The sequence below is a fragment of the Rutidosis leptorrhynchoides genome, chromosome 9, assembly GCF_046630445.1.
Source record: "Rutidosis leptorrhynchoides isolate AG116_Rl617_1_P2 chromosome 9, CSIRO_AGI_Rlap_v1, whole genome shotgun sequence".
NCBI classification, from domain to species: domain Eukaryota; kingdom Viridiplantae; phylum Streptophyta; class Magnoliopsida; order Asterales; family Asteraceae; genus Rutidosis; species Rutidosis leptorrhynchoides.
In genome coordinates, this window is record NC_092341.1 from 353626722 (window position 1) to 353698810 (window position 72089).

General features: G+C 33.5%; 2 protein-coding genes and 1 non-coding gene across 3 annotated transcripts; 1 reads left to right on the forward strand and 2 right to left on the reverse strand.

Moving 5' to 3' along the window:
- Positions 1 to 27770: 27770 nt before the first annotated feature.
- Positions 27771 to 27842, reverse strand: TRNAH-GUG (transfer RNA histidin (anticodon GUG)). The gene has a single exon. It is a non-coding gene; the product is annotated as a tRNA-His (tRNA).
- Positions 27843 to 27968: 126 nt separating this feature from the next.
- Positions 27969 to 34759, forward strand: LOC139865640 (methionine--tRNA ligase, chloroplastic/mitochondrial). The gene is made up of 12 exons (XM_071853714.1): positions 27969 to 28297; positions 28602 to 28745; positions 28837 to 28986; positions 29711 to 29878; positions 29986 to 30110; positions 30295 to 30388; positions 30973 to 31071; positions 31295 to 31475; positions 32059 to 32174; positions 32680 to 32835; positions 33628 to 33756; positions 34384 to 34759. Exons 1-12 carry the CDS (start codon positions 27986 to 27988, stop codon positions 34552 to 34554), a joined length of 1845 nt encoding a protein of 614 aa, XP_071709815.1. The 5' UTR covers positions 27969 to 27985; the 3' UTR covers positions 34555 to 34759.
- Positions 34574 to 35945, reverse strand: LOC139865641 (putative F-box protein At1g47790). Its single transcript, XM_071853715.1, has one exon. It carries the CDS (start codon positions 35943 to 35945, stop codon positions 34752 to 34754), a length of 1194 nt encoding a protein of 397 aa, XP_071709816.1. The 3' UTR covers positions 34574 to 34751.
- Between the last annotated feature and the right edge of the window lie 36144 nt (positions 35946 to 72089).

Sequence of the window (72089 nt, forward strand, 5' to 3'; positions counted from 1 at the left end):
AAGATGCAAAATATATGTGAATTAACAACAAGACGGAATGAACAAATGATGTGCACCATTTATCATTCAGCAAACAAACGCCAATATATTTGGAAACTTTGGTAAAATTTAATCATTTTCACACAAATCACCCTCAATAATTTAAATAGTTACTGATTTCTTGCAAATGAGGGCATTGCAAGATCTTAAGTGTGGGAAGGGATTAAATTCTTTCGGATTTTAAAATTTTTTTACTTTATACACTTGGTTACCATTAAAAATACTAGTAAAGCAGTAGTTGTATTAGAATCTAGTGCTCTCTGATAAAAAAGAACAGCCCTAGTCTTATATACTGACTACCCAATTCTAGTAAAATTTTTCAAAATTTTCAATTAAATGAATTCAAAATCATGTTTATACATATTTATGAACGATAAAACTAGGTTTTAACACCGAAATTATTGTTACCTCGGAAAGGACATAAATTGAGAAACAAACTAAAATGTTAAAATTCATTTAAAATGGAATAGAGGACGATAAAAAGAAAAATAAAAAGCCAAGTGTGGGAAAATTTACCAAGTTATTTTAAACATATGTCACATATATCTGTAACAAATAACTGAAAATACTTTTGCTTTGGACTAAACTAAACTGTTTTACCCGATGAAAGAAAAGAAGAGATGGATCTACACGATGAATCAATTCCATCATTAAAAGGAAGTAAAGTCTTCCGAAAAAGACACGCGCTTCTTGATTTAGGTCATGAAGTTGTCGTCCAGACCAGCTGTAGGTTGACGAAAAATCTAGAAAAGTCATCACTAAAATCAGCAGGAAATCCACGGACCTCAGCATTAAACAGGGTCGCCAAGTGGTCAGATTTATCCTAACCATGAGAAGGATTTATCTCGTACAATGGGGAGGCACCATGCAAATTAGCTGGATAAGACTAATGAATCAGATCCCCAGAAAGGATAATCTCCTTAAAGATTAAAAATCAGCTTTTAAGACTGATATTACTCAATCCTAGAGATTGACCTTAAAGATTGAGAATTACAAACTCATGGAATTCGATGATATCTAAACTCGAGCTTGAACGAGAAAATATTTTGATCAAAATTATAAACCGATTTGTTTTCTGAAAACCCTATTTTCAATGCGTTCATTACCATTGAACGTAAAATCCTAGGAATTCACCTGGAATTCATTAGGTCACCTGAACCAAATCGGGTGTCAACTGTAAGAACGGTGGTTGCATAGTGGTCAAAAACAGGACCTTGTGCCAGACCGAAAAATTATAAGGGTGAGCTTTACTATTGCTCCTACCAAGGATAGTAATTGCGTCCGACACGTTATAGACCATAATCAAAAGCATGTCACGGGACATTGCCTTAACAGTTGCTTGTTCAACGCTTTCCTTTACAACCGGACGGTAGTTTGCCGAAAGGTAATATACGGAACAAGTAAACTGGACGTGTTGCTTTCCAAATACAAGGTTAGCAAGTGGGTGACACAAAACAGCAAGTTTTGAGCTAAAATTTTCAAATCTAAAACCCACCAAACCCACAAAAATATTTTGCAAACACCGGTAAAGGGTTATTCCGGAAAACTTATCTAGGGTAAAAACTAGATTTAATTTTCAAAAGATCAAATGTTTTCATAAAGATCCAATTTCCTTAATGGATCTAAATTTTTATAGTCATGTGGGACTGTAAACCATATCATTACTACCATTGTTTATACCGCCGTATAGAAATCACTGATGTACAAAGTGTGAAGAATAAAGAAGTGATTCTAGTGTTTCAAGACGATATTGCTTGAGGACAAGCAACGCTCAAGTGTGGGAATATTTGATAATGCTAAAAACGAACATATATTTCATAGCATTATTCCTCAAGAAAGACAAGCTTTTAGTTGCAATTGTTCTATTTACAAGTGATATTCGTTTGTATAATAAAAGGTGAAGACAAAAGACAGATTCGACGAATTGAAGACGCAAACGACCAAAAAGCTCAAAAGTACAAAAGACAATCAAAAAGGTTCCAATTATTGATAAGAAACGTCTCGAAATTACAAAAGTACAAGATTCAAAACGCAAAGTACAAGATATTAAATTGTACGCGAGGACGTTCGAAAATCCGGAACCGGGACCAGAGTCAACTCTTAACGCTCGACGCAACGGACTAAAAATTACAAGTTAACTATGTATATAAATATAATATAATATATAATTAATTATATTAATTATATATATATTATATTTATATATATAAAACCGTCGGCAGAGAAACTCCAAGGGTGTGAGCTGTAAATACATCCTCCGCGACTCGCGGAGTTTGAAGGGGTTTTTGCCGCGAGTCGCGGAGCCCCAATTTTCAACTCTGGCTATAAAGCCAACCGAATTCTGATCAAATTTCATCATCTTTTTCTTCCTCTTCATACGTAAAATTTATATTTATATTTATAATTTATATTTTAATTTTAATTATAATTCTAATAATAAGGGTATGTTAGCGAATGTTGTAAGGGTGTAAGTCGAAATTCTGTCCGTGTAACGCTACGCTATTTTTAATCATTGTAAGTTATGTTCAACCTTTTTACATTAATGTCTCGTAGCTAAGTTATTATTATGCTTATTTAAAACGAAGTAATCATGATGTTGGGCTAATTACTAAAATTGGGTAATTGGGCTTTGTACCATAATTGGGGTTTGGACAAAAGAACGACACTTGTGGAAATTAGACTATGGGCTATTAATGGGCTTTATATTTGTTTAACTAAATGATAGTTTGTTAATGTTAATATAAAGATTTACAATTGGGCGTCCCTATAAATTACCATATACACTCAATCGGACACGATGGGCGGGGTATTTATATGTATGAATAATCGTTCATTTAACCGGACACGGGAATGAATTAATAGCCACTAGAATAATTAAAACAGGAGTGAAATTACATTCAAGGGTAATTGGTGTAATTGTTAACAAAGTAGTAAAACCTTGGTTTACACGCAGTCGATAACCTGGTGTATTCATTAAACAAAGTATTAAAACCTTGTTATAATTCGAATCCCCAATTAGTTGGAATATTTAACTTCGGGTATAATAATAATTTGACAAGGACACTTGCAATTTATATTTATGACTGATGGACTGTTATGGACAAAAACCAGACGGACATATTGAATAATCCAGGACAAAGGACAATTAACCCATGGGCATAAAACTAAAATCAACACGTCAAACATCATGATTACGGAAGTTTAAATAAGCATAATTCTTTTATTTCATATTTAATTTCCTTTATTTTATATTTAATTGCACTTCTAATTATCGCACTTTTATTTATTGTTATTTAATCGCACTTTTAATTATCGTACTTTTTAATTATCGCAATTTTATTTTATCGCACTTTTATTATTCGCAATTTCATTATCGTTATTTACTTTACGCTTTAATTTAAGTCTTGTATTTATTTTATATTTTACATTAGGTTTTAACTGCGACTAAAATCTTAAAATCGACAAACCGGTCATTAAACGGTAAAAACCCCCCTTTATAATAATAATATTACTTATATATATATTTGTATTTTTATAAAAGTAAACTAATATAGCGTTGAGCTTTGTTTAAAGATTTCCCTGTGGAACGAACCGGACTTACTAAAAACTACACTACTGTACGATTAGGTACACTGCCTATAAGTGTTGTAGCAAGGTTTAAGTATATCCATTCTATAAATAAATAAATATCTTGTGTAAAATTGTATCGTATTTAATAGTTTTTCCTAGTAAAATATATAAACTATTTTATATACACCTCGCTACCACATCAGTCGCGCTATGACCATTTCTTTTACACCTGTTGCAAAATGTCATGCAAAACCCCTGATGATTTTCTTCACACCTATGACATGGCTGTTTTTGGTTTTTGTTTCCGTTGTTGTTATTGAGGTTTTTGTTGGGGTTGTTATTGTTGTTGAAACGGTTGTTGTAGTTGTTGTTGTTATTGGGATGTTTGTTGTAGTTATTGTTAGGATTGCGGTTATTATTGCGATTGTTGTTGAGGTTGTTGGGATAGTTGTTGCGATTATGGTTGTAATTGTTGTTGTTGTTGTACTGGTGACTCTTGTCACCGTTTTCCTCCCACTTCCTCTTGAGTTGTTTCGTGTTGGCTTCTTTGGCCGCCTGCTCTTTAATTCTTCCCTCAATCTGATTTATGAGTTTATGAGCCATTTGACTTGCCTTCTTTATAGAAGCGGGCTCGTGTGAACTCATATCTTCTTGAATCCTTACTGGTAACCCTTTTACAAATGCTTCGATCTTCTCTTCTTCATCTTCGAATGCTCCCGGACACAATAGACACAACTCTGTGAATCGTCGTTCATATGTGGTAACGTCGAACCCTTGTGTTCGTAACTCTCTAAGTTCTGCCTTGAGTTTATTGACTTCGTTTCTAGGACGGTACCGCTCGTTCATCAATTGCTTGAATGCCGACCACGGTAGTGCGTAAGTAGCATTTTGTCCTACCTGTTCAAGATAGGTGTTCCACCACGTTAACGAAGTACCAGTGAAGGTATGCGTAGCGTACTTAACTTTGTCTTCTTCAGTACACTTACTTATGGCAAACACCGATTCGACTTTCTCGATCCACCGTTTCAATCCAATTGGTCCTTCGGTTCCATCAAATTCCAAAGGTTTGCAGGCAGTGAACTCTTTGTAGGAGCATCCTACACGATTTCTTGCGCCGTTAGCTGCATTGCTAGATTCAGAGTTATTGTTGGTATGTAGCGCAGCCTGTACTGCGGCTATGTTTGCAGCAAGAAAGGTACGAAATTCCTCTTCGCTCATATTCATGGTGTGTCGAGTAGTCGGTGCCATTTTCTTCAAAATAGCCAACTGAATCGAGTTAATCATACAGAATATTAAGAGTAGTCAATAGTATTTCGTAGCATAATATGAACTCATTTATAAAAGCTTTTTCTTCATATTAGCATTTTATAAGTTTAAATTCGGGTACTACCTACCCGTTAAGTTCATACTTAGTAGCTAATATACAATTCAACTACTACAATTCCATATGAAAAAACTGATTATAATAATATATCACATATAAATATTCTTCAAACTTACAACATCGCTATGTTATATATAACATGAAATATCTTTGATACAGGACAGTTTTGAAGATAAATCTAGTTAATACGCAAGTTGTTCAGCAAAGGAAATAAAGACACGTAATTCATAAGTCCAGAAACAAGTCATGCATTCTGGTTTTACTAAGACGACTTCCCATCCTTGGTCTTCTGAAAAATAACCGTTATGACCATTGGCTAGGCAGCATGTTGTAATGTCGTCAAAAGGATGAGGGTTTCGTAATGTCCAATAGCCCCGTAATAATCTAAAAACCTTGTTTCTCACCCCAACTACTGAATCCGTCACTTGTGGGAAGGTTTTATTTAAAAGTTGCAATCCAATGTTCTTTTTCTCACTTTGGTAAGAAGCGAACATCACTAACCCGTAAGCATAACATGCTTCTTTATGTTGCATGTTAGAAGCTCTTTTTAATTCACGAAATCCTATGTTGGGATATGTTGAGTCAACATAGGTTCTTAACCCGTAGCGTAAAATTGCATTTGGGTTCCCCGCATTTAACGCTTTAAAGAAAACACGGCGTAACTTACGGTCTCCCCAATGTGATATACCCCACCTATCAAAGGAAAGCCTTTTATAAACTAAGGCATTTCTGGAAAGTCTTTCAAATGTTTGACAAGTTAATTTTGCCATAATTAATTGTGCTGATGAATTCTGACCGACTCTAGACAAGATTTCCTCAATCATATCCTCTGATAGATCTTCTAAAATATTCAGTTGTCTACCCTTAACGTCCATTTTGTTTTTATACTGTAAAATAGACAAGGATTAGATTTGTAAAAGATAATTAACAAACAATACAAGCAATTTTTACATAGAACATAAAAGTACAAGCACACTACAATACATATAATACACAACATGATTACAACCCTCTAATATGAATCACTGGTTTCTTCTTCTTCGAACTTGGTTCGTTTTCCTAATTTTCTAGGGATATATGGTGTTCCTCTAATACGAGCCGTCGTTTTTCACAATGGTTTAGAAAAACCTGGTGGTTTAGAGGTTCCCGGGTTATTGTTACAATTTAGGAAGTACGGACGTTGCCGATACATATAAAGTTCATCGGGGTTGGAATCAGGTTTCTCTATTTTTATACCTTTTCCCTTATTATTTTCTTTCGCTTTATTAAATTGGGTCGAGGTAATTTCTATAACATCATCGGAATCCTCATCGGGATCCGATTCATCGGAAAATTGATAATCTTCCCAATATTTTGCTTCCTCAGCGGAAACACCATTGTCCATTATTAACTTTGGTCCGTTGGTTGAGGATTTTCTTTTATTTAATCAATTTACTATAGGTATCAATATTTCTTCCTCTAGAACCTCTTCTTCTTCCGGTTCCTCCTCTTCCGGTTCCTCTTCTTCCGGTTCCTCTTCGGGAATTTGTGAATCTTCCCAAAATATATTCGACTCTTCATTATTATTAGGTGAATCGATGGGATTTGTACTAGTGGTAGACATCTATCACACAATATCAAACACATTTAGAGGTTAATATATCACATAATATTTACATGTTAATAATATATAGTTTCCAACAAAAGTGTTAAGCAATCGTTTTTAAAGAAAACACGGTCGAAGTCCAGACTCACTAATGTATCCTAACAAACTCGATAAGACACACTAATGCAAATTTTTGGTTCTCTAAGACCAACGCTCGGATACCAACTGAAATGTCCCGTTCATATTGATTATAAACGTTCCATATTAATTGATTTCGTTGCGAGGTTTTGACCTCTATATGAGACGTTTTTCAAAGACTGCATTCATTTTTAAAATAACCATAACCTTTATTTTATCTATAAAGGTTTAAAAAGCATTACGTAGATTATCAAATAATGATAATCTAAAATATACCGTTTACACACGACCATTACATAATGGTTTACAATAAGAATATATTACATCAAAAATAAGTTTCTTGAATGCAGTTTTTACATAATATCATATAAGCATGGACTCCAAATCTTGTCCTTATTTTAGTATGCAACAGCGGAAGCTCTTAATAATCACCTGAGAATAAACATGCTTAAAACATCAACAAAAATGTTGATGAGTTATAGGTTTAACCTATATATTATCAAATCATAATAATAGACCACAAGATTTCATATTTCAATATACATCCCATACATAGATATAAAAATCATTCATATGGTGAACACCTGGTAACCGACATTAACAAGATGCATATAAGAATATCCCCTATCATTCCGGGAAATCCTTCGGACATGATAAAAACGAATTCGAAGTACTAAAGCATCCGGTACTTTGGATGGGGTTCGTTAGGCCCAATAGATCTATCTTTAGGATTCGCGTCAATTAGTAGATCGGTTTACTAATTCTTAGACTACCAAGCAAAATGGGCATATTCGGCTTCGATCATTCACCCATAAAATGTAGTTTCAATTACTTGTGTCTATTTCATAAAACATTTATAAAATTGCATGTATTCTCATCCCAAAATATTAGATTTTAAAAGTGGGACTATAATTCACTTTCACAGATTTTTACTTCGTCGGGAAGTAAGACTTGGCCACTGGTCGATTCACGAACCTATAACAAATATGTACATATATATCAAAGTATGTTCAAAATATATTTACAACATTTCTAATACGTTTTAATGTTTTAAGTTTATTAAGTCAGCTGTCCTCGTTAGTAACCTACAACTAGTTGTCCATAGTTAGATGTACAAAAAATAAATTGATATATATTATCTTGACCCAATCTACAACCCAGTGTATACATGTCTCAGGCTAGATCACAAATCAAAGTATATATATTTTTGGAATCAACCTCAACCCTGTATAGCTAACTCCAACATTACTGCATACAGAGTGTCTATGGTTGTTCCAAATAATATATATAGATGGGTCGATATGATATGTCAAAACATTTGCATACGTGTCTATGGTATCCCAAGATTACATAATATATTAGAATACATGTATAGTACAATATAAGTTAGCTAGGATATGATTAATATAGATTTGTTACAATATTTTCCGTAGCTACAACAATAAAAAAATATCCAATCTTGTTTTACCCATAACTTCTTCGTTTTAAATCCGTTTTGAGTGAATCAAATTGCTATGGTTTCATATTGAACTCTATTTTATGAATCGAAAAATAAAAAGTATAGGTTTATAGTCAGAAATATAAGTTACAAGTCATTTTTGTAAGAGGTAGTCATTTCAGTCGAAAGAACGACGTCTTGATGACCATTTTGAAAAACATACTTCCACTTTGAGTTTAACCATGATTTTTGGATATAGTTTCATATTCATAAGAAAAATCATTTTTCCAGAATAACAACTTTTAAATCAAAGTTTATCATAGTTTTTAATTATCAAACCCAAAACAGACCGCGGTGTTACTACGACGGCGTATGTCCGGTTTTACGGTGTTTTTCGTGTTTCCAGGTTTTAAATCATTAAGTTAGCATATCATATAGATATAGAACATGTGTTTAGTTGATTTTAAAAGTCAAGTTAGAAGGATTAACTTTTATTTGCGAACAAGTTTAGAATTAACTAAACTATGTTCTAGTGATTTCAAGTTTAAACCTTCGAATAAGGTAGTTTTATATATATGAATCGAATAATGTTATGAACATCATTACTACCTCAGATTTTATGGATAAACCTACTGAAAATGAAAAAAATAGATCTAGCTTTAAAGGATCCTTGGATGGCTTGAAAGTTCTTGAAGCAGAATCATGACATGAAAACAAGTTCAAGTAAGATTTCCACTCGAAATAAGATTGTTATAGTTATAGAAATTGAATCAAAGTTTGAATATGAGTATTACCTTGTATTAGAAAGATATATTACTGTAAATAAGAAAGATTTCTTGAGGTTGGATGATCACTTTACAAGATTGGAAGTAAGCTAGCAAACTTGGAAGTATTCTTGATTTTATGAGACTAGAACTTATAGAATTTATGAAGAACAATTAGAACTTGAAGATAGAACTTGAGAGAGATCAATTAGATGAAGAAAATTGAAGAATGAAAGTGTTTGTAGGTGTTTTTGGTCGTTGGTATATGGATTAGATATAAAGGATGTGTAATTTTGTTTGCATGTAAATAAGTCATGAATGATTACTAATATTTTTGTAATTTTATGAGATATTTCATGCTAGTTGCCAAATGATGGTTCCCACATGTTTTAGGTGACACACATGGGCTGCTAAGAGCTGATCATTGGAGTGTATATACCAATAGTACATACATCTAAAAGCTGTGTATTGTACGAGTACGAATACGGGTGCATACGAGTAGAATTGTTGATGAAACTGAACGAGGATGTAATTGTAAGCATTTTTGTTAAGTAGAAGTATTTTGATAAGTGTCTTGAAGTCTTTCAAAAGTGTATGAATACATATTATAACACTACATGTATATACATTTTAACTGAGTCGTTAAGTCATCGTTAGTCGTTACATGTAAATGTTGTTTTGAAACCTTTAGGTTAACGATCTTGTTAAATGTTGTTAACCCATTGTTTATAATATCTAAAGAGATGTTAAATTATTACATTATCATGATATTATGATATATTAATATAACTTAGTATGATATATATACAGTTAAATGTTGTTACAACGATAATCGTTACATATATGTCTCGTTTCGAAATTATTAAGTTATTAGTCTTGTTTTTACATATGTAGTTCATTGTTAATACACTTAATGACATGTTTACTTATCATTTCATGATTAAACATAGTGTATCAATATCTTATTATGATTCATATGTATTTAGTAAGACGTTGTTATAACGATAATCATTATATATATCGTTTTTGAGTTTTCTTAATTCAATAGTCTCATTTTTATGTATATACACATAGTTAAAATACCTAATGAGATACTTAATTATCATAATATCATGTTAACTATATATGTAACCATATATATGTCATCATATAGTTTTTACAAGTTTTAACGTTCGTGAATCACCGGTCAACTTGGGTGGTCAATTGTCTATATGAAACCTATTTCAATTAATCACGTCTTAACAAGTTCGATTGCTTAACATATTGGAAATACTTAATCATGCAATTATCAAATTTAATTAATATAAATAAACATGGAAAAGTTCGGGTCACTACAAAAGGGTCATTTCAACTAGGCCCGGTAACAGGATGTTACATTTTATGCGTTCTTATGATTCTTAAATGGATGGCGCCATACGGTTATACCTATTTTCGACAAGCGGTCACAAGTATAAGTACAAACTCCAAACTACTAATGGGGTGCGTTGTTGATTGACTGTTCGCCCTACAGACAGGAGTTCGTGCAGACTAGGATCACGATCTAGATGTCATGGGGTGGCTCAAGAAGTCAATATTCGGACTCAATCTTTGAGTTGGTCCGTTTAGCGGTTTGATGTTATTGCCTTAGATTTTAGAGAGAGAAACAACTATGTGAGAGAGAATTGTTCGGATACAAATGTCTTGCTGCCATTGGTTGATCTTATCTGAAAAATGCATAACCGAAATATCATGTGTATGCTGACGTGGCACATCTGATACTTAAATATATAACGTCTTGATATTTAGGGCTTATTTCCCGAGCACGGCCCGCAGGCAGTGGCGAAAACAAATTTTTTTTTCACCGGGGGTGATTTTTTTTTAAAACTGTAGTAACTTTTGTGGCAAAAATAAGGAGGTTATTTGGCAAAATATGAAGACTTTCGGGCAAAGTCTGGAGGCTTTAGGGTCTGGAGGCTTTAGGAGCATATATGAAGATTTTTGGGTAAAAAAAGTCCACTGGGAGCAAAATGAAAAATTTAAATTTTTTGCACTAAAAAATGAAAATCCACTGGGGCAGGTGCCTCCTGCCCCTTCCTATTTCCGCCACTACCTTCAGGGCTTACCCTGTACGTTAAGTGGTCTGTTTTATACTTTATTTGTATTTCTTGTCGAAAGACGCTACACCTAATTTTGTTAAAGATGCATTTTTACTTAGTTTCATGAAGCTTTTAGATATGTATTTTGTACTCGAAGAGTGATTATGTCCTTTTTCATGTGTGCAAACCATATGATGCATCATAGATCACCTTCTCATCTACATCCGCATTCATTTTTTTGGAACCAATTATAAGCAGCAAAATTGTAGACATGCAACTCTACATCAACCCCTGGATCCAAAATATTGTGTATTTTGATGTCCGTTGATCCGAGGAACAACTTTGGGGAACTGAAGGAGATATTACAAGTTATGTAAAATGAGGAGTCGTGTGAACAACCACTCGTGGTGTTGTTGCCGATACCGAAAGGGTAGGGAACTGTTATGTTCCTGAACTTGGTTGGGCGCCTTAGTTTTGCTACGTTATTCATATCAAGAGTTACAACAAACGGGAATGTAAAGAAGAAGAAGAAGAAGAAGAAGAAGAAGAAGAAGAATAAGAACTTTTAGAATCAGCAAGACATAAAAAAAAGATTGTGTAATATTATAGAGTATTTTGATGATTTTGATTAGTTTTTTGGAAGAGATCTCAAATAAAGTTATGTAATTTATAGAGTAGTTTGATTGAATACGTCTTCGTTGTAAGAGATCTAGAGAAGAAATATTGTGTAATTGACTTCATTCAACAAAGTCATGTTGCCAAGAATTTACAATTACCTGAGACAACGGACTTGTTGCCATTCCAGGTAAAAATCTAATAACAAAGACTTCAATCTTACCTATACAATTTTTTAAAGGCCAAGGACTTCATCACATTTACCTAATAAACATTATAAAAAAGTTGAAACAATTATTTAAATTATAATGACTGAAAAAATGATTTTTGATTATGATTTTTTTATATAGAAAAATACTTAAGCGTCTTTTATTTCCTCTAATTTTCTTTAATATCCCGTATATTTTCCTTTGATTTATGACACTTACGGCGTAACTACGACCACCCTGAACAACAACTCCACCGTGGCTACCATTGTTGAAATAATGGTTCAAGTCTTGTAACTCCCAAAACTCTAGTAAGTACTCTAAGAACCTATGGAACCATACTCTTTTTTATCAGTCCTATATTCGCTTTGATCAGTCTCATACACGATAAAAAAAATGGTTTTTGATTATGATTCTTTTTGTAAAAAAGCACTTTAGTTTCTTTAATTTCCTTTAATTTCTAGTATTTTTTACTTTTGATTTATGCCTAGAGGATGAGTCTGAAAAAATTTAAGTAAAATACGTGCAAACTATTCATGTTGAATATATATGAGAAAAAAAATGAAAGTTAGAAAAAACCTGTAATGTGGCAGATTTTGGTTTAGTTTTGTTATGTGGTAAGTTTCATAAATTTTGTATATCTATACTATATTTTCTTTTAATAAACCCATATTTTCACGAGTCATAACACTAAGTATCTTCTAAAAATCTTAAGGGCATACATTTATTTAATACCACTATTAGTTACACATATTTAAAATCATATTGTATATGCTCCGGTATTACATCTTATGTTCATCCATATGAACTAAATTACAAAGTAGATAATAACTAGAATTTCCTAGAAGCCTTCATGGAGTAGTACATGATGTGATAGGAATATGGTAGGCTGACCAAAGCTATCACTGTACCAATAAGAAGGGTAGAACTTAATACGAGATTCAGTCCGGTGACAAAAATGATCAGGAAAGTCAGTCCAGCTAGAAAAGTATTGAGTTTGATAAAGTTGTCCACCCTTTCAATCAAACGGTATCTCTTTAGTGCTAGGCTATCACTACTCCTTCGGGTTATTAGCACGATAACGCGCACAAGAAAACGCTACCGTCGAGCATACACATGTTACCGTATTAAGCACTATAGATACTCGATACGCAATCATTTTCAAAGTTATTGGTACACCGACATTTTCCGACTCCGCATCATTGTTAAAGCCACATGGAACGGAAAAGATCACCATGAAGGTTGCGGTTTGGTTCTATGATAGGCACAACTCCGTTGATATCTAGAATTACTGACTCTAGCGGCATGTAGAACACATCATTTTCGTTTTTAATATCTCCTGGTGAAAATTACAATACATTTTTCAGTGATAATTCAAACATATATATATTCTTTCTATATCTATATCATATAAGAAGATCATATAGTACACGAGTGAATCATAGAAAATCTTACGTGTGATCATGTTGCCAATGTTGTTATTGCTACAGTTGCCATGTTATTGATTGTTATCAACAATAATAATTCTTATGAACCGTTCATAGTGGCGATGATGTAAGTACTCTCAATTTTAAAGGTATTTGGGTAAATATGTATTTTTTATTTCCTTTCTGAAAAACCTTTTTTATTAACTTTTTTTAGTTCTTTTTTTCCCTTCCATTTTCATTCATTTATTTTATAAATGTTTGGTTAACTGATACCGTTTATATTTAAATGTTAAAATAACCGACCATTAACATAACAAAAACCACCCTGCAATGAAGTTATTTTTTATAACTTTCTTTTACTTCCTTTTTAATTCCTTTATTTTTTATCATTTAATTTCTCAACCATTAACGATTATTTTAAAACGTTTAATTAACCGACTGATAAACGACATAACCAACCCCACAGCAAAGCACAGACTTTTAATTCTCGTTAAGACTCTAAAAAACGTTGTTTAAACTGAGGAAACAAGTGCCTTTACTTAGACCAGTGGGTGACCCGTACTTTAATTTTCATATCAAGATGCCCATTGATAGCTACCTGTGATGATTGCAAAACATACACACTTGAATAAAAAATACATGTAGCAAAAATTTTCGTAGGAAACTTAGTATCAGTAACCATTTAGCATTTTAACAGACCCCGGTGAACACGTACAGTTGTAGCTCCCCTGAGTATTTGAGGCAATCTACAATGCTAGGGTAGGTACTAAGATCGTCGAACTCATTTATGTCTGTAAAGAAAAAAAATTACAGGTAGGTAAAGCTATAAAACCTAATCAATCTGTAGATATATTTTATATTATCTATTTATTACTTCACACTTGTAAATAAGCATCATAAGCATCATATCAACATACATGATCAAAAAACTACAAAAAAATAAGCAGATAAATTATGAATTTGAAATTGACCTACGCAACCCGGATCGAGATATAGTTACCATGGTAACCCGCTTTGCATCAAAATCTATACACGTCGACACCATCCACATTATAACACTCGTTGTTGGTTTTTCTTTCATTAGACATAGAGCAACCCCTCCTCTTTGATCTGATTGCTCAATCTATCACAACAACCGCAGTAGACTTTATCCTTTTTCAAGTATCTGTTGGTCCCAATTGTATAACCTAGAACTCTAGTAATCAACTAAACAAGATAACAACTATAAATGAAATGTTTATCAAGTGCGAAAATAATTGATTTTAACAATATAATGAAAGACAACAATATGAATAACAAAGATATTGAATAACAGTAGAGAATTGTATTCAGTGACGATTTGAGTTGTGAAACCTATCTCATATTTATAGACTTGCGATCAAGGAAAAATTACCCCCTCAAAGTCTAAAAGATCTCGTTTTCTAACAAAGTACCCAATAAATTCGAAAACTAGATAAGATCGAATCACAATCAAATCTTCTATTTGAAATCAGAGATATTTGCTTTGATAAAATCTCTTCATTCTTATCTTCAAGGATTCATGCGTATTCAGTTAAGTTATCCATTCTTCAAAGCATTCTTCTAAGTCTGTGTTCTTCATAATACACTTGAGTCTGTCTTCCAGATTCTCTCTTCGAATAACATTTGAGTCTATACCTCAGACTCATATCTTTAAGACTCAAAATTCAAAACTTAACAATACTTAGCCAAATTACTTTGACTCATCAAATTCTAAAAAATCATTTTCCTAACAGTATCTAAACCCCTGGCTAAATCACGAGCACCACGGAACTCGAAAACATCCTTCCTCAGTAATAAACACATAGCTTCAATTGTTGAAGTCCCAAATATCTATGTGGGTCTTTAGGGTGCCAATTACATATTGTAGACAACGCTCATTAGTAGGCACAATAGGGATTTGGCGACATATACCAACACAACCGCTAACAACATTATTACCACTTAAAGTCCTTAGAAAGGAAAAGTCATCACACATAATAACTGTGAATCTGTTTTTCACAAAGATTGTGAATGTGATGGCCTCCAAGTTAAAGAAGATCATTTTCTTATCCACATCAATAGTTACATTTTTCGGAAGCAATTAAAAGTAGCAACTGTGTAGACGAACAACTTTTCATCAACCCCTGGATCCGAAATATTGTGTATTGCGATGTCCGTTGATCCAATGAATAACTTTGGGGGACTGAAGGAGGGATTACAAATCACGTTAAATGAGGAGTCGAGTGGACAACCATTTGTGGCATGGACGTCTTCGATGCATGTGCAGAGTGTACAACCGAACATGGCCCAAAATTTATTAGGGCCCAAAATTTTAATAAACAATAGCATAGTTTTATATACAGTAGCAGAATATTATTGAAATGACAATTACTTTTTGAATAAAATAAATTGCTACATTTGTTTTGATAACTTCTTTTTGATAATTTTAATAGTATTATCTTTTTATTTGTATTTAAAAATCTAATGTATATAAGGGGGTCTATTTTTATGTCTCGAATAGGGTCATCAAAATCATTGAGACGACCATGATTTATGGTGTTGTTGCCGATACCGAAAAGGTAGGGAACTGTTATGTTCCCGCTCTTGGTTGGGCAACCTAGTTTTGCTACGTTGTTCATTTCAAGAGTTGCAACAAACGAGAATGTAAAGCATAAACAGATGAGTAAAAATAAGGAAGACACATTTTTCTTAACAGGTAAGTAGCAATGTAAAGGAAAAATTGAAATCTATAAAGAAGAACCGCACTTGAAATTATCTAGTCTACTGCGAGGCCACAAAGAAAAGGGTTATGTCCAACAAAAGTGAAGTTTTATAGAGTCTCTTGATTAGTTTTTTTTTTTGTTGTAAGAGATTCTAAGTAAGGTTCTGTTATTTATAGACTTCATTTACAAAGTCAGTTTACCAAATATATACAGTTACCTGAGACGATGGGTAACTTGTTGCCATTCCAGGTACATATCTAAGAACATACACTTCAAACTTACCTAAGCAATTTTTAGAAAGACATAACACTTCTTTACACGTTTACCCTAATCACAATCTTACCTGTGATTTTTTTTATTATAAAAAAGACTTAAGTATCTTATATTTTCTTTTAATTTCTTGTATTTTTACTCTTGATTTATGTCTAAATGATGGGTCCTAAAAAATTTAAGTAATACATGTGGAAACTATTCAAGTCAAATATATGTGAAAAACATGAAAGTCATAAAAAGATTCGGGTTAAGTCGGGGCATAACAAAACAGATTGTATTCTCACTAAACTTTGGTATAATTATAATGATTTTTCATGACAATAAAATAATAAATAACTAAAATACAATTTGTAACCAAATAGCATGCTAAAAATAATTGTTTACATATATGATCGATTATTTTATACAGAAAATGATAATTGATGAATATGATGTTACTTAGGTTTTACATACATGATCTATCTCATTGTCCAATATTCTTTTTTAGTTGTAACGAATTAATTGTCTTAAATCGTCCTAATTCTATTGTATAATATTTATTTTTTAGATGTACCAAATAATTATCACAATTATTTAGCAAATAAATCATCGCAGTGTGAGAATACAAAAATTATAGTTGAGTCCCATACCCGCCGGAACCTAGATAGTTGTTTTGACTATTGTAAAATTCATAACCTTCGTTAATGCTACCACCGTCTATGTTATTCATTGTATTTTCCTAAAGTGCATTCACTTATAAGCCCTCATCTTTGCCCTCTCCATTGATCGGGATTTTCACTCTCATGTTCTTTCTCCATCCATTTGGGTTGGTCGGAGTATTGGTGAGGTCTGGGCTAAAGTGTGTTGGTGATGTCTTGGTTAAGTTAGAGTGTGTTGGTGAGGTCTGGATTTTGACTCTCATGTTTGATTATGGCGGCGTGTAGAACACATCGTTTTCGTTTTGTAATATCCCCTGGTGAAAATTACAGTACATTTTTAAGTGATAATTCAAGTATCTAAACCCACGGCTAAATCACTAGCACCACATAACTTGAAACTTCCTTCCTCGACAATAAACGCAATGCTTCAATTGTTGAAGTCCCAAACGTCTATGCGGGTCTTTAGGGAGCCAATTACAACATTGCAGTGCTTTAAACCCTTGGGTGTCGTAGTCTAATAATATTCCTTTCCAACACAAAGCTAATCAGTATGCACATTAGTGTGACAGCCTAATTTCAACATAATGGCGCGTCGCGCCATTAACCTGCGTGATGCGCAGCATGCCTGTAACTTCAGAGACTGTTTTGTTAAGTTTTGAAAGTAATGGACCAAGGTGTAAACGTCGAGCTTAAGTGCAGAAATGGGGTTTCAGAAGTCATTGTTCTCAGTTTTGGGACTTCAAGAGTAGAGATAAGATCAAGTGTACACACAAGGTTAGGGTTTTGGTGAATTGGAAGTGATCAGTGAGCAAGGAAGTGAATTTAAGTGTCTATCAAGCTTAAGGAAGACAATTTCTGCTACTATTCCTTCTCTAGTATCAATTTCATCTTTGTAAGAAAACCCTAACTTGTTTATGTTTTGGTTTTGAGAAATTAGCTTGTGCATGTTGTAGTTTCAAGTGTCATTGTTAAATGATTTATGTTGTTGCTTTGATGAGTTGATTTAAGAACTAGTAATGATATTTAGGGTTTTTATTGTTTCAAATATGGATAATTGAAGTTATGAAATGATGAAGAAACCTAACTAGTGGCTACATGCTTAGTAGTGTTCTTGCACATCAAGTGTTTGTGTAAATGTCACAATGAACTTAAAAGTTATGTTGTGGAATTAGAAGTGCATGAGAAATGTGTCAAGTACTATGAATTGTAAATGGGGTGAAGGGTTAGGACAAGGAGTCCTAAGTTAATGAATGTAATTGATTAAATTGTTTATTAGAACAATAATTGATAAGGTTAGCATAATGTCATAGGTGCTAAGCAAGACAAGGAATTTGGAGGCATTAAGGAAGTAGTTCAAGGCCAAGGTGAGATATTTGAGGTAATTTGGGCGGGTTAAAAGGGGATTGCTAGTCGGGTAACTAGCACATGACTTAGTTGAAAGCAACAAGGGGCCAATTCAGAGAGAATTGTACACTTGTTATTGATGATTAAATAGAGAAACGAGGGGCTAATTCTGAGAGAATTCTGCACTCGTAGTTTAAGTTTTAAGGGAGCAACAAGGGATTAATCCCGAGAGGATTATGCACTTGATTGCAAGAAATGAAGATAGAGTTAAGGGATAGTTCCGGGAGGATTAGCATATAAAGGTTAAGTTTGTTAAGTATCACAAAAGGGCATATTCCCGAGAGGATATGTGTTTTGTGATCATACGTGTTAAGATGAGTTGACACATCTGGATTGCACCCGTGCAAGAGGATGATGGTCAACTTTAGAAGAGGTGTGTTATGTGTATGATGAAAGATAAAGTCAAAATGAGTATGATATGTGAATGTATAAATGTAACCTTAGGGTTACTTATTATGACGATTTCCCTTTTTACACCCATTAACTCACTAAGCAAAAGCTTATGTCGTGATGATTGTATGTTTTGTAGGACCAAGCAAACATCGAGAAGGTAAGGCAATAGCTAAGGACTAGTGGAGCATCGACGTAGGGTAAAGTGGTATGCAAGTTTCTTTTGGACTAAAGCTCTAGAACCGCTTGTGTGACACTAGTTTGTTAAAAGTGTTTTTGGTAAAGTCTCATTAAAGTTTACTTTGATTATTGTGAAAGTTGGTAAATGTTTTGTAAGTTAAAAGTCGTCATGAATGATTATGTTAATGATAAGTTTTAGTCATTTGAATATAAAATACTTAAAACATCTGGAATGATCAGGTACTTTGTAATGTTTGTGAAATGAATGATTCTTGGATGTGTACTTGTTGTCAAAACTGCAGAATCAGATTCTGCTATGTTGCGCGCCGCGCAAGGACTTGGCGCGCTGCGCCATATAGTATGTTTTCAATCCCGATTGTGAAACAAGTTCTGGGTACCTGATTTGGGGTTAGCACGCGTCGCGCAGATTCTGCGCGCGCCGCGCCTTACAGTTGGGACAGAATTATTGTTTAATAAAAAAAACTTTCACTTTTTGGTTTTAGGGCATCACAAGTTGGTATCAGAGCTGTGGTTTAAGAGACTTGGATAATCTACGATAGGGGTTATCTAGGCTTATGCCATGAGTTTGAAATGAACAAGCGGTTAAAACTTGCATAAGTTAATGACTTAGAATTGCCATGCTCCATAGGATGTCCTTGTGATGTTTATTATAATTGTGAATGTTGTCAAGAGGATAACTCCGTTTGTGAATGTGTTGTTGGTGAATCAAGTGCACGATGCAATAATATAAGGGCACTTGGCCAGTGCCTTTATATTGTCGTGAGGTGCACGAAAATTCATCACAACTATGAACAATGGATTAGATCATTGATATTGGATTTAGCATGAATTATTGAATTGTTGGGGACTAAAGTTTAATTCTCTTGTTTCAGTGTGTGTGTTCAAGAGATGTCGACTCATTCACAAGATACAATTGAAGTGGGTGAAGATGAACGGGTCTACACGCCCGAAAGTAGTGAACATGAAGATGGTGGCGGTAACGAAAACCTTGCGAGTCAAATTAAAGAGGCCTTTTTGCAATACGGGTCGGTTCTCTTGGAGCAAATGGAGAAAAAGATGGATAAGATGTTAGACTCAAAGCTTGAGGCCTTTACCTCTAAATATCCGATCTTGAAAAATGATGGTCCTAGTGGTAAGCGGGTTGAGGAACTTGAAAGTCCGAATGAGAAGAAAAATGAATGGTTTGAATTTAAAAGCTTCTCTACGTGTAATCCACCCGTGTTTCATGGGGAGTCCGATCCGTTAATTAGTCAAAGGTGGTTAGATGAGATTGAAGAGACGTTTCTATTATGTTCATGTCCCGAACACCTAAAGGTTATTTATGAGGCCCACCAAATGAAAGGTCGTGGTCATGAATGGTGGGATACGTTAACAAAGTCTCTTGGGAGAGATAAGGCAACTAAGATTCCATGGGCCGATTTTCGAAAAAGATTTATGGGATACTTCGCTCCCTCCCCTTAAGTGGCGAGGTTAAAACAAGAGTTCCTTAATATCTCTCAAGGGAGCATGTCGGTGATGGAGTTTAATAGTATGTTTTGTGATAAGTCCCGATTTTGTTCGGAGTTTTTGGCGAATAATGAATTGATGAAAGAACATTATCATGAAAAGTTAAATCCGGAGATAAGTGAATTCATTGATATAAAGGCTTGTGAGGATCTAGCCACAATGATGGATAAAGCCTTGAATCGTGAGATTGATATAAAGAAGAAAGTCGCCTCAAAAAGGCAATTTGATCATGATGCGGGGTTCCAAAGTCTTAGCCCGAAGAAGGCGAAGTATGATTCCGAATCCCCACAAAAATCCAAACAATCTCCTAAGTCGGGTAAAAGTGGTGTAAAGGAAGGAAAAGCGTGTGTGAAATGTGGAAACGCCATCCGGGTGAATGCCGAGCGGGAACAAAAGCTTGTTTCAAGTGCGAGAGAATGGGACACAGAGCGGCTGAATGTCGGGGAAAGGTGAAGTGTTTTTATTGTTCAAAAGAAGGACATATTATGGTCGAATGTCCCGAGTATAAGAAGGATGAATCGGAAGGGGTTGATAGAAAAGTAATTAAAAGGGAACGGGGTGCGGGTGACGTCAAACCTCGTCCACGTGTTTATCAAATTACAACCTACGAAGCAAAGGAGTCACACGACGTTGTGACGTGTACATTTATATTAAATGATATGCCCGCTAATGTTTTATTTGATTGTGGTGCTTCTAGATCTTTTGTCTCTATGCAATTTTGTAAAAATTTAAATGTACCCGTGAGTAAATTCGAACACCCATTAGACGTTGAGGTAGCTGGACAGTTAGAGTCACCGAAGTGTATAAGTGGTGTACTATAGTAATTGATAATGAAGAATTTCTTATAGATCTAATTCCTATGCAAATGGGAGAGTTTCATGTAGTAGGTATGGATTGGCTCGGTGATAATGAAGGGTATATTAATTGTCTAAAGAAGATAATCCATGTGAATGCGCCTAATGGGCGAGTCGTTACTATTTATGGTAGTAAAAGAAGACAACCGATACCGTTGTGTACGTATTCAAGAGCCAAACGATTTTTAGCACATGGGTGTCAAGCATTCTTAGCACATGTGGTTGATAAAACAAAGAGTGCGAATAGTATTGATGGGGTCCCAATTGTTAATGAATTCAAGGATGTATTCCGGATGAATTGCCCGGTGTTCATCCGGAAAGAGAGGTAGAATTTCGTATTGATTTGATTCCAGGAGCTACCCCTATTGCAAAGGCTCCCTACCGGTTGGCTTCATCCGGGATGAAAGAAATGATGACACAAATTCAAGAGTTACTCGATAAAGGTTTTATCCGCCCTCGTAGCTCTCCATGGGGAGCCCCGGTTTTATTTGTGAAAAAGAAGATGGTATGTTAAGAATGTGTATAGACTACCGAGAATTGAATAAGGTCACAATTAAGAATAAGTACCCACTACCTAGAATTGATGATTTATTTGACCAACTACAAGGGGCGAGTTTCTTTTCAAAATTTGATCTTAGGTCGGGCTATCACCAATTAAAGGTTAAAGAAGAAGACATCCCGAAAATGGCCTTTCGAACAAGGTATGGACATTATAAATTTGTAGTTATGCCCTTTGGTTTGATAAATGCTCCGGCGGCGTTTATGGATTTAATGAATAGAGTGTGCCGGCCAATGCTTGATAAGTTTGTAATAGTTTTCATAGATGACATTTTGATCTATTCCAAGAGTAAAGAAGAACATTGTACGCGTTTGAAGCAAGTATTGGAAACTTTGAGGCAAGAAAAGTTATATGCAAAATTTTTAAAATGTGAGTTTTGGCTCCGAGAGGTACAATTTTTGGATCATATAGTGAATAGTCAAGGAATACATGTCGACCCAATAAAGTATTGGAATGGGAACCACCTTCGAATCCCACCGAGGTTAGGAGTTTTCTAGGGTTAGCGGGTTATTATAGAAGGTTTATACAAGATTTTTCTAAGATCACTACTCCACTTACGAAGTTAACACCAAAAGATGTCACTTGGAAGTGGGATGATAAACAAGAACAAATGTTTCAAACATTTAAGGAAAAGTTGATACATGCTCCCATTTTAGTATTACCGGAAGGAAATGATGATATGACGGTATATTGCGATGCTTCTAAAAAGGGATTGGGGTGTGTACTCATGCAACGAGGGAAAGTTATAGCTTATGCTTCTCGACAATTGAAAATTCATGAAAAACGTTATCCCACTCATGACTTGAAATAGTTTTCGCGTTAAAAATATGGCGCCATTATCTTTATGGCGTAAGATTTACTATTTATACCGACCACAAAAGCTTAAAGTACTTTTTCAACCAACGAGATTTAAACAACCGCCAAAGGAGATGGCTTGATTTGGTAAAGGATTATGATTGTGAAATATTATATCAGTCGGGGAAGGCCAACGTGGTGGCCGACGCACTAAGTAGAAAGGAAAAGCATCATGTTTTGAGAGTAAAAAGTTTGGCTATGGTTGTAGCTCCACAAATATTCCAACGAATCCAAGAAACCCAATGGATAGCATTATTGCTCGAAAATGTGAGAAAAGAGAGAATTAAGGGTCAAGTAGACCACCTTGAAAAAGATTCAAGAGGTTTGAGTTTACGATATGGTAGAATATGGGTGCATTGCAAAATGATGTGCGCAACGAACTCCTCGATATGGCTCATAAGTCTAAGTATTCGATTCATCCCGGTGCCACGAAAATGTATAAAGATTTAAAAAGAGATTATTGGTGGCCGGGTATGAAAAGAGATGTTGTGAAGTATGTGCATAAGTGTCTTACTTGTCTTCAAGTGAAAGCCGACCATCAAATGCCGAGTGTTATGCTTCAACCATTAGAAATTCAGCGTATGGAAATGGGAAGAAATTACCATGGATCTTATAACGAAACTACCGAAAATCCCTCGACATTATGATGCTATATGGGTGATAGTCGATCGGTTAACCAAAAGTGCATTATTTTTGCCAATTAAGGAAGCCTCGTCTTCAGAAACATTGTCTAAGTTATATATTCAAGATGTGGTTGCAAGGCATGGGGTGCCGGTGTCCATTGTATCGGATCGAGATACTCGATTCACCTCACGATTTTGGAGGAAATTTCAAGGATAAATGGGTACAAAACTACACGTGAGTACCGCTTTCCACCCTCAAACGGATGGTCAAAGTGAGCGGACCATTCAAACATTGGAGGATATGTTACGCGCGTGTATTATAGATTTTGGTGGAAGTTGGGATACTCACTTACCATTAGTGGAATTTGCGTATAATAATAGTTATCATTCCCCGATTGGCATGCCGCCTTATGAATTATTGTATGGAAGAAAGTGTAGAACCCCGATATGTTGGGGTGAAGTTGGTCAAAATGAAATAGGAAGCACCAAGATAGTGCTTCAAACAACGAAAATGATAGAAAGAATTCGAGAAAGATTGAAAATGGCACAAGATCGACAAAAGGCATAAGCGGATAGAAGAAGAAAACCACTTGAATTTCAAGTCGGTGATAAAGTATTGCTTAAAGTTTCCCCGTGGAAGGGTATCATTCGATTTAGGAAAAGAGAAAAGTTAGGTCCGAGATATGTAGGACCATTCGAAATCATTGCGAGAGTCGGGAAAGTGGCTTATCGGTTGGCCTTGCCCGAAGAATTAAGCGAAATACATAATACCTTTCATGTATCACAATTGAGAAAGTGTTTAGTGGATGAAACAATGCATGTACCACTTGATGAAATTGAGATCGATGAGAAATTAAGGTATGCCGAGAGACCGGTAAGAATTTAGATCAAAAGGTTAAGCATTTATGGAATAAAACAGTAACCATGTTAAAGATTCAGTGGGAATATAGGAGAGGTTCCGAGTATACTTGGGAACCTGAGAAATAGGTACTTAAGTTCTTCCCCGCATTGCATCAAGAATGGTTTGCGAGGACGCGAACAATCCAAGGTGAGGAGAGTTGTGACAGCACAATATCAGCATAATGGCATGTCGCACCATTAACCTGCGCGGCGCGCAACATGCCTGGAACTTCAGGGACTGTTTTGTTAAGTTTTGAAAGTAATGAACCAAAGTGCAAACGTCGGGCTTAAGTGCAGAAATGGGGTTTCAGAAGTCATTGTTCTCAGTTTTGGGACTTCAAGAGTAGAGATAAGGTTAAGTGTACACACAAGGTTAGGGTTTTGGTGAATTAGAAGTGATAAGTGAGCAAGGAAGTGAATTTAAGTGTCTATCAAGCTTAAGGAAGACAATTTCTGCTACTATTCCTTCTCTAGCATCAATTTCATCTTTGTAAGAAAACCCTAACTTGTTTATGTTTTAGTTTTGAGAAATTAGCTTGTGCATGTTGTAATTTCAAGTGTCATTGTTAAATGACTTATGTTGTTGCTTTGATGAGTTGATTTAAGAACTAGTAATGATATTTAGGGGTTTTATTGTTTCATATATGGATAATTGAAGTTATGAAATGATGAAGAAACCTAACTAGTGGCTACATGCTTAGTAGTGTTCTTGCACATCAAGTGTTTGTGTAAATGTCACAACGAACTTAAAAGTTATGTTGTGGAATTAGAAGTGCATGAGAAATGTGTCAAGTACTATGATTTGTAAATGGGGTGAAGGGTTAGGACAAGGAGTCCTAAGTTAATGAATGTAATTGATTAAATTATTTATTAGAACAATAATTAAGGTTAGCATAATGTCATAGGTGCTAAGTAAGACAAGGAATTTGGAGGCATTGAGGAAGTAGTTCAAGGCCAAGGTGAGTTATTTGGGGTAATTTGGACGGGTTAAAAGGGGATTGCTAGTCGGGTAACTAGCACATGACTTAGTTGAAAGCAACAAGGGGCCAATTCCGAGAGAATTGTGCACTTGTTATTGATGATTAAGTAGAGAAATGAGGGGCAAATTTTGAGAGAATTCCGGACTCGTAGTTTAAGTTTTAAGGGAGCAACAAGGGGTTAATCCCGAGAGGATTATGCACTTGATTGCAAGAAATGAAGATAGAGTTAAGGGCTAGTTCCGGGAGGATTAGCATATAAAGGTTGAGTTTGTTAAGTATCACAAAAGGGCATATTCCCGAGAGGATATGTGTTTTGTGATAATACGTGTTAAGACGAGTTGACACATCCAGATTGCACCCGTGCAAGAGGATGATGGTCAACTTTATAAGAGGTGTATTATGTGTATGATGAAAGATAAAGTCAAAATGAGTATGATATGTGAATGTATAAATGTAACCTTAGGGTTACTCACTAAGCAAAAGCTTACGTCGAGATAATTGTATGTTTTGTAGGATCAAGCAAACATCGAGAAGGTAAGGCAATAGCTACGGACTAGTGGAGCATCGACGTAGGGTAAAGTGGTATGCAAGTTTCTTTTGGACTAAAGCTCTAGAACCGCTTGTGTGACGCTAGTTTGTTAAAAGTGTTTTTGGTAAAGTCTCATTAAAGTTTACTTTGATCATTGTGAAAGTTGGTAAATGTTTTGTAAGTTAAAAGTCGTCATGAATGATTATGTTAATGATAAGTTTTAGTCATTTGAATATAAAATACTTAAAACAGCTGGAATGATCAGGTACTTTGTAATGTTTGTGAAATGAATGATTTTTGGATGTGTACTTGTTGTCAAAACTGCAGAATCAGATTCTGCTATGTTGCGCGCTGCGCAAGGACTTGGCGCGCCGCACCATATAGTGTGTTTTCAATCCCGATTGTGAAACATGTTCTGGGTATCTGATGTGGGGTTAGCGCGCGCCGCGCAGATTCTGCGCGCTCCGCGCCTTACAGCTGGGACAGAATTAATGTTTAAAAAAAAAAACTTTCACTTTTTGATTTTAGGGCGTCACAATTAGGGCTTTTACGACATAAACATCACCACTTGAAATTCTTAGAAAAGAATGTAGTAATTGGCATGTAGTGCTATTGTTTTCATGTTCCCACACTCTACAAACAACTACAGAAACTTTGTGGCATTTTCTTTTAAAAGACGACTTCATTTATATATGAGTTATCATTATTTTGATAAAAACACCAGTCCAAATACCTAAAATTGATGAAGAAAATACACACGTATGATGGCTGGCTTAAAAAACAAACAACATAGGTCCTTCAATTCTCTTTACTATATATAATATTTATGCAAGAATGAAATGACCTTCAACCCAAAACCTTTTTACATATAGCATACATGAAGTATACAAACCCAAAAATGACAAAGAGAAACATCTTAAAACCTGACCGAGTTGGTCTTTACACATTAATTCCTTCATATAACCCACTTAAAATTTGAATTTGGCTTCACGACCATGTCCAACAGAAAGTACACTCTCCAAGCTTTCTATGAACATCTTATTCTTCGAAAGCTTAGTTACGGTCCGAAAATTATGACGACCATGCGATCAAATTTTTATGTGCCAAATTTTTAACCCTTTATAACACTAACCATTAAATTCATTTTCGTGATTCAAAACACAACATCATGCATCAAAATAGGTTCTAAACAACACAAACAACATAATAAATCACTAACAAATATATACCAAGTTGTTCCAAATCCACCAAACGCAACCACAATTGACCACTTACATAACATATCTTAATGTGTATATTTTGAACAGCTTTAGTAATAACAAGATACCAACATTCATGCTAAGACACCAAAAGATTTATAACTCGACCATGACTTAGATAAATAAAAGATGACATTAAGAGCTTGGCAGAGGATTACAAAGAGGAACCATACTACAAAAACCTACCTTCAAGTCAAGTCAATGTTTCTTTTCTTTGGGCCACTTCGCTACCTAAAGATGGAAATTTACTAAAATCGTAAGGAAACATGATTAGTCAGTACTAAATTTACAAAATAGCATAATAAGTTAAACTAACAAATAATCAAGTGTCTTGTCTCATTTCCAACATACGATTTCATATCTAATTGATTCAATAGTACAGCATAACATAAGTTATTCATCACGTCTCATACATATATTACACAGGTGACAAGCTACAAACTCTTCAGTCCTTCACTAGCTCCATTGGCAATTCCCATCACTCAAATAACCGCAATTAGCCTCATTTGGCAAAGTCATAGCCCTTAACGTTCTAGCAATTTCCGCAATCATACTCATGAAAATTGAACAAATCAATAATCACCATATAACTTTTTAATTCAAGAAAACCTATACTCAACTTGAGTTTTATCTAGCACATTAATTTTCGAATTCAAATTTGCTAAACACAATTGCCAAGAACAAACTATATGTACAAAGTGAACATCAGTTTCATACAAAAACTTGTATAGGAATTAAACATTGCGTACCTTCTATAATAATTAGTTGCTCTGACATATGAAACAGGTCAAAATAAAGGTTGAATTCATAGAACCGGTGAAAAAAGTAAAATTTATGTGGGTGCTGGGATTCGAGCCCAGGTCTCCACGGCCACAACGTGGAATTCTTACCACTAAACTACACCCACTTTGTTGTATTTTTTTATCCACGTTTATATTAATCTTCTATAATCAAAATAAAAAAGTGTCTTGGAGAGTAAGCCCCATTCTATCTCCAAAAACCCAAAAGCTTGATTAAAACAAGGTTCAATCGTTAAACAACAGAACAGATATGGCGGTGACCAGGGTGCACCACTCTCTTCAATTTCAAAGAAACAATCTAGCCACTTTGTTTTTCTCCTCATCAATTTTGGCTAACAAAACTCATATCAATTTCCGTACAAAATGGTTATCATCATCATCATCTTCTCCTAAAAGATCAGGAGCTGCCTTATATTGCAGTTGCAGCAATGGCAATTCAAGCTCTACAATTGAAGAAAAGGACCAATTTGTACTCACAACACCACTTTATTACGTAAATGCCCCTCCTCATATGGGCAGTGCTTACTCCACCATTGCCGCGGATGCCATTGCTCGCTTTCAGGTCCCAAATCATTGTTACTCTTTTAAACCCTAATTATAAAAAGTTAACTACTTAGAAGTATTAGGGATTTAAAATTTGACTTTCTAAAGTCAAAGTTTTTAGCATTCCTGTTAGCTAGTTATGAATTAGGATGATTTTTGAATTTTGACTTTTGAAAGTCAAAATGTATTTTTTTAAAGATTTTAGCTTTGGTGAAAAATAAAAGTTTGAATCGGGATTATTATCCAAAATCATGTAAAAATGACCAGTTACAATAAGAACATTGGATAAGTTTATATTCTAAAAATTTTGTTTTTAATGGCAGAGGCTAATTGGAAAGAAGGTTATATTCGTAACCGGAACAGATGAGCATGGAGAGAAAATAGCTACGGCAGCGGCTGCTGGTGGTTCGAGTCCGAATGATCATTGTGATGCAATTTCACAGTCTTATAGAGCCTTGTGGAAAGATGTAATTCATAATATTCATGTTACTAAATAGCTAATGTTTGCTACTTAGTACTATGTTATTGGATGTTTATTCGTGATCTTGTGGTTTTCAGCTAGATATATCTTATGACAAGTTCATCCGAACAACTGATCCTAAGCATGAAGCTATTGTGGAAGAATTTTATACAAAGGTTCTTGCTAATGGTGATATTTATCGAGCTGATTATGAAGGGCTATATTGTGTCAACTGTGAGGAGTACAAGGTACATACCTTGAACTCATAGATTGTAGATACTAATCTTAATTGAAATCATTCTTTTGGCTTGTAACACTCACTAAGCAATTGATGCTTGATCGAAAATGGGCATGTTGGATGACCCGTTTGGGTCATACCACCAGGTCATCTTAGTACGGTTGGATTGGCATAAAACACCTTTTGCTTAGAATTTTTAGTTTTGTCATAAATATTTAGTGTGTCATATAATTGGTATGTTTGGGTGACTAGCTTCCCATAAGTTTATGCTAGTAGCATTGTTTGGGTGACAATTTTTGGAGCTTACAAATAAGCTCGTAGATTATGAAATGAGAAATTACATAAATACCCTTGATATAATTAATTATCATATGATCATATATTTTACTATCCTTTTTAGTTACTTTACAACTATAATCTCCAACTCCAGCTATTTTGCAAAGCATTTATAAAAAATAAAAAGGTCCCACTTTAGCCACAAAATTAAGCTCCAACTACTTTCACCAAAAACACCCAAAATATATTTTTCAATTTTAATATTAATCTAGTTTAGTATAAATTGGTATACGACATTTTATGCATTAAAGATACACTTTATACGGCGTTTGACTCCTATGTCTCCAAGCAACTCTCTTTTACCCATTTGACCCATTTGAGAGTGACCAAACATAACTCAAATTTGACCCATTTATAAATAAGTTGGTTAAATATGCCACATTATTTAACATCTACAGGATGAAAAGGAATTGCTCGAAAACAATTGTTGTCCAACGCACCTAAAGCCATGTGTCGCAAGGAAAGAAGACAATTACTTTTTTGCCCTATCAAAGTATCAGAAACGGTTGGAAGATATTCTAGAACATAATCCAAGTTTCGTACAACCAGTTTATCGTTTAAATGAGGTCAGGCAGTAGATATCTTACTTTTGTCACTTTATGAATTGTTAATTTGGACTACATCTATGAACATTGGGTGACAAAATGTATGATTGTTGAATATGGTTATTTAGGTTCAAAACTGGATGAAATCGGGGCTAAAAGATTTTTCAATTTCCCGAGCTTCGGTGGATTGGGGTATTAGAGTCCCTAATGACCCAAAACAAACCATATACGTCTGGTTTGATGCATTGTTAGGGTAAGTTTTGGTCTTCACTTAACTCACTTTTATACGTGACATGTTGACAAGTTTTGAAACGTATTTATCAAATTTCTTTATGTGTCTATTATTTTAATATTTATGGTACATATGGAGCCTTTCATATTTTATAGTTACACATGATTATCAATGCTTTACTCTATAATCTGTGTTCATTGCACAGGTATATATCAGCGTTATCAGAGGACCAAGAGCAACCTAGTTTACAAACTGCAATTTCATTAGGTTGGCCTGCTTCGCTGCACTTGATTGGCAAGGTAGTGTAGGTTTTTCTCTTTAATATTCTTATAGAAATGAAGATGTGTATTTAATTTAAGATTTCGAATTGTTATAAAATATATAGATAACATCTCGTTATCTTTTAGGTTTAGAATGCCATTTGAAACTTACTACTGGATCTTATTTTAAATTATTTACTTCTTTGAGTCTATATGTATCGTCTCTTACTGATTCCCATAGGGAATTATTTTTTTAAGGATTTTTTTAAATAGGGTATTAGTTTTTCAAGGATTTTTCAAATAGGGAATTAGTTTTTTTAAGGATTTTTCATACGACGCCCATCAGGGCTATCGTCTAACATTAATAAAAGTAAACATGTCAAATGGTTCAAACAGGTGAGCAGTCATCCTAAATGGGTTATAATGCATGACACCTCCTATCATGCTTTATTAAAAAGTTGTATACATATGTTTGTATTGTCACTGTAATAATATAGTTCTTGTATTCATATATAACATAATTATCAGAAAAAGAAGAATTATGTTTTAAGGGTTTTTCTGGGCACCATTTCTAATATGCATGATATGAAATTAACAAATTAATGTTTGCAACATTTGAGCAGGATATATTGCGTTTTCATGCAGTTTATTGGCCTGCTATGTTAATGTCAGCTGGACTGAGCCTTCCCAAAACCGTCTTTGGCCATGGATTCCTAACCAAGGTATTTACTAACTTTTCAAAATTATGAATGCATGTTCTCATTTTAGTTGATGGAACTCAACTCTTTAATATTTTAAATAATTTATCAAACTCCAAATTTTGATTATCTATTTTATATATAAATATAAAAATATAAAATGTGTTTTAAACATGAAATGCACATTATTGCTCATGTGCATACTTTTGATTTCATGCAGCAATGGTTTTTATTTGTAAAATTTTAGGATGGTATGAAGATGGGAAAGTCACTAGGGAATACTGTTGAACCAAACGAGTTAGTGCAAAAATTTGGGGCCGATGCTGTCAGGTATTTTTTCCTCAGAGAAGTTGAATTTGGAAACGATGGTGATTACTCCGAAGAACGCTTCATAAATATCGTCAATGCACATCTTGCCAACACCATTGGTAATTCGCCGTGTTTGTTTATCTTTTCAACAGCATGTTTTCTTCTAATAAAACCGGGTTGGGTCAATGGTCAAAATGGGGTTGAGTTGAACCCGGTCAATTTTTGGTAGAGTAAAATATTGGTAGGGTTGGGTTGACATTCAAACACTATTTCTCCTTATAAAATAGTTATAAAAAATTATCTTATATTACGATTGCATAAAACACTACAACAATATTATTATCAGTAATAAATATAAATTTATAATTGTAAGAGTAAATTACAACGATAGTCCCTGTGGTTTACATCAAATTATACCAATGATCCCTATATATTACGGAGTAATAATTATATTGATTTTCCCTGACTTTCTACATAATGCACGGCGTTAGTCCCTCTACAAACATTTGCTGAATTTGTTTAGGAGATTGTATGCTTTATAAATGAACTAAAGGCACCTTTAACCCGTCTGATCCATTCACCTTTTAGCTAAATATATTATTTGACCTTGTTTGGATAAAACACAATCCGGTTGAACCCATTCTTAGGTAAACGGGTCAGCAACTCTAAATTGCCACCTCTAATTTTAATTACTGAATTTAGGAAATCTTCTTAATCGTACACTTGGTCTATTGAAAAAGAACTGCCAATCAACTTTGGTTGTGGATTCGAGTGTTGCAGCCGAAGCAAATGACTTCAAGAACACTGTAGAAAAGCTGGTAAGATTCATAACATAAATTTTTTAAATTCTTGTTTATAAAAAAATCACACACTTTGCATGACGGTCTTGTTTATTCCTTGTATTATGGTTGTGGGTAAACACGGTTAAGAGTCGTACCCTTTACATGAATCTATTGTTATTAACCGAAAATTGCAACACGATATACAGTCACACACTTTTTTGTAACTACAGTAAGGGACAATATGCAAGATTGTATTTTAACTATTTGCCATATGTTTAGAGACAAACGAACCTTATGGACCTAATCAGGACCATTGACTTTTTTGTTATTCCAAATGGGCAATTTGCTCGACTAAATTTATGTAATTATATGCATGCCTAAATACTAGTCAACCATGAGAAAGGTAAAAATCTGCTTGGAATCAGATCAATGTGATAATCCTTAGTGATTGATGATCGCCATTAGCAAATAGGTACACTATTAATTACGCTTTGTAGTTAACTTGCATGCTGTCATGAGATTAAAATCTTCTCTTTTGTAGGTTGAAAAGTCAAAGGCTGAGTACGAAAGTCTAATGCTATCTTCCGCTTGTGAAAGTGTGCTGGAAATCGGTAACGCTGGCAATCTATACATTGATGGACGTGCACCGTGGTCTCTTTTTAAACAAGGAGGCGCGTCATTTGATTCTGCTGCTAAGGTATTGTAACTATATCTGTCTCAACCAAGTTGGTGGTGGTGGAGTGGACAAGGGCCTACCCCTTTAACAAGGGGATCATGGGTTCAAATCCATGCAAGCAATTAAAAACCCCACGGAGGTTCACCCGCGATGACTCCGGGCTGCCCGCAAAGCGGGTAGTCGCCCTGGGATATAGTCGACTCGCATAGCGAGGAGGAAACCCAGGCTAATCAAAAAAAAAAAAAAAAAAAAACTATATCTGTCTCTTTTATTCCTGATATCATTAACCATTTAATTTAATATTTAAATCTTGTTCAAAAATATCTTCTACCATTAAATTCATATTAAATATACATGTGAGAGTTAAGTCCTGCACATTACTTGTTTATTTGTGCAAGCTAATAAATAACTTTATTTTAGATCTGTTATCTTTACACAATGTAAAAGTCAATTTAAAATATCTATCTCCCACATGCTGACTAAATGCGCATCAACTTGTGTACGATTATGTCATGAATATATGTATTTTATCTATCCCTCAAGAGGTTGCCTTTCAACTTGGGTTATCAATTTGTTAAATAGGACCCCCATTTTCAAACCTTTGTTTATTCCATGAGTGGGCCATGCCAGTTTGATAGGACCCCCAGTTTCAAATGGTTGGATAACACGTATACAAGCACAAAAAAAGGGAAAAATATTTGCATTAATTTAGAGATTACCATAGACCACTCAATATTTGTGTTGGTTTTGAACAAACCAAGTGATATAGAGTGTCGTATATTTTTTGTATCCTGATATGTTATCTTGGAGCAGGATTTGGTAGTTATATTAGAGGCAATGAGGATTATCGCGGTTGCATTGTCACCCGTCGCACCAAAATTATGTCTCAGAATTTATCAACAACTTGGCTATACCGAACAACAATTCAATGCTGCCACATGGGTATTTTCCCTCTCCAAACACAGTTTTATTTTTATAAAACGGATAAAGTTTTCAGGTTACCCGAGTAAAGAAGTTTTTTTTTTTTTTTTTAATCTAATATACGCGACCTATGCGGGTTATGACCGTTTCCGAACTTTTCTCCGACCAATATGCTACTAGTAATGTTTGAACCTCACACCTTTTGTTAGGATATCAGGGTCCCAACCACTAGCCGATTTTTTGATGGTTGTTATTTTTATACTATAAGAACCACTAAACCACACCCGAAAAATATGAACTATTGCAGAAAGCAGAGCATGGATTTGGATTCACAATCTTTATGTCTAATGTTTTCGTTCAATATTTTCTTCAAATTTGTGAAAGGTTGATGTATTTCTAATATAGTATTACTCATTTATACATTTCTAAAAAATCAATCAAATAATTTATAAATGTTGTAAACACTAGGGTATACTTTTGGTGACTTTTGACCCAACTAACTGGGTGGGTCGACCTATTTATTTTTAGCTAAATTTGTAGTCCATACAATTTGACCCATTACAATGGTAGTTACACATTTTGTCTGTGTTGTCATTACTTTAGGCCATATGTATGCAACTAACGTGCCTAAAATCTTTTGAAATGCAGAACGATACAAAATGGGGTGGGTTGAAGGCGGGTCAAATCATGGCTCTACCGAGCCCCATCTTTACCAGGATTGAAATCATGACCGATGTTGATGGTGGGGCCCCTGTGGAGAAGAAAGTTTCGAAGAAGAAGCAAAAAGCGCCACAGAGCCAAACTACAATCCAAGCCTAACTTTTCAACAAGTTTTATTTTATAACATCTTGTATAATTTAAATTTAAATTTTCATATATGTAACATACCTATACCTATTCTTCGATTGTTCTTGTTATGCATTGATAATTAGACAGTAAACTTTCGACACCATATCGACCTAATCTAACATGCTCGTGTTATTACGCTATCAAATGCAATTCGATATTTCGATTACCTAAGTTAATGACACAATGCTTTCTACGTGTTCATTAACACTAGTAACATTCATAAGAACGTTACTATAACTAAACTCGAAATCAGTCAGCCCGCAAATCTCCACTTTTTTTATTTCATTCTTTTTGATGTCGTAAAACAACACATAGAATGGACTTGCTAAGCTTCGTTCGGTAAATATCATCTCGCCGGAAAATGTCATCCCGGAGAACATAAATCTCCGGCGATCATTTATCTCGCTATATGTAGCCGGAATCTCGAACCGCCTTTTAACCCATGTTCCATTGCCTTCATCAATCAAGACCCTCATAAGAACAACACCATTTTCACCACTTGTAAAGCCTTCATGGTCAACAATAGTCAAACATCCATCGTATTCCATCAAAACCGTCTCTTCCGAATTCGAGATCTCATCATCACACATCCTAATGAATCGAAAAACTTCACGGTTTACATCGAATGCGACCATAACAGGCTTATCCGACGCGATCATACTTGGAAACGCCCTAAAGTAAATGTGCCCGTTTATACACACGCTCTCATTAAATGGAAAATATGACGGGCCATTCGCGATCCTCCGCCACGTGTCACCACCCGATCCGATAGTAAACACTCTTTGTTCCATAACGATTTCGTTGTCATGAGTATCATAACACGAAATCCAAGTGTCTAGCACTTTATGTTTATTTGTCACCAGGTCAAATCCGAACGCGTTTGCCCGGTGACATGTTAGAGGCCGCGAACCCGAATTGTTCGGGTTCGCGGCCTTTGCTTTCGGCCACGGAAGCTTGATGAATTTCCGAGTGGACGGATTGCAAACACACATTGATCCCAAGTTGAAACATATCAAACCATTAAGGGACTGCGAAACAAACGGGTGGGCGAACCCGGGGATGGTGAGGACATAGGTCGGGTTACTGGACCGGGTCTGGTTGGGAGGAATGGTGACGGAGAAGATGGTGCGTTCAGAGTTGAACCGGTTGATGAAGGTGAGAATGAGGGTGACGTCAGCACCGGTTGAACGGGTGAAGTGAGATTTGGAGAATGATGGGTGAGTGATGGTGGAGTTCCATTGGGTTGAAACGGAGCGGAATCGGGTCAGGGATTTGACAGGGAGTCTTGTGAGGATTTCGGATATGAGATGGTGTGGAATGGATACGGGTCGGGTGATATTGTTGTATGCTTCTTCAACCATTTTTTGGGATTTATGTTTCAGTGTATGGGTAGAGTGTGGTATTAATAGCAAGCAGAGGGCAAGCATATGGGTCTACGTTTGACTTGGCAACCTAATCTTAACTAGAGATAACATTGAATAATACGTGAATTTTCTTATTGTATAAATAAACAGTTATTTTTACGAATGAGATTCTTTTTTGCTCATATGCAAATTAATCTAAGTACTACTGTTTTCATAACGTAAAGAAAGTTTGTAAAATTACATTTACATTTACATTACATATAATTATGATTGTGATTGTGATGTGATGTAAAAGCTAGCGAGTGGTGACTTAATCTCACGCATTGTTTCACGGAAACACTTTAATGAAAAGTGGAAAGTAAGAAAAGTATTTAGGACTATGTTCAAGTGATGGTATACAACTAATCTTATAAAGTGTTGGTATTTAAGCTTAAGTATTATTTATCATACATATACAATGATCGGATTCATGGATAACTTATGATAGAAGATAACACATTGAATCAAAGATAAACGACGTATTACAACATACTTGTGAGATTTTGTCAAAAATTTAAATTGATTGAATTAAACTTTGAAATCGAATAGAATATACTCCATATGTAGCGATTAAGCATTCTTGTGTAAGATTCAAACCAAAAACACTAGCAATTTATCAGATTCGATGATGAACACAGATTGAGTTCATTATGTACACAGTCTATGGGCAGACTAAGTCCGTCTACCAGTGTTGTAAAAAACGACAGAGATGGCTGTCGGAACGGATTTCACAACGTATTTGCTTGTGTACTGTCACAATGGATCTATAAACGGGTAAAAACGGTCAACGTTAAACAACGGTTAATTGGTAAAAAGCGGTCAAAACCTTAAAAAATGGTCGAGACGGGGTCGAGATGAATTTTGACCACGTTGATTGTTAATATATAGTTTAAACATAAACATTATATTAAATTAGAGGTAGATATTTTAAATTAAACATAAATATTTGTCTTTAATTTTACATATTTATGTTTAATATGTTTATGTTCAAAATATGTATATAAAAAGTCAATACTTATCAATATCCGTCTCGACCCCATTTTGACCGTTGAGACGCTTCAAGATCCTAATGGTCTCGACCCCGTCTAGCGTCTTTTACAACCTTGTTGTGTGTGTGTGTGCGCGCGCACGCGCATGTGTGTTTTGTGTGTGTGTGTGTGTTTTTTTTGTGCGTGTTTTTTTTTTTTTTTTTTTGTGGTGGCGGTTAATTAAAGTTATAATATTTATGATATGTTTCGTAAGTAGCTTCTTAGAGCTTATACTGCTTTTAGCCTTTACTCCTTTCGTCCCAACTTAATGGAATTGACTTTTCAAGTATTTCTTTACCAACTTTGACTTAAAATAGTTTGATTTTTGTTACATTATTATTTAATGAAAATTATATAAATGAGAACATGTTTAAAGTCCAACAGATTCATATAAATTTGTCATCAAATTTGAAAAGTATGTATCCAAGGTTGTATGCGTTGGATAAAAATCATGAAGGTATTCTGACGGCCATAACTTTCAATGGAGATAACGTATTAATTGATAATTGGGACTGGGCATATTCAATAAAAGGATGTGTGAATGATGATCTCCTGCAATTAAATAATCTACTTGTTGATGCTCTTGGGTTAAATTCAGCCGAAGATGGATGGACGTGGAATTTGAAATCGAATGGGAGATTTTGAGTGATATATCTATCCTCTTTAGTTGATGAAAGAATTATGGGAGGTGTACAGAATCTTAGTTTGGTCCAATGGATTCGAAGTATTCCAAATATTATTAACGTTATTGTTTGGCGATTGGTCGTAGATAAAATAGCAACAAGAAGTAATTGGAGAAAATAGGGGGTCAATTTAAACTCAAATGCTTGCCCATTCTGTGAGTCACATCCAGAAACAAAAAGAACACTTGTTTACCTCCTGTAAGTTCACATATCCGATATGGCGTTTCTTTTATCTCATGGTGGCGTATCCTGTGAAGACCCGTCCTAATCCATCCGGACGAAATCCATATCGATTATAAACGATTCACAACAGTTGATTACATCACGAGGTATTTGACCTCTATGACACATTTTACAAGCATTGCATTCAATTTTAAAAGACATTCTTTCTTTACAACGAAAATTGACGGCATGCATACCATTTCAGAATATATCCAACTATAATTGACTTAATAATAATCTTGATGAACTCGACGACTCGAATGCAACGTCTTTTGAAATATGCCATGAATGACTCCAAGTAATGTTTCTAAAATGAGCAAATGCACAGCGGAAGATTTCTTTCATACCTGAGAATAAACATGCTTTCAATTGTCAACCAAAAGGTTGGTGAGTTCATTAGTTTATCATAAATAATCATTTCATAATTTTAATAGACCACAAGATTTCATATTTCCATTTCTCATAAACATACGTCCCATGCATAGAGACAAAAATATTATTCATATGGATTGAACATCTGGTAACCGACATTCACAATATGCATATAAGAATATCCCCATCATTCCGGGATCCTCCTTCGGACATGATATAAATTTCGAAGTACTAAAACATCCGGTACTTTAGATGGGGCTTGTTGGGCCCGATAGATCTATCTTTAGAGTTCGCGTCAATTAGGGTGTCTGTTCCCTAATTCTTAGATTACCAGACTTAATAAAAAGGGGCATACTCAGTTTCGATCATTCAACCATATAATGTAGTTTCAATTACTTGTGTCTATTTCGTAAAACAGTTATAAAAACAGCGCATGTATTCTCAGTCCCAAATATATATATTGCAAAAGCATTTAAAAGGGGATTAATGAAACTCACCTAATTTATTTTGTAGTAAAAATACATACGACTATATTGAACAATGCAGGGTTGGCCTCGGATTCACGAACCTATATCAATTGTATATTTATTAAAACATATAATCGTAATCGAGCAAGTTTATATATATTATTATTAATAATATACTTGTTATATTTCATGTTATTTGGATCATTTTAATATATTTAATTTATATATTTTATATAGTTAATATTTATCATTGTTTATATTATACATATATATGTAAGGTTTTATATATGATAATAATATATATTTGTGTATTAACTGATACATTTTATATATATAATTTAGTAATTATTATCATTTTAATAATAACCATATAATGATACGTAATATTAATATTATTGTAATGTATTGTTGTATAAAATATCTGTTTGTAATAATACCAGTATTGACAAGAATGATAATAGTAATGATAATAATAATAGTAATAATATTAGTAGTAATAGTATCTATTTTAATGTATATGGTAATCTTAATAAAAATGCTAATTTTGATAATTTTAATTAAAATGATACTTTTAGTAAATGATAATAATATCAGTGCTAATAATACATATCAGATTTATCCTAAGTTTCTTATAATTTCTAAACTTATGACTACAGTTTCTATAACTTAAATTTGTAATCGTATTCATAATTGTACCTATATTCAAATAATTATGACCATTTTTCATAATTTTTATCGTATCACTTTTATTATTAATTTTGTAACATGAATGTTGTTAATATGTTCATAATCATCTTAATGACGATAATCATAATATTACAATAATAATATTAATAATATTAATAATAATAATAATACTAATACTAATACTAGTAATAATAATAATAATAATAATAATAATAATAATATAGTGATAATAATAATAATAATAATACTTAATGATAATATTAGTAATAATAATAATGATAATACTATTAATTAGATAAATGATAATAATAATAATTATTATACTTTAATTCTTAGGAACTAATAACACTTATTTTAATAATAACCATAATCAATAATAATGATAACAATAATAATAATAATAATAATGATGATAATAATAATATTAATAATTATAATGATAATGAAGTAATAACAATAACAATAAAAGACTACTACCTCACAAGAATAGGTTCCAAAAAGAATATAATTGCCCTTGCCCGGACTCGAACCCGAGACCTCTCGGATACACACAAACAACCTTAACCAACTGATCCATTCGATTTTTACTGATTATAACTCTTCTAAATATTATTTAACCTATTAACTTCTGTTTCCCTTTCATCTTCTCTTCAAACATATAAATCGGCCAAGACAGTTTTAAATTGTCCCAATTAAGGTATTTTAAAACATTTGTAAATAATAGAAATCAGATGTCAGATGTTAGCATTAAAAGGAAAACGAGAAAAAAAAATAAAAATAAAAAATAAAAACTGCTACTGCAGTCTCGACGCATACAGAAAAAAAAAATCTTGATTTTTAATTAGAGATCGTTTTAACAAAAACTTACTTCATGAAATAGGTTGCAAAACCCCTTTAGAAACTATCTGTGTACCTAATTGAATCTGAAACATCGAATTAAAAACGAATTTTGAGAAGAACTATTATTTTGACTTTTGAAAATATATCTTTGACTTCGAAATTCGACTTTGATTTTATGAATTAAGAACTGAAACTTTATATATAGATTAAATGAAGGATTTCTAACAATCCTCCATTTATAGATTTTTAAATGCGACACAGAATTGTGTTTTGGCTCAAAAGTTGAAGAACGGGTTTTGCAGTCTGTTTAAAAAAAAATATTAATTTGACTAATTTAACAGTATTGGGTTGTTGAAATTGATATTGGAAATGGAAGGTAGTTCGAATGGATCCAATATTACAATGAATTAGTCGATCTTATAATGGAATCAGTCGACAGCCAGTACAAATATAACAGGAATTAAATAAGAAAAAAATATATAAAAGCAGATTACGTTATCTACTGAGTTTGGATGTTTTCTATTGATTGAATCACAATAGGGGACAGAAACAAGATAATGCTACATATTGAGAGCTACTGATAACAGATCCTGATTCCAAATGAGTACGTTCTATAATATAATGTATATTAATATATTAATTATTAGTAATTATAATTAATTAAAATCCTATTAATAATTGAATTAATAATAATAATATAATAGTAATAATAATAATAATGTTAATATTATCAAATAATACTAAAAATGATATCAATAATAATTTATAATAATAATAATAATACTAATTATTAATGGTAATAATAATATCCAATAATAATACTAATATTAATCATAAATACTAAAATTAAAATTTTATTATTAGTTATAATACTAATGATATTAATAATCTTAATAAAGATAATAATAATACATAACCATTTATAGTAATTAAAATTATAATCTTACTACTAATTATGATATGAATAATGATAACAACAATACTAATAACACTAATATTAATAGTAGTTATGTAACAATTCAGTTGTATCAATTTCATATTTATGTAATATACAAAATATTAATAATAACTTTGTTATTAATATTAACTACATAGTCTAATAATAGTAGTGAAAGTAATATTAATATTAGTAAAGGTAACAACTTAATTGCATTAGATTTCTTATCTATATCTATTATCTATAACAGTATAACTAATACTGATATTAATTATTAATATTAATATTAGTATTAATAATAATAATGAAAGTAATAAAATCTTATTTAATTTGTTTAATAATATATTGTTAATTATGTAATATTTAATAATCATATAATATATTATATAGTAACTTTTACTGAATCTTTATCATTTAACTATATATATTATTTAATAATATACATAAATCTCATATGTCTATATATTCATTTTAAATTTTACTTAATTATTTTGTATCTTATTTAACATATCTAATTCCAATGTTTAAATTATATTTTATAATTTTAAATTACTACACATATTTATATTTACATATATATATGTACAATTTTATTTACAAACAATGGTTCGTGAATCATCGGAATTAGTCAGAGAGTAATTGATTACGTGACTATAGTTCCAAAACATTTGAGGTTAAAAATTACAGACTTTGCTTATCGTGTCGGAAATATATAAAGATAAAGTTTAAATTTAGTCAGAAATTCCCGGGTCGTCACAGTACCTACCCGTTAAAGAAATTACGTCCCGAAATTTGAGTATGGTCGTCATGGTTAACAATAAAAATATTTGCATGACGCATATGAGTTGATAAATAGAGTTTTATCATTATTGATTAATACAGAAAAAATAATTCGATTATTCGAAGAGCACGAATGAAGCTATCACAATAAAGTGAAATGAATAAATGAAGTTTCGTTTTAACTTTTGACGTTGCCTGGGTTGAATTCCGGAATTCAAGGGATTTAAAAGAAAATCTTGGAAATCTATAAGATCTGATTCTTCGGCGAATAAGGAAATTAAGATCTCTCTAATTAAATACGATGATCTGCTTCGATTACTCTATCTGATATTTCCATTATAAATTAAACTCTTCCGTTCCATTATTTTCACCATTCCTATACTTTCCTTCTTGTTTCATACATCCAAAAGATTCTGAAAGTGCTTAATCCAGTTTCGATCCTTGTCATTATCCTTTCTATCGCAACAATCATACTCCTTTTCCAACTTTCACCAGAGGAATCTGCTTTCTTCTACTTCGCCCTTGGGGTTATAGTGTTTTTAATTCTCCCGTGTCTTTATGTTGCGATAAACATCGACATACACGGTTTGTAATTTCGGTGTTGTTGTTGGGCTTTATATTTTCCCCTATGTATTGGAGCTTCATACTTTTGTTTTCTCTTCCCGACTTTAAGTCAAGCGAATAATGGTCCAGAATTCGTAGATATGAATTTCGAAATGAACATAGTTAATGTTCTAAGATAGAAATGGTAATAGCATGATCTTGATTCGTCAAATTACCAGAATATCCAGGAAATATATAACTATCAAGATAAATATGTTCTTGATATGTTTATAGATTAGACAGAACGTAAGAGTCGTGTAACATAGCACATGATGACGTTGTAATCTGTGAATCATCACATTCCATTTAGAAACTCAGCATGACTTACTGTAATATAATCACGTTGATCAAGTGTCATTATATTATACTAACTCATGCATCAGTTCCCAACACTACTTCAAAAACATTCATATTTTAAATTCGAAAGTTTACAGAATATAGAAACTAACAGTTTCTATATGATGTAACACTGATAGCACGAAGAGATTAATGATTTCAGATAAGAATAGTTATGAAAATATATTCAGAAATATCAAGGATATTTATAATGAAAGATACGATAATATCTCGAAATATCTAAGATCAGAGGATGATAGAAACTATTGTCCGCAAGGGTTTAGAGTAAGGAGCATGATATTCACTAAAGACTTTAGCAGACATTGAATCATTTGGATTCTTTGAAGTCAAACTTATTCTTTGTGATTTTTCCACGGCTTTCTTCATAGTTTCGCATAATCTGCTTTTCGGTACTAAATTTTTCTATTGAATGTTTCCAATATAATGACACACAGGAAGCACGAAGAGGTATATAATTTCGGACGAGAATATTTATGAAAATATCCTCAGAAATATCGAAGATATTGATGATGATATTTTGGAATTTCTAAGTTCGATGGTTGATGGAGAAAGATTTTTCGCAAGATTTTAACATGACTCCGGAGCAAGATATTCTCTAAAGATTTCAACGGATCCAGAATTACCTGAATCCTTTGAATATAGGGTTTGGTCCTTGTATTTGTCCTTGGTCTCCTTCATGGGTAGCTCAATCTGTTTTTCAATACCCAATTTCAAGCATTCCTAACACTCCTTTCTTTATCATCAAATTTTTGGCCGTTTAGACCATCTACCATTATTCTGTTTCTTCTGCATTTAATGCTATGATATCTGAATCATCGGTTATTAATCCGAGGTGGTTTCAGGAAAATTATGTTTTTAGATGATTAAACGCTGATGGTAATATGGTGGAATATGAAAGGTTCCCTGGTAACAATAAAAGAGCACGCGTATATATCAACGTTATAATAAGGTTGTTTCGTACGAAAAGTCGAAGTTGTCTTGCTGGAGCTGTGACAAAATTTGGCTATTTTGAAGAAGAACTGCAAAGTTATTTTGGGTAATAATAACACTAAAGAAATTAGCACAGTTATGTATTGAACGTTTACTCAGTTTCCGAGAGTCTTTCAAGTGCATTACTATATGCATCAATCTTTTCTTTCGTAAATGAAGTGCGGTTGGTTCATCCTCTCGATTGAGGTATTTTCAAGAATCATGAAAGGTTTGAACGCAGAATGTAATCGTGAAGATACAAATGTTGTTTAAGACGAAATCAAGTGGCAACTTGAAGAATTGTTTAGTTTCATATATTATAATCAATATTTTAACTCATTTTAATTGTCCAATGTTATTAGTCCACAGTCGATAGTCCACAGTTGACAGTCCAATAATTCATAGATAGTTTAATATATAATATTCGTATTAATTAATACGTGTCGTGACCCGTATACGTCTCAGACTCGATCGCAACTAAAACTATATATATTATTGTAGAATCAACCTCAACCCTGTATAGAGAACTCGATCATTACTGCATATAGAGTGTCTATGGTGATTCCAAATAATATATATAGATGCGTCGATATGATATGTCAAAATCTTGTATACGTGTCCCGATATTTAAAGTGCGTAAAATATATAACAGAAAATTAAATAACGATAAATAAAGTGCGTAAAGTAAATAACAGAAATTTAATGACGATAAATAAAATTGCGAGAATGTAAATTGCGATAAAATAAATTGCGATAAATAAAATGTAATCAGTTAGCTAGGATTTTGTTAGCGTGGATTCTTAACAAAATTTCTCATAGTTAATTTGTTTGTTTCTAACAAATTTTATTTTGTCCAATATTTTCTTCATTATGCCACTTGTCAGATTCTGATAGGTCAAAATCCAAATATGAAATTGATTGAAAATGGTTATTCTGTGATGAACGGATTCGTATAGCTGTGGTTGCAAGTAGGATAGTAAATGACTGTTGAATCAGATTCGAAGAATGTACAGTGTAACTTATTAATGCAAAATCTAAATATTCCTCGGGTATTACCTACCCGTTAAAATATTTTCACCATTAACAGTTTGTACAATAAAATTTTTAATTACAATCTTTATGAAAACATATATACATATATATTTTCTTCAGACGTAATTATGGATTTAATGAGTCAATATGATATTAAACTCATTTGATTTACCGTTAGAATAAGAATATATAATCTCTAAAACATTAGAGATTACCTAATCGCCATGTCGAACGAAGATAAATGATGTAGAACGATGATTATACTCGAGGTACAGAATGAGATGTTGAAGCATGGATTGTTGACACTTGGGTTGTTGGTTGTACTGGTCCCATTGGTGCTGAGGCTGGTGATGGTACCGGTGTTGGTGATACAGCTGGTGCTTGCAAATTGTATATCGTGCTCTCTAAAGTTAATACTCGAGCTCGGAGTTCTTTAACTTCTTCTACTAACCCTGGTTGATTATCAGTGTGAGGTAGTGGTCGGATATCTTCTCTAGTTCCGTTAATGGTAGATTCAAGACGAAAAATTCTTGCAAATAGGGTATAAACGGTGTTGCGAACGGGTTCGCCGGTGAGCGGGTCAAGTACTCCAAGGTTAGGTGGTAGATTCGATTCATGATATGGAGTACCTTCTTCCCTTCTCCATAGGGTGAGTATGTCGCGAACCCACCCCCATTTTCTCCAGTAATCACGGTAGTTGATTGGTTGGTGTGCTCCTGTCACGCTGTCTTCGGAGTCAGAGGAACTTGTTGATTCGTAGAGGCCATCTTACGCGATCTCAGGAAAGATTTTTGGTATGGAGAGTTTAGTGACAGCAATTTATAGTTGGATGGTATTATCAATGCATAATTTGCATAGATATATATAGTACCAGGATCCCTTAAATTAAGGAGAAATTTACGAGAGATATCAGGCAAGGTCTACAGTAACAGATACGCTAAGATATGAATTGTCAGATACGCTAAGATATGAATTTTGTCTATACACTATTCATGCAGTCAATGCAGCAAGACGTGTCTAGACTAAGAATGATAAGCAGATAATTTTCGACACAAAATGATAAGCAAAACTTTTTGACATGCAGACACGGTCGAAGTCCAGACTTACTAATGCATCCTAACGACTTATCAGTTAGACACACTAATGCAGACCTGGTTCGCTAAGACCTCTGCTCTGATACCAACTATGAAGACCCGTCCTAATCCATCCGGATGAAATCCATATCGATTATAAACGATTCACAACAGTTGATTACATCGCGAGGTATTTGACCTCTATATGACACATTTTACAAGCATTGCATTCAATTTTAAAAGACATTCTTTCTTTACAACGAAAATTGACGGCATGCATACCATTTCAGAATATATCCAACTATAATTGACTTAATAATAATCTTGATGAACTCGACGACTCGAATGCAACGTCTTTTGAAATATGCCATGAATGACTCCAAGTAATGTTTATAAAATGAGCAAATGCACAGCGGAAGATTTCTTTCATACCTGAGAATAAACATGCTTTCAATTGTCAACCAAAAGGTTGGTGAGTTCATTAGTTTATCATAAATAATCATTTCATAATTTTAATAGACCACAAGATTTCATATTTCCATTTCTCATAAACATACGTCCCATGCATAGAGACAAAAATATCATTCATATGGATTGAACATGTAGAGACCCGTCCTAATCCATCCGGACGAAGTCCATATCGATTACAAATGATTCACAATAGTTGATTACATCGCGAGGTAATTGACATCTATATGATAAATTTTACAAACATTGCATTCGTTTTTAAAAGACAAACTTTCGTTACATCGACAGTTGACAGGCATGTAAAGCATTTCATAATATATCCAAATATAATTGACTTAATAATAATCTTGATGAACTCAACGACTCGAATGCAACATCTTTTGAAATATGTCATGAATGACTCCAAGTAATATCTCTAATATGAGCAAATGCACAGCGGAAGATTTCTTTCGTACCTGAGGATAAACATGCTTTAAAGTGTCAACCAAAAGGTTGGTGAGTTCATTAGTTTATCATAAAGAATCATTTCATAATTTTAATAGACCACAAGATTTCATACTTCCATTTCTCATAATCATACGTCCCATGCATAGAGACAAAAATATCATTCATATGGATTGAACACCTGGTAACCGACATTCACAATATGCATATAAGAATATCCCCATCATTCCGGGATCCTCCTTCGGACATGATATAAATTTCGAAGTACTAAAGCATCCGGTACTTTGGATGGGGCTTGTTGGGCCCGATAGATCTATCTTTAGAGTTCGCGTCAATTAGGGTGTATGTTCCCTAATTCTTAGATTACCAGACTTAATAAAAAGGGGCATATTCAGTTTCGATCATTCAACCATAGAACGTAATTTCGATTACTTGTGTCTATTTCGTAAAACAGTTATAAAAGTTGCGCATGTATTCTCAGCCCAAAAATATAAAGGGTAAAAAGGTAAATGAAACTCACAATACTGTATTTTGTAGTAAAAATACATATGACGACATTGAACAATGCAGGGTTGGCCTCGGATTCACGAACCTATATCAAGTATTAACACATTATAGTATAAATCAATTAAGTTTATATATTTGTTATGTATTAATTATTCTTAGAATATATTATGATACTTATTTGATATTTAATTAATGTTATATCAATAATATTAGTTGAAACATAATTTTATGTAATATTAGTATATTTTATGTAATAATATATTTACATATATATCTTTTGTTTTGTAAAATTAATAATTGTAGAAATACCTAAGGATAATAATAATAATATTAATAATAATAATAATAATTTTTAAAAGTATAAAACTACCTTAGGAGTCAGTTTTAAAAAAATTGCACCAAGCCGGGCTCGAACCCGAGACCTCTCGCTCACTCATCAACACCCTTAACCATTCCTCCATTTCAGTTTTTCTGATTTATAATACAAACCCAAATACTTATCTATTACATGTTTCAACCCACTTCATCTTCTTCACCAAAATCTAAACAATCAAACAACTTCATTCTTAATAGTCAATCATTAAAATGATTTTAGGACTTCTAAACAAACATGAAACAAAAAATAAAAATGTGTTCATGATATAAAAAAAATGAGAAAAAAAAAACAAAAAAATCCTACTGCTTGCTAGTAGCCAAGAAAAAAAAAATTTTGTTTTCAATTTTAAGTTCGTTTTGGACAATCTTTACAACATGAAACATGTTTCAAATCATTCCTAAAAACTATTGAAATCGTCAATTGAACTTAAAACATCAAAACAAGCTCTAATTTCTCCAAGAACAAAACAGTTAGACTTTTGACAATTTAACTTTGACTCGCAAATTCGAATTCGTTATCAAGAATTGGAACTTGAGATTTTGCAGGAAGTTTAAGTAAATGATTCCTAACAACTCTACATTTTTAGTTTTTGAAATTTGTTTCGAATTCACGTTAGTGTATATCACTGTGAAGAACTCAAGAACTCAAAAATTGATTTTTAGATTAAGAGTGTTATAGGTTATGATTACAACATGAATTGTGTTGCAAATCATTCCTATAATCTTTATGGATCATCAAATTAACTGGAGATATCAAAACAAACTCGAATTTGATTCAAGAACACTTAGTTGACTTTGAAAACCAAAACTTTGACTCTCAAATTAGAAATTAATAGAAAGAATTGAGGATTGAAAACTTACAGATAGTTTAGATAGACGATTCCTAACATGACTGCATTATTACATTTTGAAAATTTATTCTAAATCAAAATATGGTGAAAAGATGAATGTACAGAGTGTCGAGCTTATTTTCTGGGTTTTCTTTGTTTTCAACTCAAATTGCAGTTTGTAACTTATATAGAGTGATTAGGTACATGATTTAACAGTTAAATTGATTTCCAATTGATTTGTGAAGTAGACTTGTAACAAACTGGAGACATGAAGTACGTAAATTATTTTCATGTGAAGAAAAAGAAAAAAAATTGATAGTTACTTCTAACAGAATGGGATTCCCTATTTTTATTTTTAATAAATATTAATAGTAAATACCCTAATAATATTAATAATAATTCTAATAAAATAACTAAATAATATCATAAAAATGATAATAAATAAAAATAAGAATTCGTTTAAATCATAAATAAATTTTAATCTTAATTATCTTGTATATTATTTTACATTTTCAATTCAAATGATTATTTTGTATTTTATTAATACAACTTAATATGCACTCTTATATTTATATATGTATATATATTTACATATTTATTTACACACAATTGTTCGTGAATCGTCGAAAATAGTCACAGGTTAAATGAATCTATATAAATAGTTCAAACATTTCGAGACTCAACATTACAGGCTTTGCTTATTGTGTTGGAACATATAAAGATTAAGTTTTAATTTGGTCGGAAATTTCCGGGTCGTCACAGTACCTACCCGTTAAAGAAATTTCGTCCCGAAATTTGAGTGGAATGGTCATGGCTGACAATAAGTATGTTTTCATGACGTATCCGAGCTAGAAATTAGAGTTTTATCATCAGTGAGTAATATAGGTAAAAAAAAATTTGATTACGCGAAGAGTATAATCGAAGCTATCGCAAGAGAGGGAACTGATGACGTAGTTATGATTGATTTCAGGAATTCATGGGATTTAAAGAAAATCTTCATAATAAGATTTGGTTCTTCGGCGATATAGGAAATCAGATCTTTTTTGATTAAATGCAATAATCTGTTTCGATTGCTCTGTCGGATATTTTACTATAAATCCACTCCCTTCGTTTCCTTATTTTCACAGCTCACATCTTCCATTCTTTCTCCCCTGATTCATATTTTTAAAGCATTCATTAATATGCTCCATCCAGTTCTGATCCTTGATATACTCTTAACTTTCATATCTGTCATTCTTCTCTTTCATCTACCACCGGAGGATTATATTTACTTCTACTATTATCTTGGGGTTATAGTGTTTTTAATTTTCCCGTGCCTTTACGTGGCAATACGTATTGATATGCACGGTTTGTAATTTATGTGTTGTTGTCGAGCTTTATATTTTCTTTATATTCAAGAGTTCCATACTTTCGTCTCCTCTTCCCGACTTCAAGTCAAGCGAATAATGGTCCGGAATTCGTAGATATGGATTTTGAAATGAACATAGTTAATGTTCTAGAAGGAAATCGTAATGGCACGATCTTGATTTTTCAAATTACTAGAATATCTGAAAAGATAGAACTATTAAGAATATATGTTCTTGATATGCTTGGAGATTGGGTAGAATGTAAGAGTCGTGTAACATGGCACATGATGACGTTATGATCTGTGAATCATCACGTTCCATTAGAAACTCAGCATGACTTACTGTAATATAATCACGTTGATCAAGTGTCATTATATTATACTAACTCATGCATCAGTTCCCAACATTACTTCAATAACATTCATATTTCAAGCTCGAAAGTTTACAGAATATAGAAACTAACAGTTTCTATATGATGTAACACTGATAGCACGAAGAGATTAATGATTTCAGATAAGAATTATTATGAAAATATTCTCGGAAATATCAAAGATATTTATGATGATATTTTCAGAATTTCTGAGATCGAATGTTGATGAAGAAAATCCTTTCGCAAGGATTTAGAATAAATAAGGAGCAAGATATTCACTAAAGACTTCATCAGAAACAGAATCATCAGGGTTCTTTATGTACAAGTTTAGTCCTTGTGATTTGCTCAGAGTCTCCTTCATGGTTTGCTCAATTCGTTTTTCAGTACCAAACTTCCTTTTGAGCTTTTCCAACGTATCTTTTTTTTTATCAAACTTTTGACTGTTAAAATCATCCATAGTTTTTGTTGCTTCATTCAACTTTTCGAAATTTAGAGCATTAATTCACAGACTGGGTGCTTTTCTGAATTTTCGAATGGAAGATCATAGTTCTAAGAGATAAATGTTATATGGATACATATAACTGTTGATGTGGAAATGTTGCGAGACTCAAAATACAAATTTGCTGATTCCCGGTAATTGGTATGGCAGTTCTCGTTACAAGATGCGGATGAGTATATGATAGGGTTTCAATGAATAAATATAATAAATATAATGATTTGTCAGAGAGATTTAAGCCAAAAAAAACAACGAGGCTGCTGGTACGTCTTCTGGTAATATGGTGGAAAATAAAAGAATTCTCCGTTATAAAAAGGGTAATTGTATATATCAGGATTATAGTAAGGCTACTTCGAATGAAAAGTCGAAGTTGACTTGCTGGAGCTGTGACAAAATTGGCTACTTTGAAAAGGGATCGCAAAGTTATTTTTGCTAATAAATGCCAAAGGATCTGATGCGGCTACGTGTTAAACTTTTACTCAGTTGCCGAGAGTTTCTCAGGTGCATAACTATATGCATAAACCTTTCCTTCCGTAGATGAAGTGCGGTTGATTCATCCTATCGATTGAGGTGTTTTCAAGAATCATGAAAGGTTTGAACGCAGATTGTAATCGTCAAGATACAGATGAGGTTTAAGATGAGATCAAGTGGCAAACTTGAAGATATGTTTAGTTTCATATGTTATAATCAATATTTTAATTCATTTTAATTATCCAATGTCGACAGTCCATATTTGATAGTCCACAATTAACAGTCCGATAATACATATATTGCTTAATATATAATATCCGAATTAATTAATACGTATCGGGACCCGTGTACATGTCTCAGACTCGATCACAACTCAAAGTATATATATTATTATAGAATCAACCTCAACCCTGTATAGAGAACTCGATCATTACTGCATATAGAGTGTCTATGGTGATTCCAAATAATATATATAGATGCATCGATATGATATGTCAAAACCTTGTATACGTGTCCCGATATTTAAAGTACGTAAAATAAATAACAGGAATTAAATAACGATAACTAAAGTGCGTAAAGTAAATAACAGAAAATAGATGACAATAAATAAAATTGCAGGAATGTAAATTGCGATAATTAAATTGCAATAAATAAAATGCGATAAATAGAATGTAATCAGTTAGCTAGGAACGGTTAGCTGGAACAGTTAGCATGGTTTCTTAACAAAATTCCATATTGTTAATTAGTCTGTTTCTAATCAATTTTTATTGTGTCCATTATTTCTTCATTATGCCACTTGTTGGATTCTGGTAAGTAAAAATCCAAATATGAAATTGAATTTGAATGAAAATGGTTATTCTGTGGTGAAAGGATTCGTATATCGATAGATGTAGGTTGGATGGTAATCGACCGTTGAATCAGATTCGAAGACTGTAAAATGTAACTTATTAATGTGAAATCTTAAATATTTCTCGGGTATTACCTACCCGTTAAAATATTTTTACCATTAACAGTTTGTACGAAAGAATTTTTAATCACAATCTTTATGAAAATATATTTACATATATATTTTCTTCAGATGTAATTATGGATTTAATGAGTCAATGTGATATTGAACTCATCAGATTTACGATTAGAACTATGATACATAATCTCTAAAACATTAGAGTTTACATAATCGTCATGTCGAACGAAGATAAATGATGTAGAATGATTTGTGGAACGATAATTATACTTGAGGTACAGAATGAGATGTTGAGGCATGGATTGTTGAAACTTGGGTTGTTGGTGGTACTGGTGCCATTGGTGCTAAGGCTGGTGATGTTACTGGTGTTGGTGATACTGTTGATGATTGCAAATTGTATACCGTGCTCTCTAAAGTTAATACTCGAGCTCGGAGTTCTCTAACTTCTTCTACTAACCCGAGTTGTTTATCAATGTGAGGTAGAGGTCGGATATCTTCTCTAGTTCCATTAATGGTAGTTTCAAGACGAAAAATTCTTGCAAATAGGGTATAAACGGCATTGCGAACGGGTTCGCCGGTGAGCGGGTCAAGTACTCCAAGGTTAGGTGGTAGATTTGATTCATGATATGGAGTACCTTCTTCCTTTCTCCATAGGGTGAGTATGTCGCGAACCCATCCCCATTTTCTCCAGTAATCACGGTAGTTGTTTGGTTGGTGTGCTCCTGTCACGCTGTCTTCGGAGTCAGAGGAACTTGGTCGATTCGTAGAGGCCATCTTAAACGATCTCAGGAAAGATTTTTGGTATGAAGAGTTTAGTGGCATCAATTGATAGTTAGATGGTATTCTCAATGCATAATTTGCATAGATATATATAGTACCAGGATCCCTTAAATTAAGGAGAAATTTACGAGAGATATCAGGCAAGGTCTACAGTAACAGATACACTAAGATATGAATTGTCAGATACGCTAAGATATGAATTTTGTCTATACACTATTCATGCAGTCAATGCAGTAAAATGTGTCTAGACTAAGAATAATGAGTAGGTAATTTTCTAAGGATGATAAGCAGATGTTTTCCGATAAAAATGATAAGCAAAACTTTTGACATGCAGACACGGTCGAAGTCCAGACTCACTAATGCATCCTAACGACTATCAGTTAGGCACGCTAATGCAAGACCTGGTTCGCTAAGACCACCGCTCTGATACCAACTGTAGAGACCCGTCCTAATCCATCCGGACGAAGTCCATATCGATTACAAACGATTCACAACAGTTGATTACATCGCGAGGTAATTGACATCTATATGATAAATTTTACAAACATTGCATTCGTTTTTAAAAGACAAACTTTCGTTACATCGACAGTTGACAGGCATGTAAAGCATTTCATAATATATCCAAATATAATTGACTTAATAATAATCTTGATGAACTCAACGACTTGAATGCAACATCTTTTGAAATATGTCATGAATGACTCCAAGTAATATCTCTAATATGAGCAAATGCACAGCGGAAGATTTCTTTCGTACCTGAGGATAAACATGCTTTAAAGTGTCAACCAAAAGGTTGGTGAGTTCATTAGTTTATCATAAAGAATCATTTCATAATTTTAATAGACCACAAGATTTCATACTTCCATTTCTCATAATCATACGTCCCATGCATAGAGACAAAAATATCATTCATATGGATTGAACACCTGGTAACCGACATTCACAATATGCATATAAGAATATCCCCATCATTCCGGGATCCTCCTTCGGACATGATATAAATTTCGAAGTACTAAAGCATCTGGTACTTTGGATGGGGCTTGTTGGGCCCGATAGATCTATCTTTAGAGTTCGCGTCAATTAGGGTGTCTGTTCCCTAATTCTTAGATTACCAGACTTAATAAAAAGGGGCATATTCAGTTTCGATCATTCAACCATAGAACGTAATTTCGATTACTTGTGTCTATTTCGTAAAACAGTTATAAAAGTTGCGCATGTATTCTCAGCCCAAAAATATAAAGGGTAAAAAGGTAAATGAAACTCACAATACTGTATTTTGTAGTAAAAATACATATGACGACATTGAACAATGCAGGGTTGGCCTCGGATTCACGAACCTATATCAAGTATTAACACATTATAGTATAAATCAATTAAGTTTATATATTTGTTATGTATTAATTATTCTTATAATATATTATGATACTTATTTGATATTTAATTAATGTTATATCAATAATATTAGTTGAAACATAATTTTATGTAATATTAGTATATTTTATTTAATAATATATTTACATATATATCTTTTGTTTTGTAAAATTAATAATTATAGAAATACCTAAGGATAATAATAATAATATTAATAATAATAATAATAATTTTTAAAAGTATAAAACTACCTTAGGAGTCAGTTTTAAAAAAATTGCACCAAGCCGGGCTCGAACCCGAGACCTCTCGCTCACTCATCAACACCCTTAACCATTCCTCCATTTCAGTTTTTCTGATTTATAATACAAACCCAAATGCTTATCTATTACATGTTTCAACCCACTTCATCTTCTTCACCAAAATCTAAACAATCAAACAACTTCATTCTTAATAGTCAATCATCAAAATGATTTTAGGACTTCTAAACAAACATGAAACAAAAAATAAAAATGTGTTCATGATATAAAAAAAATGTGTTCATGATATAAAAAAAATGAGAAAAAAAACAAAAAAATCCTACTGCTTGCTAGTAGCCAAGAAAAAAAAAATTTGTTTTCAATTTTGAGTTCGTTTTGGACAATCTTTACAACATGAAACATGTTTCAAATCATTCCTAAAAACTATTGAAATCGTCAATTGAACTTAAAACATCAAAACAAGCTCTAATTTCTCCAAGAACAAAACAGTTAGACTTTTGACAATTTAACTTTGACTAGCAAATTCGAATTCGTTATCAAGAATTGGAACTTGAGATTTTGCAGGAAGTTTAAGTAAATGATTCCTAACAACTCTACATTTTTAGTTTTTGAAATTTGTTTCGAATTCATATTAGTGTATATCACTGTGAAGAACTCAAGAACTCAAAAATTGATTTTTAGATTAAGAGTGTTATAGGTTATGATTACAACATGAATTGTGTTGCAAATCATTCCTATAATCTTTATGGATCATCAAATTAACTGGAGATATCAAAACAAACTCGAATTTGATTCAAGAACACTTAGTTGACTTTGAAAACCAAAACTTTGACTCTCAAATTAGAAATTAATAGAAAGAATTGAGGATTGAAAACTTACAGATAGTTTAGATAGACGATTCCTAACATGACTGCATTATTACATTTTGAAAATTTGTTCTAAATCAAAATATGGTGAAAAAGATGAATGTACAGAGTGTCGAGCTTATTTTCTGGGTTTTCTTTGTTTTCAACTCAAATTGCAGTTTGTAACTTATATAGAGTGATTAGGTACATGATTTAACAGTTAAATTGATTTCCAATTGATTTGTGAAGTAGACTTGTAACAAACTGGAGACATGAAGTACGTAAATTATTTTCATGTGAAGAAAAAGAAAAAAAATTGATAGTTACTTCTAACAGAATGGGATTCCCTATTTTTATTTTTAATAAATATTAATAGTAAATACCCTAATAATATTAATAATAATTCTAATAAAATAACTAAATAATATCATAAAAATGATAATAAATAAAAATAAGAATTCGTTTAAATCATAAATAAATTTTAATCTTAATTATCTTGTATATTATTTTACATTTTCAATTCAAATGATTATTTTGTATTTTATTAATACAACTTAATATGCACTCTTATATTTATATATGTATATATATTTACATATTTATTTACACACAATTGTTCGTGAATCGTCGGAAATAGTCACAGGTTAAATGAATCTATATAAATAGTTCAAACATTTCGAGACTCAACATTACGGGCTTTGCTTATTGTGTTGGAACATATAAAGATTAAGTTTTAATTTGGTCGGAAATTTTCGGGTCGTCACAGAACATCTGGTAACCGACATTCACAATATGTATATAAGAATATCCCATCATTCCGGGATCCTCCTTCGGAGATGATATAAATTTCGAAGTACTAAAGCATCCGGTACTTTAGATGGGGCTTGTTGGGCCCGATAGATCTATCTTTAGAGTTCGCGTCAATTAGGGTGACTGTTCCCTAATTCTTAGATTACCAGACTTAATAAAAAGGGGCATACTCAGTTTCGATCATTCAACCATATAATGTAGTTTCAATTACTTGTGTCTATTTCGTAAAACAGTTATAAAAATAGCGCATGTATTCTCAGTCCCAAATATATATATTGCTAAAGCATTTAAAAAGGGTTTAATGAAACTCACCTAATTTATTTTGTAGTAAAAATACATATGACTATATTGAACAATGCAGGGTTGGCCTCGGATTCACGAACCTATATCAATTGTATATTTATTAAAACATATAATCGTAATCGAGCAAGTTTATATATATTATTATTAATAATATACTTGTTATATTTCATGTTATTTGGATCATTTTAATATATTTAATTTATATATTTTATATAGTTAATATTTATCATTATTTATATTATACATATATATGTAAGGTTTTATATATGATAACAATATATATTTGTGTATTAACTGATACATTTTATATATATAATTTAGTAATTATCATTTTAATAATAACCATATAATGATACGTAATATTAATATTATTGTAATGTATTGTTGTATAAAATATCTATTTGTAATAATACCAGTATTGACAAGAATGATAATAGTAATGATAATAATAATAGTAATAATATTAGTAGTAATAGTATCTATTTTAATGTATATGGTAATCTTAATAAAAATGCTAATTTTGATAATTTTAATTAAAATGATAGTTTTAGTAAATGAAAATAATATCAGTGCTAATAATACATATCAGATTTATCCTAAGTTTCTTATAATTTCTAAACTTATGACTACAGTTTCTATAACTTAAATTTGTAATCGTATTCATAATTGTACCTATATTCAAATAATTATGACCATTTTTCATAATTTTTATCGTATCACTTTTATTATTAATTTTGTAACATGAATGTTGTTAATATGTTCATAATCATCTTAATGACGATAATCATAATATTACAATAATAATCATAATAATAATAATAATAATAATAATAATAATAATAATAATAATAATAATAATAATAATAATAATACTAATACTAATACTAATACTAGTAATAATAATAATAATAATAATAATAATAATAATAATAATAATAATAATAATAATATAGTGATAATAATAATAATAATAATACTTAATGATAATATTAGTAATAATAATAATGATAATACTATTAATTAGATAAATGATAATAATAATAATTATACTTTAATTCTTAGGAACTAATAACACTTATCTTAATAATAACCATAATCAATAATAATGATAACAATAATAATAATAATAATGATAATAATAATAATAATAATAATTATAATAATAATGAAGTAATAACAATAACAATAAAAGACTACTACCTCACAAGAATAGGTTCCAAAAAGAATATAATTGCCCTTGCCCGGACTCGAACCCGAGACCTCTCGGATACACACAAACAACCTTAACCAACTGATCCATTTGATTTTTACTGATTATAACTCTTCTAAATATTATTTAACCTATTAACTTCTGTTTCCCTTTCATCTTCTCTTCAAACATATAAATCGGCCAAGACAGTTTTAAATTGTCCCAATTAAGATATTTTAAAACATTTGTAAATAATAGAAATCAGATGTCAGATGTTAGCATTAAAAGGAAAACGAGAAAAAAAAATAAAAAATAAAAAAATAAAAATAAAAACTGCTACTGCAGTCTCGACGCATACAGAAAAAAAAAATCTTGATTTTTAATTAGAGATCGTTTTAACAAAAACTTACTTCATGAAATAGGTTGCAAAACCCCTTTAGAAACTATCTGTGTACCTAATTGAATCTGAAACATCGAATTAAAAATGAATTTTGAGAAGAACTATTATTTTGACTTTTGAAAATATATCTTTGACTTCGAAATTCGACTTTGATTTTATGAATTAAGAACTGAAACTTTATATATAGATTAAATGAAGGATTTCTAACAATCCTCCATTTATAGATTTTTAAATGCGACACAGAATCGTGTTTTGGCTCAAAAGTTGAAGAACGGGTTTTGCAGTCTGTTTAAAAAATTTTTTTATTAATTTAACTAATTTAACAGTATTGGGTTGTTGAAATTGATATTGGAAATGGAAGGTAGTTCGAATGGATCCAATATTACAATGAATTAGTCGATCTTATAATGGAATCAGTCGACAGCCAGTACAAATATAACAGGAATTAAATAAGAAAAAAATATATAAAAGCAGATTACGTTATCTACTGAGTTTGGATGTTTTCTATTGATTGAATCACAATAGGGGACAGAAACAAGATAATGCTACAGATTGAGAGCTACTGATAACAGATCCTGATTCCAAATGAGTACGTTCTATAATATAATGTATATTAATATATTAATTATTAGTAATTATAATTAATTAAAATCCTATTAATAATTGAATTAATAATAATAATAATAATAGTAATAATAATAATAATGTTAATATTATCAAATAATACTAAAAATGATATCAATAATAATTTATAATAATAATAATACTAATTATTAATGGTAATAATAATATCCAATAATAATACTAATATTAATCATAAATACTAAAATTAAAATTTTATTATTAGTTATAATACTAACGATATTAATAATCTTAATAAAGATAATAATAATACATAACCATTTATAGTAATTAAAATTATAATCTTACTACTAATTATGATATGAATAATGATAACAACAATACTAATAACACTAATATTAATAGTAGTTATGTAACAATTCAGTTGTATCAATTTCATATTTATGTAATATACAAAATATTAATAATAACTTTGTTATTAATATTAACTACATATTCTAATAATAGTAGTGAAAGTAATATTAATATTAGTAAAGGTAACAACTTAATTGCATTAGATTTCTTATCTATATCTATTATCTATAACAGTATAACTAATACTGATATTAATTATTAATATTAATATTAGTATTAATAATAATAATGAAAGTAATAAAATCTTATTTAATTTGTTTAATAATATATTGTTAATTATGTAATATTTAATAATCATATAATATATTATATAGTAACTTTTACTGAATCTTTATCATTTAACTATATATATATTATTTAATAATATACATAAATCTCATATGTCTATATATTCATTTTAAATTTTACTTAATTATTTTGTATATTATTTAACATATCTAATTCCAATGTTTAAATTATATTTTATAATTTTAAATTACTACACATATTTATATTTACATATATATGTACAATTTTATTTACAAACAATGGTTCGTGAATCATCGGAATTAGTCAGAGAGTAATTGATTACGTGACTATAGTTCCAAAACTTTTGAGGTTAAAAATTACAGACTTTGCTTATCGTGTCGGAAACATATAAAGATAAAGTTTAAATTTAGTCAGAAATTCCCGGGTCGTCACATATCCCTTATCGATTCTAAATGGTATATCTAATTTGGTCAGCATTGCAAACTTCAATGTGGGATTAGAGAAACAAAATATTGCAAACCTTGCAATTAGGTACATAATACTTTGGATTTGAAAGTGATGCAACAAGTTAATTCATTGCAATCCTGATCAAAGAGGGAAGATTCTTAAGGAGGACATCACATCTCAATTACATATTCTCTCCCACGTACATGTGGCTTTCGAACAGGTTCAAGACTATCGTTGGCGATTTCGAGAGTTGGAAGAAGGATCCAATTAGTTTGGTATCTTAATTGTCATAGGAGTTCATGTCATTACTGAAAGTTATTGCCTTTTCTTTGTAGCTATTTGTATGTTGGTTTTTTGCATGCTCCTTGTGTAATTTTTAGTGAAATTCCAGCTTTCTTGGAAAAAAGAATTAACATTTATATAAATTTCATCAAATAATACATAAAACAAACAAAGATATTTTAAGCCAAAGTTGATAAATAAATACTTGAAAAGTTAAAATGGGACTATTTTTGAGTCCCCTACTGAATTAAGGATTTAATTATGACAAAACATGATTATAAACACTAGTTGTAATGTACAGGCCAACATAAGTTTATTTATTTGATAAACAACATTGTATGTTGTGTCTGAGTGTTTAGTATATTGTCTTCACTATCAGCACAAGATAGTTCAAGTTTCAAGGTTTCTTTTGACCAGCATGAGATGTATGCAGAACCAGCAAGAGCAATTATGAAAGAACCAGTAACTGAAGAACCAGCAGAGGCTGAAGCAGCACACAACACTTAGAAAGCATGATTGTTTCATGCGTTGTCTACATCAATTGGCACTATTCAACTGACATCGAAGACGAAGTTGAATAGAGAATGACACGAGTCGGAGGCTGACAAGTGGTCTTACATGACAACGAAGGAATGCAGAAGATTGACCTATGCGCAGTTCATGGTTAATACTTTGTCAACGCTTAGGAAACCCAACATTTCATATTTTTTTTAATCAAAACGAATGTCCAAATGGGTGTTCCTGCAATTAGCTATCAAATAAGGAAAGGATGACCATGTGCTTCCAGTGGACAATATATCATTTACACATATTTTAGGGCTCTTATAAATAGATGAAGCCACGATTGTATAAATTAGTGGTGTGGGTATTAAATCAAGAGAGTCAAACCAGTAACGCTTAATTTGTTGAAAGTTATTAGGTGTAAACTGTATCAACCGGTTATCTATTCCGCCAAAGATAATCGTGATTCTTTGAAATTATATCAATAAAAGAATAACGTTGAAAATTACTTGTGACTCTGATTTAATTGTCTGTTAATTACACTTAAAACTGATAATCAATCTTACTTAACAAAAAGAATTGCATTCAAACCCCCTTTCTACAAACTCCTTGTTGTTAATTCGGGATCAACAACTATTAAATTGGGACAGAGAAAGCATCTTTTATTAAAAAGTTTTTCATCTAATAAAAAGATATGTTTGGTAAAATAGCCTATATTTGTTGGATAGAAAGAAAAAAAACTAGAAACTCATAGAAATAACGTTTGTGAAAAAACTCGTAGTTAGTAGTTTTTAGGCAGTTTAGTATTCTTTTAAACAACTCTAGCAACTCTATCAAGCACTTACACTCAAAAAGTTACCATCTACTAACAACTAACTTCTAGTTCTCGGCTAATTTTACAAAAAATACTCTGGAATAGATTAATAATATTCCTAAAACAAGTTATTAATTTTTATTATTTATTAGAAATTCAATTTAATAATTTAGACAAATAGTAAACAAAATAACAAATATCTTCGTTAAATCAAATACAGAACATAAAAAAATAACTAACAAAATAGTTTTAATCCCAAATAAATAATACTAAAAGTACACCACTAAATTTATTTCAAACATATTTACTTTGCCACTTTTATTTAACCCCAATAAAACTAAACCTAATTTAATTATGACATCAAAATTAATATAAATAAAGTAAGAACTCCTTTCGTCTTCAACCTCAACCTAGGAGTGTTCATTACTTATTTACAAACTGATTAATTCAAAAAACAAATCGAATAAAAATCGAAAAACAATAGCAAATTTGAATTCATTTTTGATTAGATTTTTAGTTTTACCTTTCGAATTCGATTGAAACTAATGATACCGCAACCCGCAGGCGCACCACATATGTATGCGGGCAATCATTATTGTGCGTATGCGTGTTCTCGTGTGCGGTATGCGGCGTGCGATTGCCTTTGTTCCCGGTACGGCGGTTGCTTAGCTGTCAAGTAAATATCTTTTCCATAATTATATCCGTGATTCGGGGGAGTCAGTTATGGATGAGATTATCATGATCTGGGACGGTTCTAGAATTAGGGTTTGCCTATAAATACAAACCCTAATCATCATTCACCACACGGCACATTACGTAACCATCACATACAATACACATTACGTAAAACAGCATCATTCAGCATCTTTTCAAGGTTAACAGGTTAGTCTTTCATAAGCTAGTACCTACGACCTTATTTAGGGCCTCTTGATCGACGACCGTTATCGGAGGTGGACTTAATCACTTGGCCACCCCGCCGACATCATCATGTCGGCCAGGGTTATTCACGGTAGCCGAACCGGAGAGCCACGTTCTAAGATCCTTAAACCCCTCTTTATGTATTGAGCAGGCATATTAAACCCTACGGTTAAAATATGCATTATCAAGTGATGCTTTCATTGAGAGTCGAATTAATTCAAGACTGTTTAATTGCTTTTTCTTTTAAGGTTTTGAATTGTATGACTCGTTATTTACAAAATTTTTGAATTTTTTTTTAACAGTATCATGACTTCCGAGGAATCATCGGAACATACCCAAACAGATATTCAGAACGCACCGTCTGGTAGTCAACAGACACCGGTTATGACTACGGGGGCAGCTATTCAGGCGGGGTACACGATGTACCCTCCACCTATATCCGGCGAACCCTTTCAGAGGTACAAGCCGATATATTCAGACAGGGTTACACCGCCAAGAGCAAACTCACCAGTCACAACCACGCGGTTGGACTATTCGTCAGTGGATCCAAGGGTCATCTTGGCAGGCAATAGCGGTGGAACAACGGGGCCGCATGTGGTTTGCTGCGGCCAGGTACCTATTTACAGTACCACTATTTCAATACCTCTGCATACGCAGAGCATTCAGCAGAATTCGTCATTTACACCATTGCAACCTTGGCAACCACCGCGCCCAGTTTCACAATTTTTAACTCCTGCGAATGCGCAGGCGTTACTTAATAGTTGGGGGTTTGGTGTCATCCCAGATGCAAACTCTCATTGGGCGCCGATAACAGCACAGCAGCAAAGCACAGCGCATACAGTTGGGCTTTTAAGTGTGTATCCTCAGGTTTCGCATATATCTGCGCCACAGGTTTCGCCTCCTTTACAACCACCTGTGTACTCTGCGTCTTCAAGTCATCCCTCTTTTCCAACGCAGCAGCCTTGGTTATATCCGCAGACGCAGGGTCAACCTTGGCAAAATGTTCAAGGACAGGCAAATCTTGCAAGTCAATTCATGCAGGCCGCACCTCCTGATATGGTTCACTTATTTTCACAACCTGACTTTGTTCAGGACATGATGAAGCGTTTCTTTGCGAACTTGAAAGGGGATCCTGTTAAACCACCCTTCGAGCTACCGACTACCTTTGACAAGTTTCCTCCGCATATAACCGCATATCCGTTTCCATCAGCACCAAAGATACCTAGCACGTTGGGTACTTACAATGGCCTGACCAATCCAGATGATTTTTTACAGCGTTTCGAGGGCGCAATGCGCACTCAGGGCTGGGTGGATCCGGTTGAGTGTCAGATATTTCCTATGACACTACAGGGTATTGCCCGTGAGTGGTTTAATAAATTTCCGGCGGGTAGTATTGCCGGGTTTATGGATCTGCGGACAAAGTTTTTACTGCAATATCAGAATCAGAGACCACGCAAGCGCACTCACATTGAATGCCATGACATCGTGCAGAAGTCCAAGGAATCTTTGGGCGAATTTCTCACAAGGTATACTAATGAGTGCCTGCGTATACCAGATCTCAAACCAGAGCAACAGATTTCCGGACTCATACATGGTATAAACTCAGAACGTCATCCAACACTGGTAAGGCGTCTGCGCCATACAGTTCCAACAACTTATGCTGAGGCGCTTAATGAATGTCACAACTATATGCGGAGTGGCGAAGATAATGACATCCCAACAGCTAGCTCACGCAACGAGAGGAAGGACGATGATGATCGTTCGCGCGATCAAAATCGTGGTAATAACTCTCGCGGAAGGTATCCTAGCGGTGGTCCTATCAGGAATGATAAAGGGAAATCAAGTGGCAATTATCGAAACAATAATCAGCGCGGCATCAATAATCAGAACTATGCGCTGCTCAAAAGTTTGTCCAAAACGCCCAAGGAAATTTTGGCAACGGAGCCAGTATGCGAGACCTTCGCGGTTCCAACTCCGCTTACAGAATTTGGCAAGCGGGACAAAACAAAGTATTGCGAATTTCATGATGATTATGGTCACGACACCAATCGGTGTAAAAACTTGATGGAACGGGTTCTGGAAGCGCTTCGCGCGGGCAAATTGGATCATCTAAAACCACCTAAAAAGGATAAAGGAAAGGCCACAGAAGAGGCTTCGAAGTCTAAGACTTTTCGCGTGGCAGAAAGTTGACAAAGCAAAAAATGCTGACTTAACCATTAACATGGTTGACGCAGAGAAAATCAGCCAGCGGAGAAAGTACAATGGTTGACACTTTAAAGCATGTTTATTCTCAGGTATGAAAGAAATCTTCCGCTGTGCTTTTGCTCATCTTAGAGATATTAATTGGAGTCATTCATGACATATTTCAAAAGACGTTGCATTCGAGTCGTTGAGTTCATCAAGATTATTATTAAGTCAATTATAGTAAGATATATTATGAAATGGTATGCATGTCGTCAATCGTAGATGTAATGAAAGATTGTCTTTTCAAAAATGAATGCAATGTTTGTAAGATGTATTATATAGAGGTCAAGTACCTCGCGATGTAATCAACTGTTGTGAATCGTTCATAATCGATGTGGACTTTGTCCGGATGGATTAGGAAGGGTCCTTTCAGTTGGTCCAGGATTGGGAGCTTCTCCCAATCACTTTCCCTCCTGTAATGTCAATTGATACAATTAATGAGCCCATTATCATCAAGTGTCGCATCCCTAATTGCGGAATCCAGATTAAGCGCATGCATGTTGACACTGGCAGCGGTGTTGATATTATGTATGAGCATTGTTATCGTTTCCTTCTGGCAGAAGTCAAAGCACAGTTACGCCAGCCTGATATTACGCTATCAGGGTTTTTCGGAGAAAACTCATGGCCGCTAAGCCGGATAGAATTAATGATAGAGCTTGCGAATGACAGGAACTCGCAAATGATCAGACATGAATTGGTCGATTTTTATGTGGTTCGTTCAACTTCACGATATAACGCACTGCTAGGGAGAAACTTCATACGGCGTTTCAACATCATACCGTCGGTAGTGCATGGTTTGATTTAGTTTCCCACAGTAGGAGGCGTCACCACAGTTGCGTCACATCAAGCAACCGAGTTGTGTGGCTCTGTCACGTCTGTAAGCGCTCCTAGCGTAGAAGAGCAACTTGCAAACTGTTCAGTAATAGCAAATCGCTTGCATCCGGATAAGCGAATTAAAATCGGCGCAGGCTTGTCAGCCGAAACGAAGGGCAAGTTGCATGGAATATTGTCAGCTAACGCAGATATTTTTGCATGGCGCGAGTCAGACATGACCGGGGTTCTGCGGGATATTGCGGAACTTAAGTTAAATGTTAATCCATCATTGACACCCGTTAGGCAAAAGAAGCGGCATATGGCTCTAGACCGCAGTGATTGGTTGTGCGCAGAGGTGGACAACCTTGTCAAAGCAAACATTCTGCGGGAAGTGCGTTATCAGACATGGGTTGCAAATCCTGTGTTGGTAAAAAAGGCTGACGGTAACTGGCGAATGTGCGTTGATTTCAAAGACATTAATAAGGCATGTCCTAAGGACAACTACCCTCTCCCGGAGATAGACTGGAAGGTAGAATCACTATCGGGATTTAGGTACAAGTGTTTTTTGGACGCATACAAGGGTTATCACCAAATCTTAATGGCTGCAGAAGATGAGGACAAGACTGCTTTTCATACGCTGCAGGGTATTTATTGTTACACGAAGATGCCTTTCGGTTTAAAGAATGCGGGCGCGACCTATCAGCGTGTAATTGACGCAGCATTCAAGCACCAAATCGGTAGAAATCTTGAAGCGTACGTCGACGACTTGGTAATTAAAAGTAACACCGAAGAAGACATGCTCGCGGACATTCTGGAAACGTTTGCATCTCTGCGCAGGATCAACATGAAGCTTAACCCGCTTAAATGTAGTTTTGGGGAAGAGGAAGGCAAGTTTTTAGGTCATGTGGTGACGGCGCGGGGTATCAAGGCCAATCCCAAAAAGATTGAAGCCATTGATAATTTGCCATCTTCGAAGACAAAGAAAGATGTGCAGAGTCTAACGGGGAAGCTTGCGGCTATCACACGGTTTCTGTCGAAAGCCGCAGAACGACAGTTACCATTCTTCAATACTTTGAAAAATTGTTTGAAGAAAAAAGACTTCGTATGGACTCAGGAAGCAGAATCAGCCTTTCAGGAGATGAAAAAGGTGCTTGCAGAATTACCAACACTTACTGCGCCAGTATCAGGAGAAACGCTAACGCTGTACCTCGTGGCATCGAAGGAAGCTGTCAGCTCAGTCCTCATCGCGGATCGCAAAAAGGTAATCCATTAATTTACATGCTTTATTTATATCGCAGAAATTTAACGACTGAGGTTTTTCTCAGACGCAAATGCCGGTCTACTTCGTAAGCAAGACGCTGACATCAAGCGAAGTAAACTACTCACCAATAGAAAAGCTTGTATATGCGCTGGTCCATACGGCGCGGCGTTTGCGCCAATATTTTCAAGCACATCCAATCGTGGTTCTAACTGATCAACCAATCAAACAGGTTGGTAAACGCCTACTTTGCGGCAATGACCGGGGTTACCGCATTGACTAACGCAATCATTTTTCTTTCAGGTGTTATACAAGCCTGAGATTTCTGGCCGAATGGCTAAGTGGGCAGTTGAATTAGGTGAACATGAAATAAATTTTTCTTCGCGCAGTGCGATTAAGGGTCAAATATTTGTTGATTACCTAGCAGAATTACCTGCGGATGTCGAGGCGTCAGCAGAACATCAGGATCCACCTACACCAACTTTGTCACCATAGGAATTGTACACCGATGGTGCGTGCAGCGTATCTGGTGCAGGTGCGGGTATAATTTTAACAGGCCCAGATGGCGAAGAGCATACATACGCACTGCGGTTTAATTTTGCTGTTACGAATAACGAATCAGAGTATGAGGCTCTGTTAGCAGGTATGCGCATTGCGCATAAGTTAAATGTTAAAATTTTGCACGCATATGTGGATTCAAAGCTAGTATGCAGTCAGGTCAGCGGAGATTTCGAAGCGCATAACATAGCCATGCAGCAATATCTATCGCTTGTTCACAACCTCGCTGACCAATTTGAAGCTTTTCAAATCTCCCACGTAATGTGGGGGCAAAATAAGAAGGCGGATGCGCTAAGCAAACTGGCTGCCTTGGCTTTTGATCATATGGGGAAGAAAGTTCTAATAGAAGAACTCAATGCGAAATCCATTGTTATGATGCCTTTAGTGGCACCAGTTGAGGAATCAAGCTCAACATGGATGACGCCCATTGTGGCTTTTCTGCGGGATAGCACATCTCCTGCGGATTCCGCTGATGCAAAGAAAGTCCGCGTTAAGGCACCGCTGTATGCCCTTGAGGGTGACGTCCTATATCGAAAGAATTATTTGGGACCGCACTTAAGGTGCATTGGCCCGAAAGAGGCAGAGGAAGTTGTACGCGAGGTGCATGAGGGTGCATGCGCACTCCATTCGGGGCACATATACATTGTGTCAAAAATAATGCGGCTAGGATATTATTGGCCCACCATGTACGCGAATACTGCGCGCATAGTTAAGCAATGTGAATCATTCCAAATACATGCACCTATTAGCAGAGCACCTGCGCATCCAATGATACCAGTCTCCTCACCGTGGCCATTCTGCAAATGGGCAATCGACATAGTCGGACCATTCCCAAAAGGCCGAGGTAATTTTATCATTTATTTTCTAAACATGTTACTCACATCAGTACCTTACGCACATTCTGCACACGCAGGAAACATCAAATTCTTGATTGTTGCAATCGACTATTTCACAAAGTGGGTCGAAGCGAGACCGCTGGAAGCAATCTCAGGAAAAAGGGTGCGAAATTTTGTATGGGAAGACATCGTCTGTTGATTTGGTATACCAAACGAAATTGTTAGTGATAACGATACGCAGTTCGCGGGTGACCCTTTTCGCAGCTGGTGCGCGGAGCTTAATATTAAGCAAACTTTTACATCTGTTGCGCATCCGCAGGCGAATGGCCAGTGCGAAGTCACCAACCGGGATATAGTAGTTGGAATCAAAGCTAGGTTGGGTCATGGTCGCGTTGGTTGGGTGGATGAACTACCGAAGGTTTTATGGGCGCATAGAACAACACCTAAAGCAAGCACTGGTGAGACCCCGTTCAGTTTGGTCTATGGATCAGAAGCTGTTGTACCCGCAGAAATTGGGGTACCAACGTTCCGCATACAAAATTTTGATGAGCAAAATAACTCTGAAGCTTTGCGGGAAAATCTTAATTTGCTGGAAGAGCGCAGACTCTCTGCGGCTGTCAACGAAGCAAATAACAAGCAAAAAATTGCAAAGTACTATAATCAGCGTGTGCGTTCGCGCTCTTACAAGTGCGGTGACTTGGTTTGGCGTCAGAACGACGCAAGTCATGCGGAAGATACTGGGAAACTGGGCCCCCGTTGGGAAGGTCCATACAGGGTAGCGAAGGCAAACAATACCGGGGCGTACTGAAATGTCCCGTTCTTATTGATTAAAAATGTTCCATATTAATTGATTTCGTTGCGAGGTTTTGACCTCTATATGAGACATTTTTCAAAGACTGCATTCATTTTTAAAACAAACCATAACCTTTATTTCATAAATAAAGGTTTAAAAAGCTTTACGTAGATTATCAAATAATGATAATCTAAAATATCCTGTTTACACACGACCATTACATAATGGTTTACAATACAAATATGTTACATCGAAATCAGTTTCTTGAATGCAGTTTTTACACAATATCATACAAACATGGACTCCAAATCTTGTCCTTATTTTAGTATGCAACAGCGGAAGCTCTTAGTATTCACCTGAGAATAAACATGCTTTAAACGTCAACAAAAATGTTGGTGAGTTATAGGTTTAACCTATATGTATCAAATCGTAACAATAGACCACAAGATTTCATATTTCAATACACATCCCATACATAGAGATAAAAATCATTCATATGGTGAACACCTGGTAACCGACATTAACAAGATGCATATATATAAGAATATCCCCATCATTCCGGGACACCTTCGGATATGATATAAATTTCGAAGTACTAAAGCATCCGGTACTTTGGATGGGGTTTGTTAGGCCCAATAGATCTATCTTTAGGATTCGCGTCAATTAGGGTGTCTGTTCCCTAATTCTTAGATTACCAGACTTAATAAAAAGGGGCATATTCGATTTCGATAATTCAACCATAGAATGTAGTTTCACGTACTTGTGTCTATTTTGTAAATCATTTATAAAACCTGCATGTATTCTCATCCCAAAAATATTAGATTTTAAAAGTGGGACTATAACTCACTTTCACAGATTTTTACTTCGTCGGGAAGTAAGACTTGGCCACTGGTTGATTCACGAACCTATAACAATATATACATATATATCAAAGTATGTTTAAAATATATTTACAACACTTTTAATATATTTTGAAGTTTTAAGTTTATAAAGTCAGCTGTCCTCGTTAGTAACCTACAACTAGTTGTCCACAGTTAGATGTACAGAATTAAATCGATAAATATTATCTTGAATCAATCCACGACCCAGTGTATACGTATCTCAGTATTGATCACAACTCAAACTATATATATTTTGGAATCAACCTCAACCCTGTATAGCTAACTCCAACATTCACATATAGAGTGTCTATGGTTGTTCCGAAATATATATAGATGTGTCGACATGATAGGTCGAAATATTGTATACGTGTCTATGGTATCTCAAGATTACATAATATACAATACAAGTTGATTAAGTTATGGTTGGAATAGATTTGTTACCAATTTTCACGTAGCTAAAATGAGAAAAATTATCCAATCTTGTTTTACCCATAACTTCTTCATTTTAAATCCGTTTTGAGTGAATCAAATTGCTATGGTTTCATATTGAACTCTATTTTATGAATCTAAACAGAAAAAGTATAGGTTTATAGTCGGAAAAATAAGTTACAAGTCGTTTTTGTAAAGGTAGTCATTTCAGTCGAAAGAACGACGTCTAGATGACCATTTTAGAAAACATACTTCCACTTTGAGTTTAACCATAATTTTTGGATATAGTTTCATGTTCATAATAAAAATCATTTTCTCATAATAACAACTTTTAAATCAAAGTTTATCATAGTTTTTAATTAACTAACCCAAAACAGCCCGCGGTGTTACTACGACGGCGTAAATCCGGTTTTACGGTGTTTTTCGTGTTTCTAGGTTTTAAATCATTAAGTTAGCATATCATATAGATATAGAACATGTGTGTAGTTAATTTTAAAAGTCAAGTTAGAAGGATTAAATTTTGTTTGCGAACAAGTTTAGAATTAACTAAACTATGTTCTAGTGATTACGAGTTTAAACCTTCGAATAAGATAGTTTTATATATATGAATTGAATGATGTTATGAACATCATTACTACCTCAAGTTTAGTAGGTAAACCTACTGGAAGTGACAAGAAATGATCTAGCTTCAAAGGATCTTGGATGGCTTGAAAGTTCTTGAAGTAGGATCATGACACAAAAACAAGTTCAAGTAAGATTTTTACTCGAATTAAGATAGTTTATAGTTATAGAAATTGAATCAAAGTTTGAATATGAATATTACCTTGAATAAGAAAGATAACCTACTGTATATAACAAAGGTTTATTGATCTTAGATGATTACTTGGAATGGATTAGAAAGCTTGGAAGTAAATTAGTAAACTTGAAGGGATTTTTGAAGTGTTCTTGAAGTGTTCTTCCTATGATGATTATAGCTTGATTCTTGAAGTGATTTTTGATGAAGATGATGATTAACTACTGGAAAAATACGTTCATAATAGTGTGTGTGTGTGTTGAGAGAGAATTAGAAAGAGATTTGGAAGTGAAATGGAGTGAATGATGAGTGGTAATTGGTGAGTGGTGAGTGGGGTTAAAAGGAGTTCTAGTTAGTTGACTAGCTCATGGTAGAAGTTAAAATTGATTAGTCATACATGACATAATCAAGAGTGGAATCCCATGCTAGTTCCTATTGGTATATACTCATAGTAAGTACGTGTTGAAGCTGTGTATAATACGGGTAAGAATACGACTAGAATTCTTGATGAAAGAAAAGAATGGAAAAATAACTGTAACCATTTTCATTAAGTATGAGTGTTTTGATACATGTCTTGAAGTCTTCCAAAAGTATTTTAATACATCTAAATACACTACATCTATATACATTTTAACTGAGTCGTTAAGTCATCGTTAGTCGTTACATGTAAGTGTTGTTTTGAAACCTTTAAGTTAACGATCTCAATTAATGTTGTTAACCCATTGTTTATTATATCTAATGAGATGTTAAATTATTATATTATCATGATATTATGATATATTAATATATCTTAATATGATATATATACATTTAAATGTCGTTACAACGATAATCGTTACATATATGTCTCGTTTCGAGATCCTTAAGTTAGTAGTCTTGTTTATATGTATATAACTCATTGTTAATATAATTATGGAGATACTTACTTATCATAATCTCATGTTAACCATATGTATACCCATATATATATCGTCATGTCGTTTTTACAAGTTTTAACGTTCGTGAATCGCCGGT

What these genes read in the sequence shown, in the direction of transcription:
- LOC139865640 (XM_071853714.1), top strand. Translation starts at nt 27,986, where the DNA reads ATGGCGGTGACCAGGGTGCACCACTCTCTTCAATTTCAAAGAAACAAT. An exon ending in ATAGAGCCTTGTGGAAAGAT is followed by an intron (nt 28,746 to 28,836) that starts GTAATTCATAAT and finishes TGTGGTTTTCAG; the next exon opens with CTAGATATATCTTATGACAA. An exon ending in AGAACACTGTAGAAAAGCTG is followed by an intron (nt 32,175 to 32,679) that starts GTAAGATTCATA and finishes TCTCTTTTGTAG; the next exon opens with GTTGAAAAGTCAAAGGCTGA.
- LOC139865641 (XM_071853715.1), bottom strand. Translation starts at nt 35,945, where the DNA reads ATGGTTGAAGAAGCATACAACAATATCACCCGACCCGTATCCATTCCA.